Consider the following 72,089-nt stretch of genomic DNA (forward strand, 5'->3'; position numbering starts at 1 on the left):
CCCTTCCTTCAAAAACAGCTGCAAAACTCACAAATTACAGGAAACATTCAGGGCCAGAAACTCTTTCTCTTTGCTGCTCTTCAGAGATCATTATCAAGGTTTAATCCTCATTTGTAGTCCAGTAAGACAAGCAAACCCCAGACATGGTTTAGTGGCAAACACAGTGGTGCTGGTTGAACTCAGTCACCTTAGAGGTCTTTTCTAACTTAAATGTTTTTGATTCTTTGACCTCCAGATATCTGGACAGGTTGGTCTGGAAGACCACATGCCTAATTCTGTCACCATGCAAGTCAGTAGTGGCAAACCCCATCATTCACCCCCTCGTCCCTGAAGGACTGAGTGCACACAGGATCAGCAGGACTGGGTCCAAAGATGACCATCCTGGCCCTTGGCATGCTGCATGCCACATCTGTCACCTACTGCCTTGAAAAAAAGCAGCAGGACATGTCTTTGCTGTTAGTGCATTGTTCATGAGCATTTTAATTTGGGCAAATTGCCTCCAGGTTTCTTCTCTACTGTTTTGATCACCAAAATATGCACACTCTGCTCAAAAAAAAAAAATATACCTGAGCTTTTTGGTTTTCCTTTATTGTGTTTTGTTTCTATTTTTTTCAACAAGATACAGAGATGCACTAGAGATTTAACAACTGCAGTACAGACACTGTATCTATACCATAAGCAAAAGTAGAAACAACTTTCTACAAAAGCAGAAAGCTTCCTGGACTTCATAAAATATTAATTAAAAGGTTCTAAATAGTTGTCTAGTTGTCAAACACCTTGCTTAAAACTACTCTTTGTTGATGAACAGAATTATAGATAAAATCATATTTGTCCAGTGACTCCTTTGTGTTTCATTTTTACATGGTTTTATGATAGCTTCTATTTATGTTTCTCTCTTCAGTAAGAGAAAGAATTCCACAGAGGGGGAAAAAAGTAGATATTTTGTTTACAAATACATGTATGACAGATATACAACAGCTATAGCCACTTATAAACTCTGTCTTAAGACTTGGCCTCCTCCATCTGCAAAACTTCACGGGAAAAGAAAGAAAACCTAATTTTGCTGTAATATTTTCCAAAAGAATTACTTCATCTGCTAGTAAATTTATTATATCAAATTGTCTGCTTATTTATATCTATTAATTATTAAAGGAGCAGTAGTAAAAATAAGTGGAATAACTATATGCAATTGTGATGTCTAAGGAAGAGACATATTGGAAAATAATTAGCTACTCAAAAATAATCATGTTAAACTTACTCTGTATAACAGACTAAAATAGAAGCCATTTTAGACAAATCCCTCTGCTCCTGTTAAGACATATTTTGTATAGCTAGGATTCTAATTTTAATCCTTTCCCTCTGGGTAACAATGCTAGGTGTTATTAAGGTTAACATCACCTTTTGCATTTATTTTAATTCAATTTATAATGTCAAAAAATAAAATTGAAATGTACTCACACTTGTAAGAGCTTTGGAAATCATGCAGCAAGATTTTTTTGAGACCTTTTGTCCTCTTAAGTTTCAACAACACACACTTACCAATTCCCTTCTTAGTGGGTCCTTTCAGGGGCTCAGCTGCATTAATTTAACTCCTCTACTGTAATTTGTAGTTAACAAAGACTACACCTGGGGATAAAAGGAGCTTGGTGACTGATTCTGCCTTTTGCCATCATTTGCTTGGTCGGAAGATAATGGTGGCAACACTGACAATGTTTAAAAAAAAATGAGGGGTATTTCAGGTTTGCACTCTAAGAAATACCTGATAGAGAGGGAGATAGAGGTTGTTGAGGAAAAAAGCTGAGAAAAGATGTCAGCTTTGAAAAAGTAGCTTTTTTACCTATTTTTTTTTCTGTTGGGCACCTGTTCCAGATGTTTGACAATTTAATGCAAGCAGCCAGTCCAGCACTGCACTATCACCACTGTCTATCTGAGGCCCATCACAACTCTCAGCCCTCCACACTCCTGCACCACCCTCATCTTCCATTCAGCTGGTCAGTCTGCTGGTGCAGAGGCCACATTGTGCAGGAAACAGAAGGGTATGAGATCTGCAGACCCTCTGCACCCCTGGCAATGCTGGCATTGAAATATGCTGGTCCAGAGATGGGATCTGTGTGTGCAAGTGCACAAGTCTCTGCATCACCCCCTCTTTTGTTGCCTTGTGCCCCAAGAGGCTCTGGGGAGAGACATCTCTCAATAATAATGTGTGCCTCAAAACATAAATAGCAAAGAAGCACTTCAGTCTAGTTTCCAGAAAAAGTTTCTTTCTTTCTTTCTTTTTTTTTTTAATAATCTAGGCTTTCTAAACAGCGGGGGGAAAAAGGACATTATTCAGCTCCTGCACTGTAATGAAAAATATGTGGCTGAAGTACAACATACTAAATACTTTAGCTGAAAAACAAAACAGCTGAGCACACACATAGCATCATTAAAAAATCAGGTAAATCTGCACATGATTTCAAAAGTGCCCAAGTTCTGCAGGATGGGTTGCACTGGAAATGTCAGGGGAGGGCTGGGAAATTCCTCAGCCAGTCTCCAGGACCTGGGGGACACATTCTACTGCAGGCCACTCTCTCTGCTCCCGTGTGAGGCTGAGGAGGGAGGGCTATGCCACATCCCAACCAGACAGGGGACTGCAGTGAAGACTGCCGGAGCAGCCCCATCCATCCAGAGGGCTCTTCATGGTTGCCCCTCCACTGCCTGCAGCTCCAGAAGAAGCTGAAAGAGGCAAGCCATACATTCTGTGACTCTGTGGAGATGGGTGAAGCATCATCATTTAACATCATGGGAAGTAAAATAAATGACACACACAGAGAAAAAAATATAGGTAAACAAAGGAGAAAGGAATCTTTTTGTAAAACATCAGGGCATCTCAGATACATTGCTGTGATCTAGAATTATGAGCCATTGCCTAATACAGTTTGTACCACTTGGTGGCAACACTTCCATGTTTGATTTATTGAACTTTTCTCATAATCTTTCTTCTGATACTGAAAAGGACAAGTGTAGGTTCTGTATGTGCAATTAATTATTGCAGAGAATAAAAATAAAAGGTTTGAATGGCTTTGGTACTACTTTCTGTCCAGGACTCATAATAAATTCTTTTCAAGATTACATTGTTTTATGTCCTGAGACATTTCTAATAGGAAAATTTCACATTCCTCAGGCATCAGTGAGAAGCCCTGTACAGCAATTTCATCTTAAATACTGGCAGAAGATAATTTTTTTCAATGTGCAGCCACAACCATGACAGAAAATGTTGACCAGCTGCTTGCAGAGCACCAGGAAAGACAAGTTAGATGGCTACCACTGTGCAGGTTTCACCACTGCAAGTATGTTTTAAGGCTGCAGGTGAACAAATGAAGGGAATTCTAGCTGTAGTCTTGCATGGTGCACACGCAACAACCATGCCATGGCTCACTCTTGCAGTCTAAGTTTGATTTACAAGACTCATTCTTCCAGCAAAGATACTCAGTGTCCCCACCTGCTCAACTCTGGGTACACCACTAAACCTGATAATCAACATCATTAATGTCAATACTTTCTAAATTAAAGGATGTGCAAGCTCACTGGCATTGGGTCCATATTCCTGCAGTTTGGGGTGTCCTGTTCTGCCACCTGTCTCTAAGCTAACATGTCACTCTAAGGCTGTCAAGGGCCAGGCAGGGTGGCTTTGGGAAAAGCAGCCTGAAGTCACTCAGTGGCCCAGGGGTGGTGCAGAGGATGGGGATGCTCCTGGGCTCTGTTCACAGTCATGGGCAAATCCTGGGTAGAAAGCAGTCCTCAGACAGCTGCAGGTGAGGCTCATGAGCTGCAGTAACCTGCAGGAGTGCCCACCAGCCCAGCCCAGCCTCAGCAAGAACAGGGACAATGCACATGGCTCTGTAATGACCAGGTGACTGGCCAGGATTTAGGAATGCTGAATGTCTGCAATCATCACCAAACCAGGCAGCAGCAGCCAAGTGAATAGAGCACCCAGCTGCTGCTGGCCTCCCTGGGTCCTCTGCTGCATTTCAGCTTCCCTCCATGAGACTTGGAACTACAAGCCCCCTACGAGACACAGGATTTTAAAAGGGTTTTTAAACAAATAGGTTTTTCCACCCACACTGAGTCTGTAGCTTGGGCTGCACTCTCAGTAGAAGGAGCCAGGGGTACTGATGCATCTGTGCTGTCGGCCTTGCTCCTGCTCCACACACACAGGTCCACCTCAGGAAGACAGAACAGGCACCAGATCAGTCAGACACAGGGGGACCCTGGCTCTGGCAGGTCACTGTCACTGTCACTGCAGTCACAGCCACCAGGACAACCCACACAGACCCAACCCTTCCAGCCCCAACACTCACCTGCTGATGTCCAGTGCAGACAGGGGCACTGTGAAGGGAAGGTTTCTCAAGTGCCCTAGCTTTCTAATTTACCCAAGTGCTAGATCAACTCTGGGTAATAATTGATATTGCTGAGAGCTTGAGCTGAGTAAGCATACACTTGAGCTCAGCTGGAACGTGCTGCAGGAGCCAGATCTGAGTGTCTGTGCAGCCAGAGGCCTGTAGAGCCCATGGGAACTGGGCAGGCAGGAAACAGGCAGAGCATTGCAGGAAAGGCATCAGGTGCAGGAACATATCAGGGTCCTGGGAAGCAATACCTTGTCAGTTTGGACTCCCCCAGTCCAAGCTGAGACTCACCAAGGCACCAGTGCAGCCCCTGGCAAGGAAGCACTGCCTGGAGGAGGCTGGCAGCTGCCTTCTGCCCTTCAACAGATGCTGAAAGCAGTAAGGTGTCACCAGGCTGCTGCAATGCCAGCTCTCCAGCAGAGCCTGCCAGCATGGTGAGGGACAGACAGGTCCCAAACTGTGTCAGCACCATCGTGGTGCAAAACAGCTTCCTGGCTCGCAGCCAGACACTCCTGAGCAGCGCCACGTGGCCAGGGACCTCTCACACACAAACATGCAGTGGATGCCATGCACGTGTCTGCACAGGAGGTGATCCTGATAGAGCCACATGAAAATATTATATAAGGATCTGTGAAATATATATATATATATATATATATTTATATTTATGGCTCTGGGATGTGACCCCCAGCCTTATCACACCCAGGGAAACCAGCTACACATTTCCTGCTCTTTAACATTTCCATCGCTGCTACCACAACATCCTGGCTTGGGCCAGAGCTACCTGGCGCAGGTGAAGAAAAATACATGCTTGCAAAACTTTCTTTATTTCACATTGGGAAAGGAGCAACAGTATAATGCACAACCAAAATCACACACATGGCAGGGATTGAGCCAAAAACCCTCTTTGCACATATGGATGCTACTACTTGCAGTGCAAACTGGGAGAGTGTTTAGCAAGTGAAATGTCAATTAACATATTTTGCTTGACTTCTGTGTATTAAGTCTGGGATAATTTGGCCCTAATGATAAGGAAACACTTTGAGTCCCCTTGGGATGATGCCCAGTCCTGGGCTGTTTTCTCAACTGCTCCAAAGGTCTCCAAGACATACCCATTACTTTCTCCATTTGGTGCCTGCACTGTGTTTAAACTGAAATTGATTTAAATCTCTCTGCCCTGGGAGGAAAGAGGCTGGTGCCCATGGGTTTGCTTTGTCATTCTTCCCTAGGAGACCCGTGCAGAAGGGGGGTTCCACCTCATGCCTGCTAATTACTGCCCAGTTTCTCTAATCATTCTGTAGCTGTATTCAGCTCTATGTAAAGTCATTTATTAAATAATGGGGACACTATTTACTGAACCCATATAGACTTTCTGGGCTCTGCACCAACAATTTAGCACTCTTAATGAGAATTACAAGTTTGGATTAATTTTTAAGCGTTCCTTTGGTGTCCAGCAGCTGCTGGAGCTGGAGAGTATGGTGCTGTGCTTCCAGATGGTGCCAGGATCTGGAAGAGGTGGTGCTTGGAGATATGCCTTCAAGGGAGGAGAAAAGAGCAAGAAGTAAGGCTTGGATTCAGCTTGAGAGAAGCTGGGGAGGCAGAAATCCATCTGAAGAAATTTTGATAGCATGCAGAAAAGCCTAAAGTCAGTTTCTATTGCAAACCCACAGATAATAACCAAGAACAAGGCATAGATGGGCAGAGGAGAACGTGCAGTCCCAGTGTCACACTCTGCTGAGAGTCCTGTAGAGCCATCCCCATCCCACATGGCTCATGCTTTCTTAGATAACAGAATATTCTGAGTTGGAAGGGACCCACAAGCATTGCTGAGTCCAACTCCTTAGTGAATAGCCCATACAAGCATTGACCACACAACCAACCCCCCAACACAACCTTGGTGTTAACAGCACCAAGCTCTGACCAACTGTGCCAACCTCAGGACCACCAGGAAAAGCACTTTGTGAGCCTCCTCCTGAGGCAGCAAGGCCCAAGCTGTGCAGTCCCTAGGATGCTGTGGCAGATGCTGCATTTCCAGGCCTGAGCAGGACTCTCCAGGCTGTGTTTCCTGAGAATGGGAGGCCACGTGCTGACCCTATATCTGCAGCCCTGCCCGGGTCCCAAAGGCACTGAGGACCCTCAGCCTGCCCCAGGAGCCCTTACAGAAACCCACCTGCAGAAGCACAGGTCAGTGTGATGAAACAGGTGATCTTCAGAGCTGGGGTGCTTTTACCGATTCCTCAACTCTCAGGAGACAGAGCATAAATATAATAGCACAGAAACCTCAAAATCAGCAGTGGACAGAGCAAACTGAGACTTTGAGTCCTAAGATGGCAGGGCAGAAAACTCCTTTGTGCTGCTGCACAGGGTGATGCCGGCCAGGGTGCTGCTGGCATGGGTGCTCTGGCCAGTGGGGATGCTGAGGGATCCATCCCTTCAAAACGCCAAGCCAGCTGGGGGAAGGCATGCCACCTGCAGAGGCTGGGGACTCCCCCATGTCCTCCAAAACGTCTTATGGGCATGATTTGCTGACAAGGGGAATGAAAGGAAGCCGAGATTCCAACAATTTTCATGTGTTCCCTGGGCACAGTTGCAGAGGCAAAGAAAAGGAAATATACTAACAATGAAGGGAAAATGTTTAGCTGATGATATTAACATGTTTATAGCAGCAACAATAGTATAGGTTCCAACCTCATATAAAATTTTGATGAACTGCCAGTTTTAAAAGTGAAAGAAAAGTTTGCAAGAACTACTCATGGTATTTAATATTAATAATAAACATATTTATGCTCAAGTACTGATATTCAAAGTCGTTGAATTTATGATCACATTAGTTAACTCAAGCCCTTTCAGATGTGTGAATTAATGACTCAACTGAGAATTACTTAAAATATACTTGGAAAGCAACATGGGAGAAAATGTTTAATGGACATAGCAAACACAGACTCAGACACATGCACACTCTCTTTAATCAGAACGTGAACTTTTGAACAGAGGGAAGGTTCCTGCCTTTAAAACCATAGGCTCCAAAGGCTAACTTCTAATACCCCACTGTATATTTCTTCATCATTCCCTTTTCTTCCCCCCAATATTATTTCCATGAGTAGTGAATGATTGATGACCTATAACACATTTCCTAGGAAACAAGGAACCCAACCAGCTTCATGGCTGTTCTGAACAGGAGGGGAAGTTGCTTCCCACTATACCCTACTATATCTTGAGTCTAGATACAATGGGGCATCACACTCAGGATTGCAATTCTTGAATTGAGACAGGAAAATAAGGATGAGAGGAAAGCACAGCTTTAGGTTTGGACAACAAATAAGTGCAACCTGCATGAATTGTCTTAAGCAAGTGGGTTCCAAAGGAGATACCGATGCCTCATTGCTGTGAAAAATGTGGGTTCAGCTCTTTGCTGCCCAAGAAGAGGAGAGGTGCTGCTCAGCACAGACCAGTGCCAGGCTGCAGGATCCTCCTGAGGTGCCTGCTCACCAAGCCCACCCTGCTGTGCAGCGCATGCCTGTGGTAACTGCGAGTGCATCGTGACTGAAACAAAAGTGCAGGGAGAACAACTGAGCACAGCAGGGCTGGGCTGAACCTCACCCCTGGGGAAGGGCAGCCCTGGTCTAGTCCTGCAACAATGCATGTAGTGGTCTTTACAACCTTTACTGGAACAGGACAACCTCTTACCCCTTCCCTTCTTGGGATGCCTTGACCACGTAAGTTCCAAAATTATGCTTACATCGCCATGACACAGAATGTGTCATTTAACCTGGCTGGTCCTTACTCATTGCTCCAAGAGAAAAAACGAAAACAACAAAAAAACCCTTCTACTTACATCACTCCTGGCAGACATTTTCTCCAGCCAAATGTTTGGTAAGAGAACTCTATAACATCTTCAGATAGTCCAGTGGTTCAGCATCCCAAGCTTTTCCCAACAAATGACTCGTAACTTCCTTGCTCCAATTTTATCCCATTATTTGGGTGCTATGCATCATGCAACTTGTATTCTCACTCCCCTTGTCCCTGGAAGGAACAGTACCAGATCTTTTAGCTTGTCCTCACAGGTTATAGTTTGTAGGTCTCTGATCATACTTATTTTTTCCAGTGGACTGATAGGTGAACATTTTTTTCCACGTCTTTCTTGAAGACAGAAGCCAAAATATCTGAGTTCACACAAATTTCCTCTTCAATCAATGAAAAGATATTAACTCCCTCAGAAATGTAACAACTAAATGGGTTCAACAGAAAGGTCACACTCCTCCCTCATCACGTGGACACACTGTGTAGCCTAATCCTGAGGATCTTCTCCTTTGGGATAAATGAAGCCAGTCTGACTGTCCGTGGGTAAGCCTGGTGTCTGACCTTTGGCATCCTGCATCCATGCACTGACAGGGAGCAGAGAAGGGTAGAGAGGGCAATTCCCCTCCCTCCTGTTTTTGTCTCAGTGCTGGCTTTGGCTGGGATAGTTAATTTTCTTCACAGCGGCTGTTTTGGATCTGTGCTGAATACTGGGTTGATAATACAGAGATGTTTTTGCTATCACTGAGCAATGCTCATACAAACCTTTTCTGCCTTTCCTACTGCCACGATGGCAAGGGGACTGGGGGTATGTGGGATATTTCAGGAGAGAATGAAGAGTAGAAACTAAGTAGAAGGCAAAATAAAGCAGCTGAAGAAAGAAAAATCAAAACAACTTTCTGTATTGACACTTGTTTTCAAACTAAAGACATAATTATCCTGTAGCAAGTCTTGGCTACAGAGAAAAACATTTTGTTGGGAACTAATTAAAGAATTAGCCAGTGTTTAGCTTCACAAGATAAAGGAGCATAAGCTTTGAAACAGAAGTGTTTGCAGTATGCTTTTGAAAACTCTCTGAAGACAGCCGAGCTTAAGTCTGTTAAGACTCTTTCTTTGACAATTAAATGTCAGTTCAGATGTCTTTTTTTTCCTTCCTTGATTTTTTTCTTCTTATAAAAGAAGCAGCTGGTACCTCTTAACAGCAGGCACTTTCTCCCTTGCTTAGATCATGGGGTGGTGTGTTACCATGTATCACAGTCAGGAACACAGGCCATCCACTGAACCACTGTATGGTGGGACAGGTGTCAAAGCTGCCATGAAATACAGTGTTTAAAAAATTAAAAGGAACCTGCTGGCACTGCATTCCACATCAACCCCCCAAGACTACATCCTAACCAGACCTTTCCCAGGCACAAGGTGATCAGCACCGTGTCCCTGACAGACAACCTCTGGGTGCTGCAGAAGAATGCCAAGTCCCTTTTAGGAAGATAATCAACTTCTTGGTTCAGCAAGAGGGCACAATGACAGTAACCATTGCCTCCCATCCACTTTAACAACTCAACATCCTCTGCCAGGGAAGGGATAATCCATCCTGAAGAGGATGTTCTGCTCTGCTCCCTCTGCCCAGGGAGCTGTGAACACATGTACTCACGAGTGATTTTTTTCAGAGCTCCACTAGTTTGGACTACAGGGTCTTTCTTTCCACGCTTCTCACCAGCACTGACTCTGTTTGCCAGCATGTAAGAACTGCTGGTGACTGCCATTGACCCAGTGTGGTTTATTAGCATCTCCAGCTGTGTTTAAAATAAGCACACATGCAGACGAAATTATCCCTGCTTTCTGCAAGACAGATAAAAAACTCTATCTATGCCTTGTGGAAGATGATGGGAGTTTTAATGAACTCTCTGAAGCAGAAGTACTCCATGGAGACAACATTATGTGGGAAAGGGGAATCAAGTTTTACTAACCTCTCTTCCACTGTCATGCTCCTTTGCAATTTTCAGTGCAACCTCCAATATCAGATGCATTCTCGAGAGTCATGAGAATTGTCAGTGCAAATATATTTAGCCATATCCCTTTGGGTAGGTGGGGGAGGAAAGAAACCCCTAAATAGCTGTAAGATAACAATTACTGCAAACATATTTGCTTAGAGAAAGTTTAGTCAGAGTTCAAAGTCCTTGGCAGCTGGATGGCCAACAGCCAGCTTCTTCCCAAGCTGTCCCTAGAAACCTTTACTCATTGAGGAGCATGCTCAGAAGAGAAACCCCTCTGCTTTCCATAGGTCTTCTCCCTATGCTCTAAGAACTCCTCGGTCCAAAAGAAATGCTTAAATCAATGGCAAATTATTTAGACATCTCTTCCCTCTCTAACAAAAAAACCCCACAAGTCAAATCCAAGCCCTCCATGATAGAAAGGATGTTTTAAATAGGAAAAGGGAAATTCTCACTCTTCATAAGATTGTAAAGGAATCAGAAAGTTCACAGCTCTACCAAATGAGTGAAAATACCTTGGCTTTCATTCAACTGCACTGTTAGTGGGAGTGAGGAGAAGTCTCCCACACAGCCACAGGACAAAACTGTGGGATTCAGACTGGAAAAGTAGCAGGGGGAGGATGTGAACACTGTTAAAAATAAAACTTATCAGACAACAATTGAATCGTGAGAATGTTATCTGGTTCAACTGGAGCGTGAAAACAAATGGGCATTTCAAGAAGAGGGTCACTAGCAAGGTAAATAACTTCAAAATAGCAGGAAGTGACCAAGGGAATGTGCCAAGCCCAGGGCAACACAAAAGGGCTCTCCATCAGCAGAAGACAGTCGTGGATACAGATTTCAGTGTCACCTCACATGCAGCTGCATGGCACTGCACCCACCCTTGCATCCCTGGCCACAGCAAGACACAAGACTGAGAGATTTGCACAGGACAGTGTTTAACATGACCCAGTGTTTATTGACTCCCGCAACATTTTTTTTAACAGTAACAGGAACACAAAATGTGATGTGTGGTAAAATACTACAAGGGGTTTCTACATGGATCCAATGCAAAGTGCCAGCATTGTTGACCAGCATACAATCTGACAAGAGAAGATGTAGTCATAACTCACTCTCAGATATCTGCTGGGAGTACATCACAGTCAAAGTAGAACTAGTCATTTGCCTGCAAATAGACACATTTTCTTCTAGATGCAAGTGGTGTTAGAGCCAGCTATTTTGCAACAAGAAATATATATAATATATTCCAGCATTTTAAAAAACACACAGGACTAAAACTGTTTAAAAATAGAAGGGGAAAAAAGAGTGGAACTTTTTAGACACTATTTTGTAGAAGTCATTCTTCATAGAACCAGAAGTAATCTAGAGAAAAAGATTTATTAGAGGCTAGTTTGCTCAAAAGGCCAGTGCTCACAGGTTTAAGAATAAAAACAGTCTCTTGATTTTCAGCACTGTCTCCTGGCCTTTTTTCCTCCCTGCACAACAAAAACCTCCTGTTGAAAATTGCAGCTTAGTGGCTCTGCACATTTTTCCCACGCAATTGAAAAGGCAACCATGTTTTTTAGAGCCATCAAAAACTTGCATGACATGACATGCCTGTGCAGCATGAAACATCTTCACAGATATAAACAACGAAGGCACATTACCTAAAGATTAAAAAATACCAACCAGAATTTTTGGAGGATTCAAAGTTAAATACCTTAGAGAAAGCATTCCTTTTCACAACTGGCTGACAAGTGCTGTTTAGCCATTTGATTCAAACAGTTTGTATGAAGACAGAACACAAGGAAAAGGCCTCTTTGAAATACCCTCCCCATGTGTATGTCACACATGACCAACACCCCCCTACACCCCACCCCCAATTAAACTACAGCTTCTTCAAGGTGATCATCCCACTGAAAACAGAGTAGAGACCTGAAATGGAGGACTGAGGAATTGGTTTCAAGCTCTCAAGCCCTCACTGTTTTTGCACTTGATTACAAGTGTTAATAAAGACAACACACCCTGCCACAGAATAATTTGCTCTGTCTTCTATATATGTAATATAGATGAGGAAGATCTTCACAAAAAAAGAAAATATGTATTTATTTACAATAAATGCAACTATACTGCTCCATGCTCCATTCACCACACGTTGCTGACCGCTGCAGAAACCTGGTGGCAGCAACAGTGATAACTGAAGTACCTTCCCTTTTCAGCCCTTACACAAAGCTTTTCCCCTTCCACCACATTGTTTTGCCACTGTTCCAGGCTCCAGTGAGATGTGTACTAACAATGCTTTCTAGTTCATTTTTAAGGTTACAGTTTCTAGAGGCAAAGCAGTATTTCCTCTGCTCTGATTCTCCTCCTTTTAAAATCATATAAGAGTTTCAAATTTATGTGCCATTGTTAACTTTGAATAGGTGTATTCCATCACCTTCTGTAAATAGTAATGCTGTCTTCTCCAACACCTCTCACATTTCAAAGGATTACCTCTCTCAAGGAAGACCCTTTCACCTCCCACATGAACATTTTAGAATAAGAATTTCAAGTTATCACTAAGTTTCCTTCAAGTCTCTGGTATTACTTAGAATCAACTGTAGTAGAATAACATTTCTTTTAACATTAAAGAACATTTATCACGTTCTTTGTCTTTTTCTAGTTGTAAAGATATTAGTCACACATGTTCCCTCATACTCCTCTCTTAGGGTGCACAGTGCTCATGCCTATACAACCTTAGCTGGATCTCTGGGAGAAGCCAGAGAGAATAAGGGGTTTCTTAGCACTGCTGTATTTACATTCAGCATTCATGGGCAGGCTGAAGGATGCTCAGCTTTTCTTTAAGACACAAAACAACTTTAAAAAATGCTCCATTTTCTATTATCATTTTTTAAGTCATGAAAGTTACTTCTCTTCTATCCTATGCAGCTGTTACCTGTCACTGACATTTAATAGCTGCCATTGCATACAACTTTTCCATTCCCTAGTTGTTCAAGTGCAGCCCATCACAGCACAACAATGCAGCAGAGCGTGGGGAAGCCATGCAGGGGCCAGAGGTTCAGACACACCACCTTCCCCAGCATGGGCAGGTGGCACAGGAAAATATGGGACACTGAAGGGGGCATCTATTTGGAACATTTAATAGGGTCTGACATACACACTGACAGCACGAGATAAAAATGAATGCAAGTGAGTGTATTAGGCTGAGAACAATTCGTGTGAGTGATAAATACATCCACTGCCAGATCCCAGCTTCATTAAGAGCTATTCTGAACTGCATAGTAAGTGCTGGTTGTAGAAGTTTAGACAGTAGACCAGTTACTCACTGAGTCTAATAAGTTTAAAAAAAAATAATGGAGGGAAAAAATGTGTGCTTTGCCATTGGATAACTCTGATCTCACAGCCTGGGCACAGCAGCAGTAGTTACCTGCCATCACAGATCAATTGAAACAGAATTGCATTTTCATTCAAATTACATATGCATGCAAAATTAAACAAGTGTGTTCACTAAGAATATGTAGCATGAAAATCAGGTCTAAGTTACCCATTATTTATCATATATTTGTCAGACTGCCAGACATATCTTTCCCTTTCAGATTCATATCTATGTCATACAGAACACAGCAGATGGAGAAGTCACAAAGCAAACACTTCTCTACATATCACTGGCCTTAAGGGCCAATGCATTGTGTGCCATAAGACTTTCAAGTTTACCAGATTTTTGGGAGAAAACAGCTGCTTTACCAAACTGTGAAAATAGAACACATACAACCCATACTGCTCAAAACAGAAAAAATAATGGTTTTATGAAGTGTGAACAGATGCATAACTACTTTCCCCCCAGTCCTGGGACAGAAAGGGCAGTAAAGCTACAGAGCTAGAATGTGCCTCTTGAAGAGCAAACAAAATCCAGAAAATGCAACAACTGTGTAGACAAACATCTGGGAAGTCATGTTTCTGAAGAGCTGAACCAATGTTCTGCACAGCAAAATGATGAACAATACATCAACAGGTCCATTTGGGACAGACTGTAAAATGCTCTACAAACATCCAATTTAATTTCTCCTGTCAAATATCTCTCTGTGCCTGTCAGCAGTCTGCCAACTGATTTTAAACTTGCAAGGCTTCTTCCCATTTAACTAGAACTTTTTTCCCTATAAAGTGCAAATAAGACTCAGTTTTTTACCACTAGTTCCAATGACCATTATCTTAGTTACAAGACTGATCAAAAGCCAATTGGCTGAGCCACTACCACTAGGCTTGAGTATCACATACTCTTTTTTTTTTTTTTAAACCCTGGTTATTTTTTCCAGCAAAGAGCAAACAAGTCTTTCTTCTACCAGATGCAGCATGACAGGAGGCTGCCTTAAGTACCATCAGTGTAAGATGCACGTGCTAGACACCACCGGTGCATACTTGTGCATAAAAATGTTTTGCCCTTATTTGCTGGAAATGGAAGTCATCTTTGGGATCTTATTTCCTCACAAAGAGTTCATGAGCAGTTGATTAGTCTTCATTAAGAGGTGCTTCTCTCTTCCTTGCATCTACATCAAAAAGAAAAAAAAAACAAGAAGTGGTTAAACCAGGGGGTTCTGACTGTATTCATCTGAAAACTCAGAAACAGAAAAAAATTGGTTTATTTTCAATGGACAATACTTTACATTTCAGAATCATGCCATGAATCCACTATGTGGATTGAACTGCTACATGATACCACAGCATGTTAACAAGGACAGTCACACAAAGATCTTATACATTTTTCATGTTCAAATTGAAGATTATGCATGCAATATTTAAGTAACCAAATAAACTCTGAGACCCCAGATCAGTGATACTTTTCCCCCACAGCCTCTTGGCCCCTTTTTCATGATCCTCTTTAAGGGTGAAAGCAGTATTTGCTTTCCATACAAGCTAGAGAGATGACAACAGTCTCTTCTGAAAATCATTTGACTAATTACAACTTTGCCCAGCTGCACACATTTTTAAAAAGACAAGTACTCTCTCCACACTGTTTTTTGAGGAGGCAGCCCCTGAAGACCAGATCTTAAACTGCTCTGAACAGCAACCCTTAGATCATGGTCCCCGGTAGGGTGTTGGAACACACCTGGACAACTCAGTCTGTGACCCATATGCCATTAGTGCAGCAGTGCCATTAGAAAGCTGGGTCACCCCTTTGTGGGCTTCTGCCCTTCACTAGTACAGGAGACCCTATTCATCCAGAACATTTAGAGAACACAATTATTAAACTGTCCGTGAAAGTCCAAACAGAGTACTAAACAGGGTTTGGAGGAGGCAAAATATACCTCCCAAATAACAAAAGAACAGCTGACTCCCTGTGGTTGGAGTATCCACCTAGGGTAGGAAAAAAATGTCAGTCATTTGGGACTCAAATCAGAAACTGTCTCTCCCATTCTCCCCATTTTGTTCATCAGGGATTCTAGGGCCAGGCCTGATCTCCTGTCACAACTTCTCCACCTGCATAAAATAACTGACTAGCAATAACAGGAGAAAAAGCTTCCTAAATATGCATTACATATGCTTGTAGTTACAGAACCACTTCTGCTCTATCTCTGACTCTGGAAATACCAAAATGCATTAAATTCTTTCTAGTGAACATTTATAAAAAAATCATACCAGCTAAGTTCCTGAACTTCTTTTTGGCTTCTGCTCTTTCTTCGGCATCAAAATACCACACGGTCATGGCATATCTATAAAAGAAAGAAATCTTGCATGTCTTTCCACAATTGATATTAAAATACAGCAGTGCACTTTTATGCTCATGGAGAAAGCCAAAACAAAACTGGATTAGTAGACTAAAAAAGTAGAATGAAAGTGACACATCTTTAGATGCAAACACAGGCAGCATTTTAGTGCATATTTTAACAAGTCAGATAGAAATATAGGTGAGAATTTCTGCTGGAGGCACAAAAGAGAGCATGGCCCCTGGTAACAGAGGGCAAAAGTAGCTTCCAGACCTTTGCATGTTTTTCTGTTCTGGGAGGCCTGTAGGCAGCTTGGGAGCTGCCCTGCGTCACATCAGCTTTTCACAGGCTGCTGACAGATGGTAGCCCCAACAATCCCTATAGTGTTACAAGGGCCAAAGAATAACCCAGCACCTCCCAGCTAAATAGCTATGCCCAGCTTGGAAGATTTCTCCTGTTAATGGTTGAGGGCCTTTTTTTTCCAACACATGAGGAAATGTATCATTCGAGCTTGCTCCTCCTTACTTAATGAGAGAATTCCCAATGACTCAAAACCAGGAAATTCACTCAACATCTGTCTATTTTTTATGCACATGTATTTAAACATGATGGCCATAATTTTGGATTAAAATACTGGTAGAAGAGATGCTCTGGGGTTTTTCCTAGCCAAAAAGCAATATTAAATATGCTACTTACCTGGTTGCATAAGAAGGCTGGACTTCATGTGGGTTCCTTCGATCTGACCAAAAAAAAAGTAACCGGTCAAAAATCGGCTCAACATCTGCTACATAGGACTTTCCTTCTGGGAATATTCGAAGAATTCCACCATGCAGCTGAAAGAAAAGGAAAGATTGGTTGTTTGCACATATAAACAGCCACACATTCACATGAAAAATAACTTATTTCTCTCTCCTCCACACCTAACAAATGGGGTATAATCATCTAATGATAAACGTGACGCCTACGTGACAACACTGGAAAACCTTACTGTGTCTCTTGGCCACTTTACCAGTCTGTAATGCTTCAGCTTAAGCTTCTGTCTAAAGCAAATGAACCAAGATAAGGTAACACCAGCCCTGCAGCAAACACTGGGAAACTTCTGAGCTCCAGTCAAATTTCTAGAACCAGTGAATACCACAAGCTGCTCTACCTGACCAGTCTGAGATCAAGCTCTCTGCCCAACTCTTCTTAGATACTGCTCACAGTATTTCAGACAACATGCCTGATCACTTAGGAGTTAAATTCTACACCTCAGGAAGAGTGAAGTCTGTTTTATTGTTAGATTTGTAAAACTTCTCAAATGCATTATAGATCCCAGCCACCATTTTCCCTACTCATAACACAGCCTGGTTTCTCTACCATACAATTCCTGTCTTTCACGTGCCACGATTTTCAGGAAAAATGTCTGGTGATCTACACACACTCCAGAAACTTCAAGAAAAGATGAAGATGAACCCTGCCTCATCCTGCTGCTGTTAGAGTGCTCTTTGGAGACTTTAATGCTGCATCACAGAGTGCAGTGCAGCACCAACCTGATGTGGTACCTCCACGTCACATGCAGACCTCAGTGAGAAACTACTAAGCCAGGTTTAAAGTCACATAGCTGTTTTCAAAGCCCAGTACTATTATACTCTTATATAGCGTGTCCTCCAGCATACACTTACATAAAATCACCATCACATCTACATAATAAACTCCATCAGTGCCCTGAATTTCAGTTAGCTTTTCTTGGTGCTCACTTGGGTGCCTCCCCACTATTTGGATAAGGGTGTAATGCACAAAATAAACTGGATATTTGCATTTCTTCCCACATCTCCTCCTTCATTTTATTACATTGAGATGTTTCACTGTCATACTCTCTGTAACAAGATGCGCTTTTCTGCAACACTGCATTTTTCAATCACATTGTCTCTGTATCTGAACTCGCTTATAGTATTTACCTGTTCTTAAAGAGCATATTGTCTTAAAAAGAGGTTAGAGAAGCAAACAACATTGTACAATTTTCAAGTGATAACCCTCATGAACATTTGTGGTGCATTACAACAGACAACAGACTTGAAAAGAGACATTCTGCAATTTTACAAACTCCTCTTTTGTTTCTAATTTAATAGTATGGCACATTCAGGGGTGACTTAACTGCCTTATAGTAGCAATATAGGCAGGAACAAGAGTTCTATCCAGTCAAGAAACCCACTGGTGGAATCAAACCATGTTTGTTCCTCTTCCTAAGCCCCACTGCTTAAGAAAAGGGAACTGCCTGAATATCTTCTGCAGGTTAGCCTGAAGTATCAAGAATGATAAAGTCACAAATTTGGGCTGTCATTTTACTCTGCTCCCACAATCCACTTATTCTGTAGTGAATTGATTTTCTTTTTCTGCTGTTTCCTTTAAACAAAGTGTTAAGAGCACACAGGCCAGTGCTTATAGCTTTATCCTATAGCAAAAAAAACAGTATGTGTGTAGAATGAGAGAGGACGATAATGAAACAGTTCACATTCTTACTTCCAAAGCATTGACAAAAACAGACAGAAAAAAAAAAAAAAAAAGAAGAGATGAAGAATGGACCAGCAGCTCAGAAGTTCATCAGAGTTCACAGAAACAACAGAGAGCTCCAGAGCTCTGTTTCTGAAGTAGGTTTTCCTTCCTGTTGTGCCTCAACCCCATGGCTTACTCACCTTGGAGTCCCAGTTCTTGTTCAGGTAATAAATACAGGTGATGCAGCGCCCGTCACCATTTGGATTGTCCACATGACGAACGTACCCAGTCCCATTTCCAGGATAGCAAGCAACCATAGCCTGAAACATATAGATTGTAAAATAATTAATTCTACAAGATGTCCACCTTCAGTTTTAATTTGCTAAGCATCCTCCCACCACCAGTTTGGCTCACTATTTCTCAGATGATCAATCCAAAACCTAGAGCAGACATCATCTGAATGTATTTTTGCACAAGTGTTCTTCACAGGACAGCTCAGCCAGTGTGAAATTCAAAACTGGAAAATAAATACCCTTATAATTCACAACACATACACTAAAATAAAAGGGAAAAAAGTGAAACTAGAGCACTAGTATGCATGGTACAAGCTTGTTATAAGCTACGTGACTTTGAGGCAGTTTCAGCTGAAATTTGCTTGGGTTTCTACAGATAAGCAGTCATTGCAAAACAGATTTTCCAGTCATAATGAAAGTAGAAAGCATCCCAGGATGTCATGCTTTACTACCACCATCCTCCTCTATTCATATCTTCCAGCCATTGTCATGTACACCCCTGTGTGCAACTCAAAGTGAGTGGTCCCCAGGAGGTGTTGGTAAAACTCCATAGAGCAAAGTGTGCAAAAAGCTGCAGCTCCTTTGTGCTGTGTTTGCATAGGGCAGTGCACATTTGCTTTCATGGACTGAGCCACAGAACTAACCAAATAGCTTTCAGAGCATTTCTCTCTTTGATCATCTTCAGACTTGCTGATACAATCACTTAATTAATGGTTTAAATTTCATCTTGAATGATAAGATAAGCCTAATATGAATTACTCCAAACCACAAGGCAATTAACAGGTCTTAAAAGGTTTTTACAGTAAAAACATATTAAACTTAATTGACTTAATTAGCAGCCTAGGCAGAATGCAGGCAAGATCAGGTGAGACTGCTGGTAGGGTACTAGATCTTTCACTCAGTGTCTCAGTCACTCATCATTATTGGGGCTACTTGGCAGTGATACTGATCACCCCTAAAGCTGTTGCAATAGGAGTCTTGTTCCTACTCCCCTGACAACTCCAGATTGCTTGCCAGTAATTAGCAGCAAGAGTGATGGGAAATGATGGACTAAGTTCAGCTGGAAAACTGCAGATAGTGTTCAGATGTGGGTTCTGCAATTATCATTCCCCAATCTGTGTGCTGTGCTGCCATAAACAACTTGTGCATGGAGCACACCACAGGCTCAAGTTCAGCTCACTGTCCACCAGGATGAGCTGGGGGTTCCCAGGTTCCCCTGGGGAGCAGAGCTTCTGGCAGCCCCCAGCCTGTACCTCTGCAAGGGGCTCCTCCTTCCCAGGGCAGGAATCAGATTTGCCCACGTTTAATTTCATAAGGCTCCTGTTGGCCTGTTTCCCCAGCCTATCTGGTTTCCTTTGAGTGGCAGCCTTGCCCCCAAGGGCATCAACTGGTCCCTCTCAGTTCGGTGTCTTCTGCACAGCTGAAGAGCACACTCTGCCATCTGTTCCAGCTTACTGATAAATAAAGGTGTGTGTTTAACACAACAGGTCCCATGACAGATCCCTGTGGTGCCCCATTTGGTAGCAGCCTCCAGCTATTGGAGGTCTGATGGACCATGACCCTTCAAGTCCAACCATCCAATCAGTTTTTTACCCACCTACTTTTCCATCCTTTCAGACAATAAAACCCTAACTTCACATATAACAGTATTTTACATGCCTGTGCCGCAGAATGAGGATTGCGTACCATTTGCATGACCTGCAATGATCTGATATGCACAATTTATAATGTAATTGATAGTTGGAGGTTGACAGTATAGGCTTTACTAAGAATTTTTTATCTAAGAACCCCAGAATTCCTGTTTTCTTCTTGCAAGCACATGTGAAAGGCATGCTGTTCTCATGAGACATGACCAGGTACAGTACAGCACATGCTGATTTAATCAACAAGGAAATTTCACTGTGCCAACAAACACCAGCACAGAAGCTACTGCCAGCCAGCACAGTACATCCCTCAAACCCTCTGCTACCAAGAACAAAACCTATCCACAGGAGTCACCATGTATGAATTAACTTTCCTCCCCACAACAAGCACCAGCTCAGCACCTGCAGGCAGCAGTAAGGCACTGGGGCCCGCTCTCCACACCTCAGGCCAAAGGTGCCGACAGACTAGTGGCCTGCAGGGTCAGGACGTTATGCTAAACAAAAGCAAATACTTTTAATTCCAAGTAATAAGCCCTCTTCCATACACCTAGCAGTCAGGTAGATGCCTTGCTGTAGATCCTGTCTGCTCTGTTGTCATTCTGCTGTAACAAATGGCTCCAGAGCTGCACTACATTTCACTATCAGCCTGATAACAGCAGTAAGGGCCAGTGTACAGCTCAGTGCTAGAAACATGTTGAGGGCATAAGTCTGGTGGAAACCACAAGTCAGATGTATCTGCAATGTAATAATGGTCTGAGGAAGCTGGGCCCTCACTGGAGGGAATAACCCAGTTTGTACATTCCCCATCCCAGTTACTAGCCCAGCACCTCATGCAGGGGCACCTTCACCCATCCCACATGCCGTGAGCTGCATCAGGTCTAACAATTAAAATAGCAACCTTGTGTAAAACAGGATCTTCACACGCTGGGAAACATGACCCTGGTGCCCCTGAAGCCATTCAATCACTCCCCTCCTCAACTGAGCAGGGAAAAATGTAATGAAAGGCTCATGGGTTCATAAGGATAGGAAGAGATCACCCACCAGTAACTGTTGCAGGCTGGGGAAACTAATTTATTGCCAATCAAATCAGAGTAAGATAGTGAGAAATAAAACCAAACCTTAAGACACCTTCCCCCACCCCTCCCTTCCTCCCAAGCTCAACTTCGCTCCCAAGTTCTCTACTAGGCCAGCAGTGGGTCCATCTTGTAGCCAGCTGGCATTGGCTCTGTTGGACATGGGAGAAGCTTCTAGCACCTTCTCACAAAAAAACCCTGATGGGCTCTCAGCTACCAAAAAACTCTCAGCAAACCCAACCCACCGTGAGAGCTAAGAGCACCAAGGAGAGGGGCGGGGAGGAGGGCAGTGCTGGAGCTGGATGTGGCACAGCTCTGCCAGGGCCAGCTCAGCACAGCCCCGCTCACCACACCAGGGGATGATGCATGACAGGAATACAACCTCACTGGCCAACAGTACCTCGTTTGAAGTCAATGTACAACACAAAATTATGGTGGCCTTAAGTCTCTCTTTGGAGAGTAGACATTACTCCAAGATTACTGAACTGCCTAAAAATCAACCCAATATTACTACTGTTTTTAATGCCACAAACAAAAAGCTACTGAACTGCAGACCCTGAAAGGGATTTAGGTGCTTTATCTACTATGGAAATCTAGGCAAAAGGCCAGAGTTTCCCCTGGCCTCCCCCACATAATATGCTCTCTTAGAACATGTGCTTTGTCTCCACCATTGATGCATAATTTATTTATTTACAGTGTGCACCTTTTGCAACTGCAACACTCCATCCCTGGAGATTAAGTGGAACAATTCCCACAGAATCCTAAAGCATGGGCCACACTATAGCTTAACTTTCAGAAAAGCAAAGAGAAAAAAGTTTCTAGTAGCAGTAGCAAAAGAAGAAAAGCAGAAGTGAAATATCCTTTTTCCTGGCACAGCGAATATTTGAATGAAACCTTAAACAATGAAGGGAAATCATTCTGGTCCTCCTAGAGACTGTTGAAATGATATGAAGCTTTATCAGAGCAATGGCTGGAGCAGCTCCAGAGCAGATCAAGCTGGCCTCAGCAGGGATTCCAGCTGTTAGCAGTACTTTTGGAATCATTTAAAGCAAACAAGAAACAGGAGATGAGATGCGTGACCCAGACTTAATTTAGGTAATTTGTGAACATTGGTATCTGCCAGATTAGTGCACAGTCCAGCTACAAAAGCCAGAGGCTCGATAACAATAATCAAACTGTTTACCAGGTGTGCACGTGGAGTGTTAGTTAAAAATGTTTCCTACACTTTTGGCTATTTTGTCCAGAAGAGCACACTCCATTTTTGGAAGCAACTCCTCTCTTCATTAACGATCTTCAAACCTAATCAAACTTACTATAGCAGGCAGTGATGAGCAGGAATGTACCTAATATTTCTGCTTTTCCAATACAATCTATTACAATGGCTGCTGGTTGGCTTAACTTCCCAGTGTAAGCACTCAGAACATTTCTGCAACACTCCCTTTTTTTAAGTTAAAAAAGAAGAGTTTGTCTTACACTACAGCTGAATAGTTAAAAACTCATACCCAGATGCATGCCTTTGGAGTCACACACACCACCACATGAAGACCAATGCTCTGGTAGTCTAGTCAACAGTCATAAATTAAACCTACAAAACTTGGAAAATGAAAAGCGAATCATCAAGACTAAAGCTTCTGCCCTGTCATTTTCAGGGATGTTAGATTTCCCAAGAGGGTGCAAATCAACCACAAGTTAAACAAGCAGCAATTACCACCTTTAGGATGGACCCAGGAATCGTCAGTAAATTCCACACTGCACAGAAGCTTGCAGAAATAAGTTATCTATCATTCAGTCTAAGTATTACACTCAAGTCAGCCAGAGAAATCTGCAAGTCAAACTGCAAGACACTAGTAAAGTTTGAAGGCAGATAAAAAACAACTGTTCCATTGAGAGGATTTTTCCCTGCCTCCCAGTGCTTCTAGCAAGCAGAAAAACAAATTCTCTTAGCTGATGGCCAGGATCATGCTGTGAGACATGATTTACAAAATAAGCAATGCTAGAGCAGCCTGATAGGTGGAACAGAACATTTCAGAAAATATCTCTGCTAGAAGATGTTTGTAGGTGGAAACGAACAGTGCTTAATAGGAAGCAGTGGAGACACCAGGTCAGAAGGTCCCAAATTTCAGCCCAATATGTGGTTTTCAGGTCTGAACTTGAGGGCAAACAAAAATCACTTTTGATCAGTCCTCTAGGGTATTAGGACTACCAGGATTCACCTGATTGTCTTAGTTTTGAATGTATATTGTGCTCAACCTGATTCTAGTTCATAGATGTGCACAGTCTTTACATCCAGAAAGGGAAAAGCACCCAGCATGCTCTACATTAAAAGAACATGAGTAGTCTGACATTTCATGATCAAAGGCAGGAGATTCTCAGTTGAGGCTTGACTGACATATAAACACTATGGGGTATTAAGTAATTTCTTATTGCACCTAAGTGTTTTGTGCTGCACAGCTTATAATGGTTAAGTATAAAATATTCATGAACATAATTAAACATTAGTTTGAGTTTATGAAAGTTAAAATATTCAACTACTATACTGAAGTATGAACTGGGAACATTGATCTAACTTAATACTCTATAGAGATGGGAAGGAACAGAGGGGAAAAAATTATGTTGAAACACCAACAAATCAGAAACATTAGCTTAATGCCTGTTGGAAAGGGAATCACCAGTCCCAAGAGGGAGTAAAAGTCTGCTAATTTCAATCAAGCAACACATGAAATGGGCTTCAGTAGCATTTTTCTCATATTGCATGAGAAACTGGTCCCTCATTTCCTCACCATAACTTGGTTACCAGTCTTCAATCAAACTATTACTTGTAACTGTGTAAAAAAATCCTTTTTCCATGGATAGCACTTTCACCAGGTGGTCTGGTACTTGCTTCTTGCTTACATGCAAGCCTGATCATTAGATTCAGATCTTCCAGCAGCTGAAACCTCATCTCTCTTTTCTTATTTTTTTAGTCTTTTGAATGCACCACAGCTTGCTTGTTGCTTACAGGTACATAAAAGGACTTTTTAAAAGAATTTCTTGAGAAACAACCTGAGGATGGGAATTGTGGGAAAGACTATTCTCTCATTTGCAGGAAGAAGATGCTAAGACACTGATTTATTTTTGCTCACCAACCAGAAGTCTTTTATTACCTGATAATACTCTGATTACTGTATGATGGAAAACTGTCCCTGCTTGTTAAATTTCTTTTAAGAACTAAGAGTAGAAAGAAAGAACTACCCATGAAAGCTCTGTTCATGGATTAGCTCCATGCCACACAGCTGTTGGTGATTGGCATGTTATCTAGTTGTAGCTCAAGGAGCCTCTAATAAGCTCTCAAATCTTACGGAAGGTGTCTGTAAGGAAAACAGATCACAGATGGTGCTGCTTTAAAAATGAGCTCCCTGTTAAATGAATCTGTGATGGCGCTTAAGAAGCTTTCCTTATGATTGGCAACAAAATTTAGTTTTTCATAGCCTATTAATATGAAGGACTGTTTCAGCCTGTGACTACTTTTTTTTTTTTTTTCCTTAGAAGAACACACACTTAGAAATAAATCTGGATGCCCTTCAAGTTCAAGCTGGCTGCCAGAGCAGCGCCACTGTGAAACAGGAAGGCAGCAAACAGCCGTGCCTCATGTGGGCAGCAACCACCTGCAACTGTTGAGAGAGCAGGGAGCATTTGGGAACCAGCCTTTGGATACAGCAGCGACTCTGCTGAGCTGCTCCCACTGCTGGGTACCTCCTGGGATCCTACAGGATCCTAAAGTCAAGGGACAATTCAGAAACTCTGAAAGGATCTGACCATGGAAGTAGTTCTCCAGGTTTCCATGGGCAAGAGAGTTCCAGGCATTCATTTACCACTGTATACTGCCTACATGGCTCACATATTTTAAAAAGCCAAGGAAACTAACACTGCTTTCAGATCACCACCCACCTTATCTGTATTCAGCCTCTGGTCACAGCAAGAAGAAAACAGAACACTGAAAGTAAAGGAAACAAATCTGAAACTGCCATAGGAGCACAACTGTCCTTGCAACGAGCATCTTTGCCTGTTGTAGTAATTAAAACAATTAGCCTCCTTTCTTGTATGCTTAATAAATCTACATAAGCCTATGTGCATGTCAATTAACACTTTTCTCCACTACTTCAAGTGCTTCTCTCGTCTTCCGCAAACACAGAATCAGACAAGATTCTTATTTTACATCCTCCTCTGACCTAAAACCACGCTTTGGTCGGTGCTGTCACCGCTCGCTGTGCCTCGCACGCACACGGCGGCAGCGCCGCTCCAGAGGCGCTCAGCGCTGTGCAGAGCGGGCACACCAGCACGGCAGGACCTCGAACTTGAAAGGCTATTGCCAGTGAATTAGTTCAGTCAAGGATATTCAGATTAAGTCTCCAATTAGCAGCTGTAAACATGCGCAGTGCGTGGATGTATCAATAAAGGCTGTTGAGTTTAGAGAGACCGCCCGCCCCGCGCCGGGGAGCGCTGGCTGCGGGCCAGCGGGGTGATGGCTTAGCGACAGTGCTACGTGCGGAGCGTGAGGCCACGGCCAGCGAGGCAAACTCCGCTCCCGAGAGCGCCTCACACACGGGGAACCCACACAGGCAGCGGCACACAGGCGCTCCGGCACTTCTCGCCTCTCCTTCTTACTCGGCTGTCCCTCCCTCCTGCGCTGCGAACACAGGCACAGAGGCTTATCTCCCACACTTCAAAAAAAATGCTGCCTAATTACATTTAGGATTATTTTTGCCTTTTGCTGAAGCCCTCTTTCATCACCCAGAAAACTCTTTCAGTCCTCTCCTCTCCCCAAAGAACCAAACCTGGCCAAGCTGCACTAATGAGAAAGCATCCCAAGCAATTGATGCAGATGGAGAAAGCATCCCCTGTAATGAGCCCTGGGGGACATGGTGACAAGCACCACCCCCGCAGAAAGGCAAATTCATAAATAAGTGCAAGCTCATTAAGGAAATCTGTAAGGACTGTCCCTGTATGTTCAGTTTCTCAGCAGGGAATAAAAGCCTGGTAACCAGCACACACATCCTCTGAGGGTGGAACACTCCTCATCTGTGGGGTAGAAAGATAACCTCACAGTTCCTGAAATATTCCAGCCTTTCACTCTTCATCAGCAAGTCAGACCTTTTCAGTTCTGCTACTAGTCACCCAGAGGATTACACCACTTTTTTTTTTTTTATTTACAACATTTAAATAACTGCATATTTTGATGCTCTTGTGGTTGTACTAATAAAGGTCAGGAAAGACAGCCACAACATAACCAAACTTTTGCTGCTGTTGGAGCTGCCTGAGCTGCCAACATCCTTTTCTTTTTATTACCCATTTATTTTTAGCCTGTGGGCCCAGGGCAAGTGAGCAGCAGAGCCCACAATACTTTTATCAGCTCACATTTGGTACGCAGCACTTCAAACCCTTCCCGTGAGCTCATCAGGGGCAGCCCTGGACAGGCTGGCAGGCACAGGTGATGAGCCACCACCTTGGTGTGCCAGGGGGACAGCAGGCCCCAGCTGCCAACAACAACCCCTCCTTGAGGCCACCACCCAGGATGCCTCTTGTGACCCCACACAATCCCAACACAGCAGAGGCAGCACCACACTGGGGGAGATGTTTTCCTTTGCCCCTCTGGCTCAGTGAAAAACACCCTTCACTGCCAGAGAGGAACGCAGGGTTCAGAGAAGCACCACCACACTTGGCAGGTACCCCAAATACGCCTCAAGGGTCCTCCCTGTCAGAGCCATCTGGGCTCCTGAGGCTGCTAAGAATCACTGTGCTGCATAAACAGAGAGATCAACGTTCTTAAGTGCTTGTTATCACAGCAGTAAAACCAAATTAATGCTAATTGATGAGACCAGTTATCTCCTATGTTAATTTTGGAAGGAAGCCATCTCACTCACTACCCACACATCTTTTGCTCACCCATACCTTTACAGAGGACTTGCCTGGATAACAGTATCCAGCATAAGATTTTGAATGAATAATTAAGTGTAAAACCCATTAAAATTATCTAAAACAAATTACCATCAGAAATAATTTCTGCTATGGTTCAATAATGTGTAGTTCTTTACCTCTAAGGCTTATGCCTGCACATAAAGTTGTACTGCTCTGTCTACAGGTGCACTTTACAGCAGTGTAATCTCTCAGTTAAAGTGGACAGATGTGTATTCAGTGGCACACCATCCTTCCATGCAGGAAGGGAAACAAGATATTCAGATTCAAGGGAAATTTGTAATCAAACTGTGCACCTGTTCTAAAGCTAGGCAATAAAACCTATAGGTAAAAAAAAAAACAAATAAATCTTAAGTGTTTTAGTGCCTTTCCTCTCCACCACGTACACAGCTGGTACTTACACCACTAAGGTATGTGTGGACAGACACTCAGCAATTCTGAGCAAAGCAAGCACGCACAGACAGACATGCACACACCACAAACTGACTGCCAGCCTTACATCTGCATGTCTCAGAGATACCCACAAAAGCTCTCATCTCCTGAACAAGGAAGTCTGCTCCTTAGCAACATGGATTTGAACACCGCCTGCTGAATTCCCACTTCCCTCTGGCCACTGGTCAAGTGTGTCCCGTGGATTTATGCTGCCACCACCTGACAGAAGAGACCAAGCTAAAGGCCAGCTCTGTTGTGGCCACTGACACAGGCTTCAACTCTCCTGCTGGGGCAGTGGCCCTGCACAGGGACACATCCATGCCTGGCAGGTTTCAGCCTGCTCACACCTGCTGCTCTGCTTTGCTGCAGCCCCCTCTGGAACCTTACCCAGTCACTCCCACCACCACAACTCAGTGAAGCAGCAGCCCTTGGGAGATTTCTCAAGGCCCAGCTCAGGACTGAGTCTCAGAGCAATAATGTTCTGTGGCATCTAAGGTAGTTTCTGCAGGAAGCACTGCAAGTGTTGAGCAAGGGAGGCAGACTCTCTGGTGTGACTTCAGGATGTTTCCTGAGGATGCAGAGAGCCTGGAGCGTTCTTTCTGGCTTACTCCCCCCCTTCTTCCTCTCTATAATCTTTCTTCTGGCAGCCAGTGTGACAAGAGCAGTACGTACTCAGAGCCACCCCAGGGGAAGGCAAGGCTGAGCCAAGCTGGAGGCTGGACAGAGGCTGCCTGGGCAGCCAGAGGAGGCAGCCCTCATCCCTGTCTCTGCCCTGGGATGGAGATGAGAGATCGTGGCTGCCTAGGCATGACAGGGGTAAGAAACCACCTGGTGGGGGCCCTGCAGCTGGCTTTGCTAGAGATATGGGCTACAAATGCATCTCTGTGGTGGGAAGCACAGAGGGGGAAGGCAGGACAGATACTTGAGGGGAAGGCAGAGCTCTAGGGTTACATATGCCCTTTTCAGTGTGAGGGTCAAGCAGGTACTGTGTCTGCCTGTAGCTCTGGTCAGCATTGGCACAGCTAGAGCCTTTTCTAACTGCAGCCAAAACATTGTACCAATACAGCTTATAACTAGCAGCAGTAGCTTCTACAGATGGTAAATAGTGAAACATGCTTTTAACCAAGTGCCAGCAAAGAAAAAAATATTTGTTTCAGTTACAGTCATCCAAGTGTAAAGAAACAAACAAAAAAATCATGTCAACTACATTTTTACTCTTGCCAAGAAATTATCAGTGCAAATGTGAGACTGCACTGAGCCTTTACATCACCAGTTAAACATCAAGTTATTCAATCAAGTATCTTGGTAAAATGCACAACTTTGAGACTTCAGTGTTTGACCATCATGAAATGTTGAATTTTGCCAAATCTGGCAATGAGGACCAGAGCTCACAAATCCTCTCACTGCTCCTTCATGAGGAGGAAGTCTGTAAAACAGTGAGCCAGGCAGTGACCCTTCCTGTTGGGCTGCTTCAGAGACACCATGCACGTGCTCCATACAGCAGATGACAGAGGGTGAGTTAACTTACTGAGGTGGAAACATAAGTGAATATTGTCAAGAACAGAGTTATCAATACATTCTGGGGGACTCTCTCCTGTTTGTGTACATCTACTTGTATGGCTTTTATGTGTTAACAGCAGGACATGTTATAGCATTTATGGTGATGCTTCTCCTTTTTCCAGTGTGGATGGCTATGCAAGAAGCTTTCTTCACTCCCTGGAGTTCCACGGCAGTCAGGAAGCTCCATGCCAATCTCCACCAGCACAAAGCCCACTGTTCTTACACTCAGGCTTTTCCCATTCCATATGGCATTCCTCACCACACACTGCCTATCTCTTTGCATGCACTGCTGGAATGAGTGCTACTGTTAATGGTATTAGGACAAGTTTGCCATAAGACTGTCAGTTGCAAAGGTCAGATAAAAATCATTACTATCTACATCATCACGTGAGGCTCCTTGCTGCCTCCCAGGAGAGCACATAAAAGATGACCCGCATTTCAAATGTAACAAAAATATTTATACAAACACCAGGGATGGCACAAGATACACAACTTTTCCTACAGTTTTCTAAACATATTCTAGCATAGTCTAACACAAGCACCCATTGATCTGAAACTGCCTTTAAGAAAAAGTAGTTAAGTGAATTGCTGAACTGGAGCCAGAGTTTTAAAAACATTTGTCTTATCACTTTGTATAAAAAATTACAGTGCAAGAACACATAAGCAATGATTAATTATATTATGACTTACAGACAGGAAAAATGCAGACATATATCTTGCTTGGATTTTCAGGTCCAGAAAGAAAGTACAGAAAACAGACTATTTATTTTGACCAAAGGATTCACATGAACTAGATAGACACAAGACTCAAAATGGGTATCTTTTTTTACTACAAAGCAGGATGCAATTTCCTGATGTTTGGCAAAAGACATGCATACTCTGCCATTTCCAACTGCAAAGCTTTGGACAAACTGTGCTGTTTCCAGTCAGTGCAGATAGAGTGCTATGCTGTACTCCTGCCATTCAGACTACTCATTTTTATCTGGGTGGCTAAACATGAACATTTAGTAAGCCTCCATGGAACCACTATGGTCAGCAAAAATCTCTTTGATTACTTTATTTGTGAAAAATCAGTGCTTTCTACTAAGTGCTTTGCATGTTGGCACTAAGTTTATTCACCTACTAATCTTATCAAAGCACAATGTCAAGAGAAAAATGACTGTCAGGGAAAAAGCTCCTTTCTGTCACTGAGAGATACTAGATGCACATGTGTGAGTGATGGAGGGGAAACAGAGCTTACAGCTCTCCCCAAATCCTTCACAAGAATGATCACAAGTGGTGTGCTGATGGGATGATGTGCCTGTGAACAGTTTAAACAGTGGGAAATAGATGATTTACTTGACATGAACCTCCTTCATGATCTTACTTCACGTCACTGACTGAACTGAGAGACCTTCTTGCTTTTCTCACCAACTCTGTAACATCTTTTCAAAGCAGTAACAGGTCTAAACCAAATTGTTACATAGTGTTATGCATCAGTCAAAATCTTCTGTCAAACCCCACCAAGTTCTGCACCACTGCATCAGTTATTCACCCTGGAGCCCACCACAGCAGCCATCAGCCATAGCCACAGGTACCAGAGGCAGTTTCCAAAACACCTCTTCCCAAGAGCTCCTCTACTAATAAACCTTACCAATAAAGCCTTTTCACAAAGGTTAGAGAGATGTGTTGTCGGCAGCTTTCTAACAATGTTGTTTCAGTCTTCAGCTTTGTGACAGAAGGATTACAGTCATGACAAATCCAACCCAGTGCTTTAAATTCCCTCAAACTGGAATGCACACATCCTCCTTCATGGAGGTAAAACAGGTAACACTTCCTCTTAGGCTTTCCTTCCTAAGGAAGGAAAGATGGGTGAGTGCTACAGGGCCTGCTGGTGCCAAGGGACCACTTGCCCCCAGCCTGCTACACAATGGGAAAACTCAATCCAATTGCAAGAGGAGCAGAAACAAGTGACTACCTCAAAAAAAAAAAAAAAAAAAAAAAAAAAAAAAAAAAAAAGAAAGAGTACCTTGTCTTAGTAAGAGTCATCTTGAAACATTTGATAAAAGTATTGATCTCTTCCAAGCGTATTGAGTTTGTTCAGGAAACATCAAAAATTTATCTCATTAAAAATGCATACACGCTTGGATCATTGTGGTTCTATCTCCTCCCTCTCTCATCCTTTCCACATGCAAAAGGGAAAGACTTGCAGTACTGTTCCACCACCACCTCAGGAAAAAGAATTTAAAAAATATCCCTGCAATATGGAAGAGGATACTTCCATGTAATAAATCAAGCAAATTTCCCAGGAAGCAACATGCAAGAAAAGACTGAATTACATTGAGCCACCATCCAGATAAATTTGAAAGTCAGAGAAAGAAGAGTTTACTGTGAAATCAAATAAAAGCATTGGGATTAACACAGCTGGAATCTTTAATGCAAAGTAACAGGTCACTTTTACTGCATACTTCCTGCCCTGCATCAGTGTTATAAGAATCAATGTCCATTTTAACATATACTGCTATCAGCAATGAACTGTATGAAATGGACTGAATTATTCATTAACAATTACCTTGGGAAAAGGCACACAAATATTAATAGCAAGGATCATTAGGAAGAAATTCTTTGCAGAAAGGGTGATTCGATATTGGAATGAGCTACCCAGGGATGTAGTGGAGTCACTGTCCCTGGAGGTGACTGGATGTGACACTTAGTGCCATGGTGGTGTTCAGTCACAGTGTGGACTCAATGCTCTCAGAGGTCTTTTCCAAACTAATTGATTCAGTGATTCCACGGCCAGCTCTCCTCCCTCCCAAAATGCAGGCTCAGCAGGGCAGGGCACTGAACTCCGAATCTTGTCATTTCCCCAGCGGCTTTCCCAAGGATACTGCACCTTGTGATGCCACACACACATCCCCGTGGGTACAAAGGACAAACACTCCCATACATAGAGGCCTTGATGCCCTGTATTACAGTCACACCAGCATTCAGTGAGCAATGGGTCCTCACACTAAAGCAAACTGAGTGGCACATACCTGTTCAGGGCTTGCAAGTGATCAAGCTCTGGCCAGCACACCAGTAAGGCAACCTCTGCAAGTCCCTGGCACTAAGAGCTGACACGGTAGCAGCAAGAACTGCTACCAGAGCAGGCACAGCAATGAATAAGTTACTGCAGAAAATGCATGACCAATGTATGAGAGATTGTGGAAAACTTCACTGCTTTGCCACCACTGTGTAATTACCAGAGTCTATCAAGACTCACTAAGAACTGCTGGACTGTAAAACTACAGACAACAACAAAAAAAATTGCCCTGATGCCACAAACACATGCAAAACTCAGGATAAACAGACCATTCATATCTTTACATTGCCTGAGAGCACTGACACTTCCCTTCGTTTATAGGATTAACCACCTTCTGCCTTTCTGTGGGACTATGGCTGTAGAGCACATGGACAGGCTCCTGGCACAGTGTGATAAAGGTCACTGGGTGGATACAGACTTCCCTGGCAAAAGGGGGAAAGGAGGACCAAGAGAAGCCACTTGGCAGCCAAAGGCCCTGGTGTAACACAACTGAAGGCAGCAGGTTTTTGCCACTGCCTACCATGAAATAAGTTTGCCAGCGCACTACAGTCAGGTTTTTAAGAGTGAGGATACAAAACAGCTACTGAATTCAAGCTGCTTGCAACTTCAACACCTGAGTATTAATTCAAACACCATTCCCTAGAGGTTTCTCATGCTTCTGAACCCACTTGCAGACATGTCCATCACTGTCTGTGAAATATTGATCCATTTCTCCAATATCCTGGCCCTGCTGAAAGAAGAATTTATCGAAAAGATTCTCCAAGTGCCTCTTTCAGAGAAGTAGTTCTTCTGAAAGTTTCAAAAGTCATTGAGAATAATTTGATGAAGAACAAAAACAAGTGTTAATATGCCCAAGTTTATACTCATCTGATTGTCAAGTAAAAATTATACATTCCTGTGTATAATTAACCAGGCTAACTAATGTTGCTTGACAAACAGAGATATAAACATCAGCTTTGACACTGAGCCAAAGCAACCACACTAGGATCTGTGCCAATGCTGAATTCTTCAGTTTCATATCATAAAATGACTTGTCTGTTGTATTTACAGTTCCAGTGGCTCTGGACTCTGCTGGCAGCTGGCCAGAAGAACAGATTTGAACTTGTGCATTATGGCACAACATGTGCATTTGATTAGAAGAAAGAAATTATGCATATTTCTTCTGGATGGTGGTACTCATCAGACCTCCCATTGTAAACTAACTGTAAGGCACATTGCTACTCAAGTATCAAAAATACTTTGTAAGTACAATAAGCCAGTATATCTATCTCAAGGGGCAGTACTGCTCTTCAGCCTACTATAGCTAGAGTTTTCTGTTATCTCACTCTTCAAATCAGTACCTCAAGTCAGAAAACTCAGCATTTCACTGTTTTAATTGCAAAGGATAGAATTTGAATGTTATAGAACAGCACTTTTCTTTTTTCATATATAAATGCAAAAATACCTCACCTCCTTACCTGAGTTATAAGGGACTTTATAAAACTACTGCTGTAACATCTCATCCATTTCTTCAATCTTCAGGAACAGAAATCTTGGTAACAACCTGCTAGGCAGACCATATTTCAAAACCTACCTAGGACCACCCCATCATTTGATAGGCAGAAGAACCCACTCTGGTTTCCAGCAAACACTCACTAGCTATGAGCTGCTACCAAAAGACCTACTTCTCCTGTGACCATTAGAGAGGGTCCACCAGGGCGGTGTTATGGCCACAAGCAAGTTTTTGAGAAGGTTCACATCCCATAGGGACTTCTAAATTAACTAATCTTACATTCAAAACACTTTTTTATTTTTTAACTTTAGGCCATACACTTGACACAACATGAGCAGTTCTGTTCTGAGCTGAAAACATCAGTCACAGGCTTCCTTCAGCACAGAGCAACTACTAAGATTACAAATTCTTGTTTTATTTTCAAACCAGCAGGACTCACTGGTGTCCAGCAGGTGCAAGATGGGCTCAAAGTCCCCAGAGGCAGCCCTGACAAGGATTTCAGCCCTTGGTGGTACCCAAGAGGGTATCTGTGACTCAGGGCAGGAGGTGCAGAGTCCACTGAGAGTGCAGCCACACCAGTTCAAAGTACCTTCCACCCCTCAGCATGAGGACCCAGGCAGCGCTGGCAGCACGTCAAGAGCTGACTCAGCTGGGGTACCCAGGGCAGCAGGCACTGCTGGCATTGCCCTGGGACCTGCCCAGCCACAGGGACAGCTGCCCCTCTCCAGCAGAGGCAAAATGAGACAAGGGCATCAGCCTCGTAGCAGCAGATGAACTATGCAGACATCCCACTGCAAACACAGCTTTAACTCTTCCACCCACCAGCCAGCCAGCCTGGTTCCTGCCATACTCGGTCCCCTGCCTCCTCACATCAGGGACTTCCAAATTCCCCCAGACCCCGCAGAGTCTCTTAAAAAAACACCCAAAAAACCTCCAAAGACACTCCACCCATGACCAAAACATTTCTCAAGTCTTGAAGGAGGAATTTATAGTACAGTGTTTTCCTACAGGGCACCCCCCTCAAGCCCCTGCAAATGCCAGTAAACCCCAAGATGGAACTTTGGGATCTGGGGAGCCAGAAGCTGTAGCACATCACCCTTCCACCTGCAGTCCCTGGAGCACCACCTGATCCAGAGGGCACTCTGGGTGACTGGCCTCACAGAGCAAGCTGCAGCTTTGCTGCTGACCTGAAACACCCACCCCCACTTCTCCACCAAGGAGAGCTCCAGCAGGGTAGTGTCAGGTCCTCAAAAACAGAGTGACTTCTGTCCCCAGGCCAGAACATCTCTCTGCACAAGGACATCAATCTTCTCACTCTGAGAAGAAGACTGAACTTGGGTCAATTATGCCTCAGTGATGTCCTTAGTCATTTACCTACTAGAAAAGGGGAATCATTCTATTATCTTACTAGAAAATGGAGACTAGCTGATGAGAATACAAAAGCCAACAAGCAGTGCATTGCATCCATCAACCTTTAACCATGCTTTGATCATTTAACCAGCCAGTAATTTAAAATACAACTTACACCAAAGATATATTTGTATGACTGGTCTGCAAAGATGGCAGGTTACATTTCATGATCAGCCCTCAAATGTCAGCCAGCAGCTCCTATGAATATCCAGCACCCTTGAAAATTTTACTTCTGTTCATTCTCTTTGATGCAATCTTAACTCTCTTGAAATGCTCTTGAAATTAATTTGGCAACAGCATAATCCCGAGTGACTTGTTTCTCTCATTTAGCTGAAAGGAAAATTTCAATTATTGGACAAAAGTTGTTCAGGACTTATGTTTGTGTAGCTAGAAAAATATGAAGCACTTCACACTGAACTGACATAATCTGACATAAGTTCATTTACCAGGCAAATCTCTCGCCTTCTTCCAATACTTAGGCTGAAGAGTAAAGTCATACTACTTATTAAAAGAATAAACCTTTAAATAATGATGGGCTGATACAACATAAGTGCATTTTCATGACAAACTGAGTTAACATGTACCTAAATGCTTACATTTTAAACAAATTGTTCAGAACTCTCAGTTTTGAGTAATATCTATATCCCAAAACAATCAATTACAACAGCACACGTCCCACAGAGATGATCTGGTCCAGTTGCCCATGAACATCCCACATCCCCACAAATGTTAAGCTGTGAAAGTTTTATGGGCATTCATTTACATGCATAATCTGTCAGATAAAAATACTGGATTTAAATTTGAGATTTGTGTGTATGCATTCATAAGACTTCAGATGAAAAGCAGAATGAGAAGATTTTATGGTGGAAGAGAAATGTCTTAAACCTACGTGGGAACCTGCATGCACTGTAGCAATCAGTTGTTAGTCACAGGAATAATCTTCCTGCTGAAGGCATCCCACATCTCAGTTACAGACAGCAGCTGCCATTCCAGGGCCTCACATACCCATGGTACTTCTTATTGTAACAAGAGGATTGGTTACCATTAACATCTGATGAAAATTTCTCTGCATTTGGTTTTATAAACAATACTGAGATATTGAGTCCCTTTCAGTCCCAGACTGTTGTGCAGCACTTCCATGTGCTGTTTGGAGTCTGACAACTTTCACATTAAAGCACAAGAGCCAGAAGCCTTTCTTCATTGTAAATAGCAAGGCTGGACAGCCTCCTTTTCACTCCAATCCAACTTTTAAGCAACTCCCCAAACACACACACACACAATATCCACCCCTACACACACCCCCTTGGCCAGAAATGCACTTTCAGCAGTAAACAGGTAAACAGAAATCACCCAGAGAAAGGATGGGGATGACCTTTAAGGTGTGCCAAGGCAGGATGGTTATTTATGCCTCCTCATACAAGGGTCTCAACAGGAATAAGTACAATCCAACCTACCCACATTTTAAAACATACCTACCCAAGCTTTAACTGAATTGATGATCAGTAGTTCAATGGAGCAAAGAGTAAGGAACCTTTATTGCTCCCACTACTGTGTGTAAATGTGTGGGGGTGTATGCACAGGTTTCAGTGTGTTCCCAAGTCACTGGTGAACATCACTGTACTTTTTTCTTCATTTTCAGGGCAGAATCGCAGTACCATTCACACATGCCCTTAGTCCAGTGCAAGTTAGGATCTAGAGAAATGCCTAATTTCTCCCTATTGTCATTTTTAAAAGTTGCATTGTTTTTGTTTCTGGCATACTCTAAAAGCAGCGGACCTTTTGAAAATGTACTATGTCAAGTCAGAAATAAAGAAATAAGCATTCAGGACGACAAAGCAAACGTAGTTCCAAGCTAGTTCATTTAGCAAAACAGGTAAGGAAAGACAAGACAAGTTATCCCACACTAATGTCTTTGCAAGTGCAAATAAACTTCATTGGGAAAGAAACTAATAATACAAGTGTCGCCTTCATTTCTGAGAAAGCCTAGAAAAAAACAACTTATCTCTTTAAAACAAAAGTTTTGCTGCGCTCAAAACACTAAACACATCCCGTATTCTGTGCGTACTCGATTTAGTAACGATAATCTCTTCAGCTGTAGAACGGCGACAAGAGTCGGAACCGCGAAACTATTCAGGATAATACATGGGCGAAACATCCAAACAATCGGATCAGAGCCGGGTCCGTTCGTTCGCAGGGAGAGAACGGAGAGCTTGCTGCCCCGCGGAACGCAGTCACGGTCAGACGTTTTCGGTGGGGCACGCCCCGCACTGTCCCACCCTGTCCGCACCCGGGGTGAGCACAGCCAGAAGCGGGGGGCAGCCCGCTCCAGCCCACCGCCAGGAGCCGCCGGCGGAAGGGACGGCCGGTGTCACACAGGTGCAAAGGCAAGGGACGGGAGGGGGTCCGGCAGCCGAAAAGCCCGGCGAAAACGCAGCAAGGGAGCGGCGAGGAGCCGGCCCGGAGCGCTGCTGGCACCGGCGGGGCGAGGGATCCGCAGGGGGCGGCCCCGCTTCCAGCGGGACCCCGCACGCGGCGGCGAGGGCTGGAGAGCGGCTGCGGTCACGGGAGCCCCGCAGGCAGGCACGGCGCCTCCGCCACCCGGGGACGGCCCCGGGGACTGCCCGAGCCACGGGCCCCCGCCGGCACCCCCGGCAGCGCGGACGCGCCACGGGCCGGCGCCCGCGGAAAGTTTCGGGCAGGTCCCGGCGGCAGCTGCGAGGCGGGTCGGGCCGGCTGGGAGCCGGTGCCGCGGGCGGACAGCAGGTCGGGGCCCCGCGGACCCTTACCTTGGATCGCTCTTTCACGTAGTACTTGCCGAGGCGGCTCCCGCAGTACATCACCAGCCGGTCTATCAGCGTGAGGAGAAAGTTGATGGCCTCGCAGCCCTCCTCCGTGCCTCCGATCCACTTGATCTGGTCGCCGCGGAGATGCCGCTTGGCGACGCCGCGGCTGGGGCCGGCCAGCTGCCCGTCGGCCAGTTCCCCGTCGCGGTGCATCCGCTTCACCCGCTCCAGCACGCAGTCCCCCACCACCTCCCCCAAGAAGTTGTCCAGGTAGCAGAAGCCGATGTCGTGCAAGCAGGGCACGACATACTCCAGGGCGATTCTCTCCAGGTCCAGCCTCATGATGTGCCCCAGCGGCATGGCGCGGCGGGGACGGGCGCGCCGCTGCTCCGCCGGCGCCCGCGCTGGGAGGCGATGCCCGCGGGGCTGCTGTCCGCTCCAGGCCGAGCCGGGCAGGGGCTCCGCCGCGGCGCGACACCAGGCGAGGCCAGGCAAAACTTTCGCCGCTGCGGACTCGGCTACGCACCGCGGCCCGGCGCTGCGGGAGCGGCGGTGCTGCCGAAGCCCCGAGCTGCTGCTGCTGCCGCCGGCGGCGGCGCCCCGGCAGTGTGCGGGAGCGGCCCGGGGCGGGCGGGAAGGGCACGGGCAGCCCCCGCCCCGGCAGGAGGGCGGCAGATGGCCGCGCGCTGATTAACGCGCCGGCTACGTGCGGGATGTGTGCTCGCGCCGCCGCACGTGGGAGGGGCCGCCCGCCGCGGCGCGATCGCCCCGCCCGCGGGGCCCGGACAGCCAATCGCGTGGGGCGGGGCGGGGCCGGCCCGCGGGGAACGCGCGGCGAGGGCTCCCACACGTGCGCGGGGGGCGTGGCCCGCGGTCCCGCGCGCCCCCGGAGTGGGCGTGGGCAGCGCCATTGAGGAATTCTCCCCCGGCATGTCGGCTGCGACCCCCGCGCCTCGCCTCGCCCTGCTCCGTCCTGCTCCGCCGCTCTTGGAACAGCCCCAGTGAAGTTTGCCAATGCCCCGCCGGGGCTCTCCGGCCGCCTCTTACCTCCGCCTACCGCAGCGGTACTTTCAGCACCAGACGGAACTGTTGCATTAAGCGGCAGATGCAGTTCTTCTGAGCGAGAAATGCACCTTTTACGAAAGGTTTACATAGCAAAACAGTACTTCCCTGAATTATCTATCCCAAAGGGCCCGCCAGGTTGCTTGGCTCTGGTAGCAGGAAACACCCCCCGGACCGTCGGCGGCTTCGTGCCACCACGGGACAGCTGCGGTCAAACCGTGACAAAATTCGTGCCAAACCAAAACTCGCCGTTCCCCCGCGTGCCCCTTGCCGGTAACACTGTCCCTGTACCGGCCGGCCACGAAGTACGGTCCCGGGGTCGCTGTTGGGTCTGTTCCGACCGAGCAGCATGCTTTCATGCCTCCTGAGAAGCGAGCAGCAGGCAGCCGCTCAGCTCCGCTCACACACGCAACACGCCCGGGATTTGCTAACCAAACAAGAGAAGCCTCCACAGAAACCAAAACCGAAGCAAAGTCACGTTGCGGACAGGCGCTCAAGCCGGGCGGGACCGGGCGGCCATGCCGGAGTCGGTGTCTGTGAAGTTACCGATGCCACCGAGCCCCGCAGTGCTGTCCGTGTGCCGAGCCATCCCCCTGCTCGGCGGCCACCTGCGCTGGCCCAGAGTCCGCACACACAGACACACTGTAATGGGCTAACCTATAACACACGCTGACACAGCCGCACCCCTCCGCACCCCACGGGGGCAGCGCGGGCCGAGCCCCGGCCGGAGCCCGCAGGTCGCGGTCTGTGTGCGTGCCTGCCCGTGCGGGACCCGGTCCGTGTGTGCGCCTGCCCGTCCGGGATGTGCCCCCCGAGCCCGCAGGTCGCGGTCTGTGTGCGTGCCTGCCCGTGCGGGACCCGGTCCGTGTGTGCGCCTGCCCGTCCGGGATGTGCCCCCCGAGCCCGCAGGTCGCGGTCTGTGTGTGTGCCTGCCCGTGCGGGACCCGGTCCGTGTGTGTGCCTGCCCGTGCGGGATGTGCCCCCCGAGCCCGCAGGTCGCGGTCCGTGTGTGCGCCTGCCCGTGCGGGCCGAGCACCCCGAGCCCGTTCAGCAACTGGCACGGCACGGCACGGCACGGCGCGGGACTGACGGCCCCGGCTGGAACCCGGCACATTTCACCCCCAAAAAAGGCAAAATTTGTGCTGGTTCTTTTCTTCCCCTTCCCGTCGCGAATCCTGACGGGATTACGAGCAGTCCGTGCTGCTGGTGCTGCTCGAGCTGCAAACTCCAGGCCCCGGCAGATGCAGGAGCGGGTCACGTATTTCACGTTTGTTCTTGAATCCAGTGGTGTCTACCCTCAGTGCATAGCACTGAGCACAGGTCTAATCCTCTAAAGTTAGTCCCTGACAGCTCTGTCGAGACCTGAGCAACATTACATCAGATAAATTCGTATGTAGGGAGATATGGACTGTCAAAGGACCTTATTTGATTTAGGTACACACTTCACATTAAAATGGGGTTATAATTAATAAGATACAATTCTGAATCTTATTAATCCCTTAATGCTTATCAGAGAAATCAGTAATGTATGATAGGGTAAGAGCAGTTGTCATAATCAGCACGGGATGCAAGATTAGTTCAGCTTCAAAATCTCAACATTATGAAATTTGGATACATTAGGAAATATTGTTGATGCATATTATTGTATACATTTTTATTATATAAAAGCCATTATGTGCCAAAACCTTTTGATTTTTTTCCCCTTTTCTTGTTCACACGCACATGCAGATATACAGTCCTGTACCAGAGTCAGGTATATGTAAACACTGAACTTCCAGCCTTTCTATCAAGTGTAATGACGCTACTTTGACAAGTCAAGGGCTAAGAGGGATGCCTTCTGGCAGTAGCTGAAGGTGGTCTTTACAGCTTTATTTCTCTCCTTTTGAAAGTTTGAAATTATGAGTTAGTTAGATTACAGGTCTCCATCAGAAAAAGTCACCTTAGAGAGTTAGAGATTTGTCTTAGAAAACTGAGTCCACAGCCCCAGTTGCAGAGTGATGTTTACAGAGTTGTAAACATTTTATTCCTCCAGCATTGATGTCATGTCTTCCTCAGGAGGGCATGTGCTGCCCTTTGTTGGCAAATCAGGTTTTCTGGTGGACAAACTGTTTTGGCCCTTGAAGCATGATGTGCTTTTCATACTAGCATTTGCAATAGCAGTCAGATGCATTACTGTTCCATGTGAGGATAAAACATCATGAGGAACAAAGAGTGGTGATTCTATTTAGTTTTATTTACCGGTGCCATTTTACTTCATCTCTTTGTCCCTTGATGATGATAATAATGAAGGTGTATGAGAGAGGTTGTGATTGCTTGGTTAGACTGCACCCAAAAACAGTTTTCATTTCACCATTATAGTTTGTGACCTGAGCAATCACAGCCTCTATCACACATTACCTTTTTCATCACCAAGAAAGAACAAATTCCTGCCTAGCCCACAGACACTCTTCAAGAGCTCTCTCATTCCCCTTAGGGGTACCAAAGCTGAGTTGAGAGATGCTGGGCTGCAATTGCAGTAATTCCCAGGCTAAGCCATGAACTTGCCAATAGAAAGGCAAAGCAGTGTATCCTCAGCGTATACTGCAGTGGATGAAAACCACCCAGAAGAACAAAAGAGCTGGAACAGGACCAGGCATTGAACCTTCCATAGCACTTCTTGTGACCACTCCACTGCTCTCCAAACAAATGTACATGTACAATGTCAGTGTTGCACAGGGTGCAAACAAAGGCATGAGGGTGTGAAATCAGGCAATTCACGTCACCTGCACTTCTGGACATGCATGAGGTTTGTTTACAGTGCTGTGCATCTCAGGCATGAAAGGTGTCACCACAATTTAATTAAAAATCCTACATCGTTCAATTATAGATGAGCAATCCCTCTGCCATGTAAAGCTCTGTTTATCCTTACAATAGAGATTTTTTTTTTCACTTCTAAAATTAATTCTGTGCCTTCTTATTTTCCATTTCATCTAATTTTGAAAACTTCTGAATCCTGCATATCTGTTGCTTTCACTGCCAGTATGGCACACATTAGAGTTCAGTAGACTAAAAAAGGACATTAGCAAGCTGGCAGAATGATTTTAAGGAGATTTGTTTTAGAGGATTAGAATAATTGGTGTCAGTCAAGCCTGGATATTAATTATACACTAATGCTATTTTTCTGACAAGAGAATTTACAGATGAACTGCTTCACACTTTTTTAGAGCAGGGAGTTTTAAGCATTTTGAGTCTTGTTTTCAGATTTTTGATGCTGGAAAGCCAGACTTCTTCAGTGCCAAGGGGTGAACTGCAAAGGCCCCAGTAAGCGAAAGGGAAGAAGGGAAGAATATTCTTTTTATCAGTGAGAAACTGTAAAACAGCACTCTTTGTACCTCATAGCATGATTTGTAGAGCTGATGTCTCATGATCTAGTGAGAAAATAACTGAAGTTCTGCCTACAGAAGGTACTTTTCTGACAATGTTGGTATGGTTATACAACCCCTCTGGCCAAGGGCAGGTAGTGTTTGTACAGGGATGACACACCAGTGCTAGCACACCTTGCCATGGCTTCCTGAGAGGTCACTGACCCCACCTGCCCTTCCTATCCCTCTGCTGCAGCTTTCAACCTCTCCTCTGCAGTGCTGGCAGAAGAGAATGTATTTCTGCCTCAGCCTCTTCAAAAGTGCCAAGTCCAGAGCCTTTCATCCACCATCACTGGGAGCTTAGCTTTACACAGAAATAGCTGGGGCACCAGCAGCTGTACCTTTCCTTTGCCTGCTGTGCAGGTACCATGGCAGAGCAGCCGTGTTTTGGTGTGATGTGTCCTCCAATTGCAGCCACAAGACCTGACAGAGCTCCTTTGTCAGCACCCTTAATATTAGGTCACACTGAAAGGTACCTGTCATGGCTTGAGCTGACCTAACAACTCATTCAGCACCTTTCTCCCCCCACACCTCTCTTTGCCCTTGCTTTGGCACACTTTGGACTCCCTGATAGCTGATCTCCTTTGCTAAGGTGGCAGAAAAGCAATTCTGAGCAAAAAAATAGAGAGTCATTTGGGGAGTTGTCTTAGGTCCAGTGAGCTGCCCTGGAAGGATGGGAACCATTGGGACTGACCTCTTTGGGCAGGAGTGAACAGTTTGATAACCAAGAAGGAACATCAGCTGTCTGGCTGAGGTGGTGACTCTGCCCCTCAGCTCTGCCCTCGTGAGACCCCACAAGGAGTGCTGGGTCCAGATCTGGAGTTCTCAGCACCAGAGGTACATGGAGCTCTTAGAGGAGGCCCAGAGGGGCACGAAGGTAATTGGGGGCTGGAGCACCTCTCTTGTGAAGACAGGCTGAGAGAGCTGGGAGAAGAGAAGGCTCCAAGGAGACCTCATTGTGACTTTCCAGTACTTACAAGGGTTTTTAAAAAAGAGGGAGAGGAACTTTTTGTATGGGCAGATAGTCCTAGAACAAGGGTAAATGACTTAAACTAAAAGAGAAGAGATTTAGACTGGATGTAAGGAGGAAATTCCTTACTGTGACGTTGCTGAGGCTCTGGAACAGGCTGCTCAGAGAAGTTGGGGATGTCCCATCCCTGGAAGCGTTCAAGGCCAGGTTGGATGGGGCTCTGAGCAATCTGCTCTAGTGGGTGACGTCCCTGCCCAGGACAAGGTGTTTGGAACTGGATGATATTTAAGGTTTCTTCCAACCCATGGCATTCTATGAGAGCTAAGCTATCACTGATATCTTCCCTTCCTTTCCAGCCATCCAGCCTGAACCAGGTTTGAGTTAGTTAATGCGTGATAAACTTCCAGGTAGGCTTTGACTAGTCTAAACATCTGCTAAAGATTGCCATGTTTGAAGTGGGCTCAGTATCTGATGCACCAGTATCTTCCAAATCCTTGTCTTGGGAAAAAGCAACACTGTAAGTGTGTTATGGCTAAGGGAGCTCAGCTACCTGTCAGCCACAATCAGGTGCTCTATCAAGGTTTTCCTAAAGCAGTTTGGGTGTAAAAATGGCTCTTTGGGAAGTGAGATTTCCAGCTTCCTGATAAAATTAACTGCTCCTATCTTGTTCCAGCAGCCCCTGAGGAATGCCAGACCTTAAACTTGCAGCTTTTACTGGCCTGTGGTGCATCTCTGGTAGAGCAATGGATGTTTGTGGCACGTTGTCAGCTGCTTGAGGAGCCCTGGGCTGTTCCAAACTGTCCTGCAGGGAGTTAGCAAGTGAGCAGAGTGCAAGGAGAGCAAAGTTGTTTGGTAAATGCGCTTCATGCACAGTCTGACAATATTGTACTAGGCAGTTAATTTTATGGCTATCAAGTATCATACCATCAAGAACTTGGAATTAAGTATGGCTATGAGGGTAAAAGAGGCAACTATTGAGATTTTCATTTATGTAAACAGAAGTTCAATATGGTAAATCAATAGCACAAAGAAGGGAAAACAGTAAATTTTTAGAGTATAATATTTTTGTAAAACAACGTTTCAATGAATTTGAAATTCCTAACATTTTTGTAGGAATCTGAGTGTGCAGATATCCATATGTATTTTTCCATGTTTTAGAGAGGTTTGTTTTCCCTTTTTGATTTGGATTGATCAGTTAAGAACTGTATCCAATGCAAGTATTTAGGTTTGAATTTAAATAGAAAATTACCATAGATAGCACTATGATTAATTTAAAGGTTACTTTCTTTTTAAGTAGATATTCCTCCCCATAAACCACATCCCTTTCTCCCAAGTTTTCTCCCAAGTGTATCTCAGTGTTTCTGGAATTAAACAGTAAATCCTGATGACTGAGAAATAAGTCTGCCCCAAATAGTGCATTGAAATAAAATAGAGGATATGTCCAGGAAACAGTAATCCACAATCCTTTGATCAGAAGACTGGAGCCATAGACATGTTAACTGCATTGCCAGGGATTTCAAGCCAGAGAACTATAACAGCCAGAAACATAAATTTTGACAGACAAGAAATCAAAGTTCTCAATATTAAAGAGACTTCTACTGATAAAACCAGATCTCAAAATCTTTTCTATGTCTTTTCTTTCTCAAAGACATTAGCTGATTATTAATACAGATGAAGAAGAATGCCAGAAATTAAATGTTTAAAGTATCTTCCCTGCTGGTTTGCAGTTGTTGAGTTTTCACATTTCTAGTTTTCCCATAGCTTCCAAGGAAAACAAGGAATAAGTATGTGATGTAAACAAAAATCAGAACAAGAGTATATTTGAAGATAGACAGTTTTAGGGATCAGACTTGCCACTTTTCCTGTTCTATTAGTTAATGAATGAGCAGTCATTTATTGCCTGGGTTTTATAATTAGTTGCTTCTGTGCAATTTTAGTACAGGCAAATTTAATTTCTGAGAAATCCCTAGCTGGCAAGAAAAATTACAGTTGACTTAGAGCAGTTACTGAAATGCCAGTGAGATAGTAGAGCTGTCTGGGTGGGGTTGTTGTTGACTTTTCTCTTTGGATGTCTTTTGTGTGCATATGTGTGTGTGGTTGGGGTTTTTATTTTATTTTTTTTTAAGTTGCTGAATCAGAGACAACAAAAATCCTTACAAAGGGAATAAAATCAGAATTCTGTTTTTTCTTACCCGTTTCAGATCCATATGAATACAAAAATAGTCTTCAACATGGGGGGAGTGTGATTTTAATTTATCTTATTTCATCTCCTTGCCTTTTTATTTATTTTCCTCTTACCCATGAGTAGAAAATTTTTAAGCAACTTAGTGAGCGTACATTTTAAATCTCTTGCCTTAGCTGTCAAGAATTATGGTCCTCCATTTTGGCTTTAGATTAAGATATTATACAAATTAAACAAATAAAAAGAAACCAAGATTTTTTTTAAAAGTTCCTGAGTGAAAAGTTAAAATGTTTCTACACTACTTAAGATAATTAAAGCGGTGTGTTTCTGCCTTTTATTCCTATCCTACAAGTATAGGGCCTTTACGCTACAATATAGACTTTTTTGCATCAGGAAGATAGTAAATCCCATAAAATACAAGGCATAATCATTTTGTTAAAAATAGAATTTACATTTTTACATAAAGATCACAATAAAATAATCTTGATTTGTGTTTCTGTTATACAAAATTAATACAGATGTAAGTTTTGTCTATATTGTAAGTTTGATAATTAGGAACAGATGTTTAAGCACTTGGACATCTTACTCTATATGTAATTACTGGAACTGTCCTCCTATTCATAGCTTGCAAAATTGATCACTTACCATACCTAATCAAAGCAATTTTTCCTCCTAATGCAGAACCATGAAAATACTGTTCCCTAAATTCTCTTCTGAATAGCTTGCTAATAAAACTTACACAAAAGATTTGTTTTCCTCTCTTAAATTAATTTTTCTAATAAAACTCATCTATTTTGTAGGACATTTGCCAGATGTTATTCTGAACAGTAGTGCCTACGTTTGACTCTGGCTGCATAAAATGTAAAATACATGTTCATGTAAAGTTTTAAAATTGATCATTTATACAAATAAATAGTTGTAGTGCCAGCCTTATAACAAAAGTGCATTTAGTTTGTCCTGTTCTAAACACAGTTCTAAACACCCTCATGGCAGGGCATAGGGTTTGATCTATTTAAAATATTTCTTTCTTTTTTTGTAAATAAAATTTAATCAAAATCTGGACAGTCATGGATTTCTGAGGATCATGTGGCTGGCTACTGCTTGTTCACACATTTGGTTTTCTGATAAGCAATTTTTTTTCTTATTGCAATTTCTTTCTGATAGCAAGAACTGATAGCAAGCTACCCAGCCACATAATAGCAACAGAAATCAATGCTATTGGGCGATTTTCATAAATCAAGAGCTAAAGGCAGAAGTCCCAGTAGTTATCGATCCCACTTGCACAGCTTTCAGCTCATGTCAGCCAAAAGCTGTGCAAGTCCTCTTACACCTGCAAGTCCTTGTCCTGGTGCTTAGAACAGTGTGCACAAGGCTGTTCCATCTCTGACACGAGGTCTCTTTGCTGGCCAAATAACATGACTTTTCACAAATTACTTGCAACTTAGCAAAAAAGAACAATACCTGTAATTAAAACCTGCCTTTTCAAACATACTTTGCTGTTTCCAACTAGCTAGTAATGTCTTTGCCCAGCAAAACTTTCTAAAGGCAATGCAGAAAAGAAAATTTAGGCCTTCATGTAGTGCATTAAAAAAAGAAGACTCTTAAAGGAATTACAAGTATTGTGGAAAAATACTGTCCATATCTCTTTCCATAAGTGTTGAAATTATTTTTGTGTCCTGTGGGAAAACTTAAATAGAATTTGTGTTACAGGCACAAGGTGGTGACTTAAGTGATAGATCAGGGGGTTTAATGGAGAAAGGCCTTGTGTAATGACTTTCTTGCCTATTTAAAGCAAAAGGAGTGGAAAATACCATAACCAAAAGAGTTGATCAATTATTTAATTCATATATATTTAAAACATTGATTTTGTGGACAAGCAAATGTTCCTACAACTCAAAGCAAGGATCCAGTTATGCCTATTTTAATGTCAGAATGGATTGATTGACTTTAATTCACATTTTTCATCATTCTTCCAAGAGAAGAAGTTGATGTTAATATTTTTTTCACTGTCTGATTGACTGTGAAATGTTAGCATGTCAGGATGCTAGTATGTTCAAACAGAACCCTTGGATATTGCAACCATAATCTCTCTTTTGAAGAGGAACATTTTTGTCACCAACATTTTTTTCATGAGGGATCTTGTGAGCTGCCTTTTCTGAACAGACACTGCAGTAATTAGGCTCAGTACAAAATGTCATTCTTACTTAATAAGCAGCTCAATCTCACTTTGCAGTTCCTTCGTTGCCTTTCTGGGGATTTCCAAGTCAGAGGGTAAGTAGCCATTTACTGCCAAAAATCTGCTGGGGGCTCAAAAGCAGCCTCAAGGACATCAAGCCTGGACATCAGAGCAACTCCACCTTTGGGAATGTGGGTGCTCAAACCAGAGAGGAGCAGCTAGTATCTTCACTGGAGATTTACATTAAGATAATTTGAGCAGATACAGGTAGCTGCCTTATCCAGAGACTGCAGCAGCCAGGCACATCTTCAAAACTTTATGTCTGTGCTAAATGAGCCTCTACCTAATTCATTCTTCTTCAATTTTCTGAGAAAAATATCCATTTCTTTCTGGATGTGTGGGAGAAATATAAATAGAGACTACCCATGACTAAACTTGTCTTCTCATTGTGTCGTTGTGAATGGAAACTTCATCTGGGCTCTTTGCACTGCTGTGCTCTGAATGATCAGATACTGTGTTCCAAAAAAAAAAAAAAATCCCATAATCCCATCTTTTTTCTCCCTTCCCTAAGGAAGAAAGAGATGTTTATGTTTTGAAAAGAAAGGTTTTTGGCAAATGACGGCACCCTAACTTAACTAGGAATTTCTGATGATGCCCTCTGGCTTGGGGGTGAGGAGTCACCTGAAGAGATCTGTGCCACACTGTTGTAATTTTAGAGTTTGATTACACTCTTTGCTTAGGCTTGATTGAGGCATGAATCTATCCTGCAGTCCCAGGAGAGGATTCTTAAGGTCATGTTATATCCCAGCAGCTACTCTGCATTTATAAGTAAGAGAAAACTGCCTGATGAAAAGTCCATAAAATCTTGCATGTGACCTCAGTCAAGTCTTGGGGGGAAAAAGAGATTTCTTGTAGCAGATTTATTGGTTTTATAGAGGCCAGATCAATAGGCTGTAGTGTATTGATCCTAGAGTAGATTGATTCATGTTCATCTCTTTTCTTGACATTTTTGTTATAAACTTCTGTCTTTCCCATGAAATACAGAAAAGATAAATCAACATTTTAAAGATAGTCTTTAAAGTAAGCTGCTGTTTCATCAACAAGCTCTCTGAGTGTATGTGTATTATTAAATATGTGACCAGGAGTAGATACAGCATCAATGATAAGGATGGGTTGATTTTATAGAGAAAACTGGATCATCCTGTTAATCTGTCTAGTATCAGCAACACATTTTAGTGCAAATGAACTATGAACTAAGAAGCAAAGAAGATAGATAAGATCTGGGTCTCAGCATGCATGTATATTTAGATGTATAATAGCTAAACTGTATACTATTTTATGCTCTGGGCACCACAGTGATTTTCAAAAGGCCTTAAAGGTCAGGGAAAATAAGTTTGCTTTGCAGGGTCATGGCTGAGAAAGTAATGCAATCACGACAGAATTGTTCATCTGAGCATGGAGATTATGCCATGAGAATTTACTTTGTTGTAGAAATGTATGTGCATCCCACCCATATCTATCTGGCACTGACACATCCTGCTGACACTTTGGCACACTCTTTTCTAGTAGTGCAAACCCCTCCCAGTGGGTCACAGTGGAAGGGGTGACTTACACTGATAAAGTCATCTTGGGGCAGGTCACATCCCACATTCAAGTGTCTGGTAAATGTTGTCAGTGCTGATACCTGTAATTCAAAGACAAAGTCATATTAAAAGATTTTTTTAAATTATGAGATGCTACATTTCCACTTCTATTCTCTGTCAGTGAACATGAATTACATGGTCAATAAGGTGCAGAGAGGAAGTCATGGATTGTCTTGGACAGAAAGGCAAAGTAATTGAATTGAAAGTCCAGCATTGGTCCATGTCCAACCCTAACACAGAGACAGAGCCCAGAATCTCTCTGATGCTTGAACTTTTATTACTCCACAAGAAACAAACTCAGCTAAATATTTGGTACTCATGCTCTCTGTCCAATTCCTGACAAATAACCTTGAATTCAAAGTAATATTTACTGCACAGAAAATTTTGAGTAAGCCTCTCTGATCCTACCTTCCCAGCTGATGAAAACATGTATGAGTGAAAATGTGGGAATCCTATCTTTCTTCCAGCTCATTCACATGCTTTCAAATTATCTTCCATTTCCTCTCTGGCAAGATTTTTTTTCTGAATCTCCACTATCCAAAACAAACAAACAAACAAAACCTCCAAAACCCCAAAGATTTTCCCGAAAATAGATCATAAGTTTCCTTAAACTCACTAAAATCCTCATTTATAACAGTTCAGTATATTCCAATGAGCTGTCTCCTCTACCTCACATAACACCCAAAGGCAGCTAATTATTGCCAAAAGCTGCATGCAAGAGCAAAAGGCAGTGCTTGTGGAGGCAGTATTTTCACCTCAGTGATATAGCAAACAGTAATTTGTTGATCTTTTTAAAGCATGTGATTCAATCCATTAATGAAAAATATTTAAATCCTATGAAGTGTATTATATAGTGTTTTTATGACAAAACTAATTTTCTGTAATGCCATCATAGAGAAAATTAGAGGAATAAATTTTATAATAGATGCATGCAAACCACACTTATTGATTATGTTACATGTGGTGTGAAATGTGTGAAATGTGATGGACACATATAAGCAAATAAGGGAGAAGACATCTAAGATTGCCTGCAGAAATTCAATTACATTATTTCCAAGATAACATACATGTTTTTTAAGTAGAACAAGATTTTTTTTTTTTGCTACAAACTCAGTCACAGGTAAGTAATCTTGTCTTGTGTGTGCATCACCTACTCCCTTTTTTGTTCACAAACTTGAGTAGTCGATTGTATCCTGCATGTTTCAGGCCATGCTCTGTCTGTCTGAGCACATGATAGAAGTATTGCAAAGGCAGTATGTATTCAGGGCATGGGAAGTAGTGGCATCACCCACAGGATAATGTCACAGTGCTCTAAGGAGCCCCTCGGCCACTGGGGTCTGCTCTGATCCCCCAGGCAGATGCAGGGTGATGAAGCACCACTGGAGAGGGAGAGGGGAGGGAGCTACAGAAGCCTCTGACAGCTCACTGGAGGTGCCACACTCACTCCTGTAGTTTATAACTATGGAAACCTGTTAGCATCATGTATTTAAAGGCAGTATTTCACAAGATGCTTAACGTTTTGCCAGCACACAGGAGGAAACTGAATGTGGCAAGAAAGGAAAACATTGCTCATATTATTCCAACAGCTCTTCAGAAGGCTGTAAAATACATTGGTGTCATATTTTCCCAGCTTGTGTCTTGCCACTTAGGGATTTCTCTTGAAAGCTATTCCCTCAAGGGTTCTGTCTGGAATAGTTTAATATCCGTCACTAAATACTTCTTCTGCTTACCCTTCCCTGTCCCTTCAGATCTGTATTCCCAGGAGTTTTACTGGGAATATGCTGATCTTGCACAGTAAAGGAAAAAAACCGCAAACCCAAGGCCTTAAATGGAGTATTTGCTTCAAGGCTCTAATAAAGGTTTAAATATATGTTTTTAAGTGGGGAAATAAAACGACCAGGAACAATTGTCTGTTCTTTGTTTTTCCTGTTAACCCATGACCTCAAGAAGCAAATTTCTGCAATCTCTTATTATCCCTCTGAAAAATTTCTGGTCAAGGTTGGAACCATAAGAGAGGGGGGGAAAAAAAGAGTGGTGAGCATATATTTTGTAATCTTACGTCCAGAGGCCAACAAAACACCAACAGAAATTGCAAATCCTATGCTATCTAGAGCTTCACAAGGAGTCATATGTAACTGGATTTCTTCTCCAATGTAGTATGGCCATCCATCTGGAATGGCAAAAAAATGCCAAAAGACATGCGGCTGGATGCAATCTGGACAAGGAAACATAAGACAGAACTACTGCAAAGTACAATAAGGAATATGCTGGCAATGGCAGGAAATTTAAGCCCAGACCTTTAAGAGCCAGACTTGCAAATCATTGCAACCAGCAAATACAGACATCACACTCCATCAAGCCACCTCCTCCTTCGGCTGTGGAACTCTCAATTGACTTCATCATCTTACAACAATGCCTTGTTAATAAACTTCAAGTGTTTTGTAAATCAATGTCCTTTTATTGTAAGTGATAACCATAACAATAGATAGGAAATGAACAATAGAGAGAGTAGAGATAAGCACCAGGGTGCAGCCTTACAATCATTTTTATATCATGATCACCTACTCTCAAATTAGTACTACATTCCCCATCACCACCCAAAATGGCAGTCCACCCCCATGCCAAAGGTGAACTTCACAAATTTTATGTACCAAAAACTCAACAGGGGAGTCTTGTGTATTTTCCTTGTTGAACTTAAGCCATATCCACTTGCCTGTTGACTTCTTGCAGAACAGCTCCACACCCTCTGTGATCACCTGCCACTTGTCTTCCTCAGCAGGAAGAGAGCACAGCATTTCATCAGACTGGAAAAGAAGAGAGACAAGCAGGGATAGCTATTATCCTGATTAGTATCATAAATATCAACTAGGTGATTAGGGAGGGAGAAGTCCTTACTAATAGCTTTTCCAAATGCTTCCTGAATTGCCTAATGCTCTTCTCCACCCCAGGCTGATGGTACTGAGGCACTCCCTCAGTTACATGGGGGTAACTAGCTCCTGGTTATCTCCCTGGCAGGTGGGTGAGGATGTCTGAAAATAGCACCCACAACCAATTAGGAACTTATTCTAAGTGCTTGTGGGAACTCTAGTCTCCCTGTACATTTTCTTGCTGAAAATCCTCAGCTCAAAGGACATGATGCACCCTGGGTGTTTTGTTTCATTGCTGGCCAATAACCAGATTCACCAAACTGTTCATCTGCCTTGAAAACACAGCACTCACAAGCAGCTATGCTTTATTCCTCTCAGGCTCTCATGTTCTCCACCCTTGGGCATAAACACTCCTGGAGTCCTTCCCACCACAGCAGCATTTATGCTGACCTAACAATAGGAAAGTACTTAACTATTCAGTCCTCATCCACGCAGGTGATGATGCGCTCAGGAATGAGACAGTCACATAAATTAAGAGGTTAAACAAAGCAAAGTCAGTGTTGGAACCTCATTTCCCACTGTTCTGAGGAGAGCTGGTGCACTGACAGGGCCTCCAGCCCATCCCTGCTCCCAGACAGGCTGCAGGGTGCAGGGTCCCTTTGGGGCTGTGGGTGGGGAGCCCAGGCAAGGCTGACTAGGCAGCCACCAGAATTGCTTGCATATATGTTTTGAAAATGGCATTCTATTACCATTTTTCACTTGTATCAAAGGTGGGTTTTTTCTGTGGTCTGTGGAGCTAGACTTTCCTCTGAGTTTTATCAGTAGAGACTGAAGCCAGATTAGTCCAACAAACCTCTGGTATGCTGTCCTCCTGCTAATCAAAAATTCATCTTTTTTACACGGTGCCATTTATACCTGGGAACATAATCAAAGGAAGCCTATGTGAATTGTCCAGTTAGTCTATACCAAAACTCTTTCCAGTGTAAAAGTACTAACATCTTCAAATGAATGAAAATATTTAATATAAACCACTTTATCCTGCCCCTGTTCTAACACTAAAAGGGTTAAGCCTTCTATTCTGTTAAATTAACAAATGCACTGTTATTATTTCCTTCTTGTTTGCCAGCATGGTTTCCTCTGCAATAACATCTGTGACACCACAGAATTTTTTCAAGACCTAATTAGTGATATTAGAAGAAAATGCTAGCTCACCAAATAGTTTGAGGAATAATATAATTTTTACCTACATATATATATATATTTTTTTTTTTTTAGCATCTTGAATCTTCCTCATGTCCCCATGAATCTTGTGTGGTAGCAGTCCTGGAATCCAAAAATAATCTAGGGAATTTCTGATCACTAAGTTTAGGGCTAAAGAGCCAATAGTTTCAGTATGCTGGATTGTTTAGATGTGAGGTTAAATTCAGAGATCAGACTAAGTTCCTTTTCTGGAAAACCAGTCTGAATAGAGTCAGGGTATGCAAGTTCCATTTTTACTGCCTGGCATTGGGCTGTGGAGGGAGGACCCTGGAAAATGCAGAACAGTTTATTTAGGAGAGCAGAAGTTTGGTTAGGAGAGAAAAAGACAGTCAGTTTTTTATTTCTAATTCTCCAATCATTAAAATATTTTCTGTCACCAGAATGAGAAGGGTTAAGAAAGATCACTGGCTTTAAAGAAAATACATTGACTGAATTCTTCAGAAAATCAGAGCTGATACGTGAATTTAATTCCAACATCTTCAAACGAGTCAGCTTATACAAACTGTCTTATATAAATTAAAATGTTCAAAGGATCTGATTCACTGTAGTTCCTGAAAATCAAATGTATCCCACTTCAATTTTATAAATTTTTATATCTAGAATTTTCTTTTCAACCTGTGTTAATGTCTCGCTTGTTCAACCCTTTTTATCTCCTGACCTATTTTCAAAGGTTAGGGAATTGACTTTTAGTCATATTCTAACACTACTGAAGTGATCCTAAAGGTCTCTTCTAACCAAACTAATTGTATGATTCTTTGGTTCTATGACTGCTGAGTTTGGTCAGGAATCTGTGCCTTTAGAATACAAGGGCAGAAATCTGCTGTTAATTGTTGTAGCTATACCTGTAAAGTAAAACCAGAGTTGTGCAATCTGCTAGACTTAAAATAAAAATAAATTTATTACTGTCACTAGAAATAGCAGGCCACCACTGGGAAACAGAATTAAAAAATAATTGATTCTAACTTTAATTACATAACCAGGGCAAAAGACAGGTAAATCAATTATAAATTTTAAAAAGATTACTCAAATACATTCTTCTATGACCTGTGCCAGATTCCAATAATGAGAACAGTTTAACAACAAATATTGTGACATGAGCAAAAGATATAAACCCACATCTCCATCTGCTTTCTTTTACCCAATCTCTGTAATCTCAAATATGATGATGTGAAGATAATCTGGGACTTATAGAAAGTGGTTCCCATAGCACAGCAGTACCAGTTACTCTACACCTTTTCCAGACCAGCTAGTGTTTTAGATGGCTTCTCTTGGGTAACCTGAGAAAGTTCACAAACCTATAGTATAGAATACTCTTTTCTGATCTTTCATGCAAGCCTTCATGGTGCATTATATTTACCTATAATAACTTTTGAATATGATTCAGTAGTAAATCCTAAGTTTTCCACAAGCAAATTTCAAAGCCCTGTGCTTATGAAGCTGGTGGCATGTTTATGAGATTGTGTAGCGTGGATTTATTATACATAGAACTGATAAATTAGTGTATATGAGAAGGACTAGTTTTCCTATCTATTCTATTTAATTTGTGCTGAGAATATTTAGAGTTAAGTAAGGAAAAGCAGAAGAAAATAATGCAGGTTTTCCAATGTCACACACCTGACTTACCATTTCTTTCTCTAAGCAGATTTAGATAGACAGTGCAGACTGTGAACTCCTATTGTCAGTAAGCAGAAGTATAAAATGGCAGTGAAACTGGTAACTGAAACATTTCCAAAGAGATTGCCGACTGTTTAAGGCAGGATACTTTCAACAAAGAAAGATCTATGCAAGTTCATTTTGTTAAAGATACTTTAATTTTCTACTAGCAAGATATACTGCCTTTTGCTATTTTATGGCCACTGGTGCTATTCCATCGTTCTGTAGAAAAAATCATCTACGGAATTGTTCATTTCTTTTTGTGGTGAGGACAAAATAAGCTTTCCACATAAATTAAACTAGATTGAGATTGTATATTTAAAAAACCTAAAACATTCCCTTCTGATGCTATCTGAAAACAGCAGCAGGCTGCATCCACTATTACCACTTTTTTTTTACATTGAAAATATTGTACATATAGGAAAGGTAACTGACAATAGTAAATCAGTCATGTTATATACTGAAATGGTAAGTCAGAATTACAGAAAGAAACAGAAACCAACAAAAATTACCATAAACTTCGTTTTAATCTGACAATAAAAGATTAGGCTTATGATGACAAAGACCAAGCAGAATATGAATACTAGCAACTTTTTAGTGAATGTACACTAGGGCATAACATGAAAGTTGCTTTGTAATGACAAAATTTCTCTCACCCCAAGGTGAAATTGATGCTGGAAGACATTTCTATGAAGAATATTGTTTTCTTGAAAAAAATGAGATAATCATAATGACTCTTTAATTATTAGCTGAGACTTATGACAAAATACATCTGCACCCAGAGCTGCTAATAGCACCCAGTTGATGTAGGTCTTTGTTCCTTCCATGCAGCTCAAGTCACATGAGGATAACATTGACCTTATTTCAAGGAAGAATTATTCATGTCATTTCTTTTAGTTATAGAGGTTGTTCACCCAGTCACGCCTGACTGAAATGGAAAGCATGGATTTACAAATTCAGTGCCAGACACACTGGGTCGACAAAGTACTTCATTTAATATGTAAAATTAGTTCCAGAGCTGTGAAAGGCAGAGGAAGAGAGAGATCCAGCATGCTCTCTGAACTCAATGATATGAACTCGACTATCATTTAGGACCTCAAGCAGTCACCTGTCAACTTCTAAAGTCTCTCTCCTGCTGACTTTTTCTCTCTATCCTTAGTACATTCCATATTCTTGTCTAACCACACTGTGGCTAGACAAGGCATTTGTTAGTCATTAGTCATTTGTTTTCTTTCTACTTCCACTATCATCTCTGACACAACAGACCCTCTGAAAACCTGGCAATCTTGAACATGCCTTTAGAGGGTTGCTCTCTGAAAGGTAAACTTATTTCTCACCAGAAATCCCTCTCTTTTCTTCAATCCCTCTCTTTTCTTTAAAATCCAGGGAAAGAAAACAGAAACTCTGGCATGCCAAGGTGACAAAGGGCAGCTATGCTAAGCTGACAATTAAATTCAAGACATCTACAGTCTTCACAACAGGGTATCCTTCATGTCTTCCAAGTCCCCTTTCCCTCTTCATTAAGTCCACCTTTACTGCTAACTGGAATTTAGCCAGGGCAACTACTTGTAGAACAAAAGGCTAAGATTACAAGGAGTCCAAACCTTTTTGGTCCTACATGTGAGATGAAAGATGTCTCTGCCTAGCAAGTAATGCTCCTTACACTTTGGACACAGACCTTGGGATAATTCAAGCCCCCTCTAAATCCCTGCTGGAATCTGGCACTGAGAGAAGAAATTGTATCATCAACTTGCTTTCATTTTGAGTAAAGAGTATCCATGCAGTAGAATACTGTCCAACCACTACACTTTGGAGTCTCGTTCATAGCGGACAAATATTCCTATATACAGAGGTTTTAGTGGATTTTCCATGCAGATACCAGTCCAGTCAAGCCCAGTTCAGCATTAGAGGTGTGCCTTATATTCATATAAGACACCTTATTCTGCAGATATATGTTCTGTGTTGTCCACTTTTGGTAAGATATGCTATGGGGTATAGCACTGGGTGCCAGTTATCTTTACATTTATTAAGTGACTCATAAAGGTCAGCAAATGACAAGAATTGCTTGTTCTGTCACACACGATTACTTGAATGGGCATTACAGCAAGCAGCACTTCTGTTCACATTTTAGTCCAGTGTGAGGGCTGTTTTCCACAATCATGCAATAAAACAGGCAAAAACTGCCTCATGACAAGCTTCCTCTGTGGAACTTCAGAGCCTAAGCAGGGAAGGGATTAGTAGTGCTGCTTTTACAGGTCATTTTGATATCGGTATGGAAAGTAGCTAAATTAACAAGAGGGCAGTTTTTCATTTGAGTATGTTTCTATTTCATCTCTTTCATGTAAGTGCATCCATTTCTGTGTTTATTCCATCACCTCACTAACACAGGAAATAACTGTGAAACTTTCTTTCAAACAAAGCGCTGCATCGTTGACTCTATTTTATCTTTGCTGCAATTATGATAACAAAAACAATTATCTTTCTCCCGTTGGCTTTTTGAGTTCAGCATGAACTATTTACACTTAACCTTTGGAATCACAGAAATAAGGGCAGGGAAGGACCTCAGGAGGTCAGCCATTGCCTCTCCCTGCTGCAGGGCAGAGCCAAAGAGCTAAACCTCAGCTAAAGAGATCTGAGCTCTCCCTCGCTGGTACTGTCTGCCCCTTGTCCACTCAATAGCTGCTGGTGGCAGTTTACCTCAGCTTCAGGACCTGATCTGTTTGTAGCTGCTTTAACCTGAATAGATGATGTGATCCATACTGTGCATTGCATATATAGCTCTCTTCATTCCATGCTCTTACAGTCTCCTTTCACAGTGCTCTGTGTCCTCTGCACGTCTGGAAATCTCCACATTGCAATGGAAAGAAGGGCATTTCCACTGTCCCTATAACCACCCATGATCTACAAATAGTTTCATCACTCTCCATGTCCTCACATAAATCCTCTGCTTACACAAGCCTGAGCAGTTATAAATAGCAAGACATGATATCGTGTCTTTTAAAAGCCACAACATTTCCCAAGAAACCAACTGCCCGGCAGAAAATGAAGGAAAAAAGGGCAAAACTGACCATGATGTAACAGGTAAGCAAAATGACTGACTCAGTTTCCTGCTTTCTTTCATTTGCAAACCACTCAGACACAAGTGTCATTTTGAGAGCTGACAGGTAACACATGACATTCCACAGCTGATTGAAGAAGACATTTTTGGGAAAAAGAAATTAAATGTTGTGAATTAAGTTTACAGATTGAAAGCCAGCAAAGCACAGGAGGTCTACTGAAGAATAGTTGCTTTCCTTATTGAATTCTTCTGCTAACAAGAATATAACATATAAAATGCACAAGAACAAATGAAATTCTTCATTACTCAGGGCAGAGTAATTAACCTTATCCAGATTATTTCTAAGAATCATAATTTTGGATGATAGTCATGTGAAAACCAAAAGGGAATGGAACTTGCATGGAAATATGGAAAAGAACTGTGCTTTTAACTGCTGCAAATGGAAGACTTAAAAACGTTGTTCTTTTTTGTTCCGCGGCTATTTACTTGCACACAGATATATACCAGCCTCAGCAGTACTGCTCCTTGGAAGGGAGACCATAGCAATGGTTCCTGATGTTACAGAGTCTGGTAGAAAGTTGGATTTATGCAGAAAGTGATTTATGAATTTCAGAGGGAAGAGGTGACAGCACAATATCTGCAGAGGATGCTCAGCTTTGGAATGACAACACCAGCAGGGACTATGGGTATGCAGTTTGGCTGAGGATCTGCAGTATGATGGACCAAGATTACACTTCTTTCCTTGGCTGTACCTGTCTCACAGGTTGCAGACATCTCCAACACCAGGGCTTCTAGCCTTGCTCTGAGCAGGTCTCATTAGTAAGGATTTGAAACTGCCTGTGGCACCCAGTGACTCAACTTCTGTAATGATTCACTGTTGCAAGCTCATGGAGCTCAGCCAGACTGAACAACAGTGGAAAGTTTTCAATTTTTTTTTCTTTTCTCAGACAAGATTTTTGAGTCCACCATCTACTTCTCTGCTCACAGATCCCTGTTCAGAGCCCATTGACAATCCATTTCACAGATCTCACTGCAAGGTGCTTCAAGTTTTGAAAGTTGCTCAGTTCCCACAGTTACTCTATTCCTATCATGTGAACAACATAGTTACAGCATTCTTCCTCTGAGGACATCCCTCAGAGCATGTGATCTTTTAAAGGAGACACCAGAGATCCATAATCAAATTATCAGATATGAGCTTACAAGATTGTCCTTATGAGGAAGCATGATTCAGGAAAGCAATGGCTGGCTTTAGAACAGCACAGTTTATGTATGATATTTGTGCTGCAAGGCAAAGCTCTGTCTAAGCAGGTGTTGGGTAACGAAGGTTCAGTGGAAGCTGCACTGCCCATTCCAACATTTCCCTCCTTATTAGGCTGCAGTGATCGTGTTACGCAGGCACAGGCCTCCTGGAAGTGCAGGCAGGCTTTGTGTGACAGACTGCTGATATTCATGCAGAAAAGCAAGACCACCAAACCTTTGCACTTGTCAATATTTGTACTCTAGCAGTTGGTGGCTAATGGCTTAACACATTGATTCTTGTTGCCACCCTCCCCCTGTATTCCAGGAAAAATAAGATTCAGTTTCCCAACTCAGGGATTAGAAAAAAATCAAAAATGCAACCCAAACCCAGCCTCCAAAATAAATATCCTTAATTCTCACAGAGCCCTGTACATCCAGGTACACCCTAGGCTTTTCTTAAAAGCCAAACCAAATTAAATAAAATACCAAAACCAGAATCAACCCCACCCACTACCAGCAACAAACCCAGCAAGGACTGTGACATATACTTCAGATGCAAAGCCTTAGTGTTTTGGCTGTGCAAAGCAGGAGATTTCTACTTGATCTGGAACCAGAACTTATAGACTCACATCAGCTTGGTCAGGCCAACCTACCCAGTGCTTCCCCACCCAAATCTTGCCTGCAGGTATCTGCATCCAACTTGCAGCCATGTCTTGGCAGAGGTGGGGACAGAAGGTTCAAACATCCTCAGCAGTGAAATATCACCTCCGAAATCTCTGAATAGCATTACATCAACTCAGAAGAGCTGCCTCTCATCACTTCCACTTAAGTAAGGATGAAGTGAACACAAACCAAATTAATCATCTGCAGGAGCACAGTCAGCACAGGCATACCTAAGCAAAACAGCCTGTAAAGGGCCAAAGACCTAGAGGTCAATTCCTTTGTCTGCCAAGATGAGGCATGGTCTTCCCATCCACTGAGCTCAGCACGGATCATTACAGGTAATTTTAGTCCTCTTGTTTCAGAAAATGGCTGGTTTATTAACTAGGAGCTCTCTGCTTTGGCAAAACCAAACAGATTTGTATTACTTTAAGTGGGCAGCCACATCTCAGGCTACATCAGGGTGGAACTCAACAGTAATTATAGTTTGATTTCCTTCATGAATCTCTGAAAGTATTTGGTTTCAGTTTCATGTCTGAAAAGAAAAAAAAAATGGAGATGGCAAAGGGAAAATAAATATGGCCGCCCAAGGAATCCTCAAATTCTTTTATACTGTGAGTTTTCTGCCAAAGCTATCCACAGAAGCAAAGGAAGGACATTTACAGTAAAGTGGTGCTTTGGCAGACTCTCCCTTTGAAAAACTGATTTTACTAGAAGCTTTAACACAATTCTCAATTTATAGCAAGATTGTGGCAAGATTACAGGAAGAATGCAGGGCACTCCTTCAAGGATCCCATTCTTAGGCCTGGTGGTGCCAAGAGATGCTGTGTGAAACCTATTCCCTCTGCCTGTACACAGTTCCAGAGATGGCTGATGCTTTCCACATAGCAATAGTCAAGGTAAAATCCACAGATGTCAGAAGCCAGAACTGAAACTGAGAACAACCATATTCTTCAAGAGTGTCTTCATTAAGCAGCAGCCCAGCAGATTTTCAGCCTACATCTATTTGTTCAGATGCAATTGCTCACTTATTTCATTGTCTGTCATAATTACCTTTACCTATTTGTAAAGGTAATTATGACAGTGACACAAGTATAAGCCAAAAAGTATACTTACTTTTTAAAATGAAAACTTCTCAATTAAAAAAAATAGAATTGCAATGGAAATGTGTTTTTTCTTTGGTTATTTTTTTTTTTTTTTTGAGAAAATATTTTTTATTTTTGCTGGAAATATTTTTTTCCAAGTTTAGGTGAAATAAGTTTACAAATCAGTATTTTGGCTCAAGACTTATTCAAATCTGATATTTTTTGGAGGATCCTTTTATAGAAGACTAACTGAATACACAGGATTGTGGGCTCATTCCTTTTCCTATTATTTTTTAAAGTTTTTTTTTTCACAGAAATTACTTATGATTTTGCCAGAAAGAGAATGCCTGTAAGTATTTTAGCCACATTCTTTGGGGTACCACAAAGACATTAGTATTCCTAATCCAGGGTGTTGGAACCAGATGATCTCCAAGGTCCCTTCCAAGCCAAACCATTCTGTGACTCTAGTGCTATGTTTCTGGCTTTGAAGAGAGACATCTGAAACTAGAAACAGCAATATTTAGCTAGAAGTCCTCTGTATTATTTACAAAAAATGATCAGGTAACAGAGTGAAACAAGTAAATTGTAAAGTGTCAGAAAGCTCCAGGTGAGGCTCCAAGATGATGGGGTGCTTCAGTTAAAAAATAAATACCTGACCACTTGAGGTGCTGCAACATATTGCCAAAATAAACTACAATTATTTATTCAGATGATGTTCCTTGGCTTTCCTTTCAGGAAAACTGCCAGAAAATAAGTGAAGTATTCACTGAGTCAACAACACAGAAAAAACACTTAAAGAAAGATCTGAAGTCAGAATATGCAACACACTTCATTTAACTAAGCAATATACTTAGATAAAGTCTAGTTTAGCTTACTAGGATTGCTTTTTATCATTTCAAATTTAATGGGTTTATTTAGAATGAAAATAATTAAATAGTGAACTATGCCACCAACATAAAAGGCACAAAATAATTTTATTTCCATTTATGCGAACTATTTTCCTCTCCAAATTTTCTCATTCTTATCAGTGTTACTTGGCCAGTTTAGCCTTTAGTGATTTTGCTACATGATTTGTTATACGCAGAGGACAATGAAGTCAACCCTTACCTTCCAGTTGTCTGGGGATTTTTCTTTAACATGTCCCTAAGAGTCTGGGTCATGGCTGCAATAAATACAGATAGGGGGCAGTGGTCTGGGGTTCATCAGCCATCATCAGGGTAAAATACACCACGTGAAAGGCCAGGCAGCTTGAGGTGTGTGTCCTGGGGGCAACAACTGCTGCCTTGTGTGGGAATGCTCTGACTTGCCTTGGGCCACCTTCTGGGAGATGGGCACCAGTGGAAGCTCAGTCTCTTGTCCTCTGCTGCCAGGATCCATCAGCTTCAGGAAGGGTGGAATGGCGGCAGTGACAACCACGGAGAGCCAGGGTCACCTAAGGAGAGGCACACGGGATGTCAGGATGTGAGAGCTGAGAGCCCATGGCATGCCTGCTTCTCACTGCCACCTGCGTGTCACTGTGTGCTGGAAGCAAAACAGGCCCTGGAACAGACAATAAACCCAGCCCCTGTAAGTGCAGCTCCTGTAGGGTTAAAATACTTTCTGGGTAAAATCAGTTAACTGATACATCTGATAGGGCAACCTGCTCCTTAACATCTAAAGCCTGACTAAGGCAAAGAACATGAAGACAAACTAGGTTAAAATGTATCATGTGTCCAGCTTATATGTTTGTTAAGTAGATTAGCTCATACCTACAAAAACAGTGACATAATTCTCTCCCCTTACCTTTTTCCTGAGGAGGTCTGTACCTCTGGAACAATTGATGCAACCCTGTACATGTTTTTCACTGTCTGGCAGCAAATGAAACTCCCAAAATTGTCTCATTAAACTGACTAACCTTTGGGTCTAAAGCACTCCAAATGAAGAGTGAGCCAATTTCTCTGTAAAAGATCTATTAACAATGAGAGAAACATGAATAGAGAAGTTTTGAGGAACCCTAACTTGCATTCTGTTGCTAAGGATACACTTCCTCAGTATACATACTCCCATGCTCTCAGCAAGTCTGACTCACAAGAAGTCTGGTTTTCAGTAAATAATGAAAGCCCTACACTAATGAAAACAATGTAAGGAGGGTCAAAAATGAAGTAAAATAAAATAACATGCAAATCAAATATTACTTTACACTCCAGACAGGGCATAGGGTGCTCTACCATCAGAGTGCTCTCTGTAGGCTGCATAATGCACCTGGAAAATTTATGTTAAGACAGACTGGACTTTGTTCCATTTCAAAGTGATATTTTTACTGCTCTGCTCCCCTTCTATTGAGCTCAAACTGCTCCTTGCTATTTGTGTCCCTTTTTTTCTCTGCAGATATCTTTGCCAGATATTTTTCTCCCACGATATCTCCCTGTCCCTCTCACTTTTCATAACCTCTACTTGTTACATGGAATGGCTTCAGAGACACAAAGGTTAAGGCCAGAACTCACCCAAGTGACTTTCACTTTGGGATGTCTCCATATGGGGTATCTGAACTGGTGACTTCTTTAGGATGAAGTTTTTGGTTCCCATGAAGTTCAGAGAAAGCCACTGGTAGTCCTAATTTCTAAAACTGAAATTTCTGAAAATTTTCACTAATCTTCTTTACCCTAAAGGTCACTGCATGAGGCAAATCCCAAGTCCTAATGCTGCTCTTGGCATTTGCTGAGTGAATTACAGAGGAAAGCCATAACCAACGTGTTCCTCCATAATTGCAAGATTCTCCCCCTCATGTTGTTATGCTTCCAGCAGCATGACCACTGGAATGACTGGCTCTGGATTTCCTATGGTATTTCTCTGAAACTATTCATATGAGTGAAGATAATAATGGGCTTAGAGACTGACCTTAACCAACTAATTCAAAATATTTTCAATTATGGAAGCTACATACTGCAAAATGCACAAAATATCTGCTTTTTAAAACCAACACAGAATATATTACTATATTATTACCTATATTATTATCTGCATAACTCTGTAGATTAGTAATCAAAATATACAGCTTGAAAATCTGAGACAGTTATAAAAAAGAAGCAATCTATTGCAATAAATGTGGAGAAAATACAGAATAGGAATTTTACCTTTTGTTCACCTGCAAACCAGGTTAAGGGAAATTTTTTCCGATTTTCAAAAGGTCATATGCACAGCTATTAATCCTGTGACTCACAAGTCAGAAAAAGGTCAGTGGGTTTTTCATGTACACACGCTACCTATTATAATATAACAAAGTTAAAAGAAAATCCCCACTGGGGCAAGATAATAAAAACCGGAAAAGAAATGTGAGTAATAGAGGAAGAAGAAAAAATTTAAAGGAGCTAACTTTAAAATGCAACATTGTTTTTGATTTTTACAACACAGGTGTTACAACAGAGAAAAAAAAAAAAAAAAAAGAACAACACAAAACATTTAAAAGTACGAGATTTTTTAATGCAAACACAGGAACTTTCTTACAAATCCCTTATCCCAAGTTATTTCCCCTTTTCCTCTTATTGCACTTACTACTAAACTTCCCACTAAAATAAATAATTTCTATAAAATACTGTGTACTAAATCCTGTAGTTGTTGTTCAGGCAAAAAATCCTGACTTCAGTGGATATCACATTTGAGCAAGGCCTTGATCAAACATTTTATATTCTAGAATGCTGTAAGTGGAGCAGTGGGAAGCAGGTGAATATTTGCATTTAACACCTGTCCTTCTGTAATCTGCTTCTCTTAATGCACTTAACATCTGGAGGGACACCATACTAGCCAGCATTTTGGTAAAACATCTCTGAATTCTGGAGTCTTTATATGTCTTTATTTGCCATCGTATACAGTTAAATAGTGGGTTTAGAGAACATTTTACATTGTGTGTAGTTAATTTTGCCATGTTTGTTATCAAGTTTACAAATGCTAAACTCTGGAATCTTTAATGCAAAAAGACTTTAATGTAAAAAGACTGCCCGTGGCTTTATGAAACTGATGTGAGGTGTTTCTGTTTACTTTGAATTCCAAACAAAACTACAATAATGCACCAGTGTTGTTGGACTGGATCCTGCTTTGGCTGAACAGAACACACTGAAGTGCTCCTCTTTTTAAATATCTCAGGTGTAATATTGTCTTACATTTCATACCTAGAAAAAGTAAATTGGTACTCTCCATGTTAAAACAAAAAAAGAAGCATGATAAGAAACAGAAATAAGTCTTAATGGCTTAACATGAAAAAAAAAATACACCCCTAGATTAAATGCTGTTCACTGAGGTTAACCAATACTTTGGCATGAATGGGGTCACCATTTAACCTAAAAGCATTTTCTCCAGTTTCAAAAATCAAACTTATGGTTTCTTGTCTGTAAATGAAGCTTGTTGCATTAGTAGAGTTCTGTTGCATAGGTGAGTGGACGCCAGAGACAGTCAGGAGTAACCTGTTCCCTATTTTGAGGAAAATTATTTCCATACTCAAAAGATGTGACTGCAGTAGCACATAAAGGTAGGAAAAACTTAAGAAATTCACATTTTCTCAGTAAGATATGCTACTAAATTTAAAAACTCCACCTTGTGCCAGAGAGATGTTGAACTATATGCATACCACTAAAAAAAAGCTAAGAGTATAAGATTTTGCCCTTTCTTAGCGACTCCCATGTATATGAAGGTCAGCCTTTAGATCTTAGATGTTTCATAAATCAAAAGGAGGATCATTAGTCACTGATAATTGTCTTTTTCAAGAAGCACCATGAGCAGCTCCTTCCATCCTGAAACAGAGAGCCTGAATCAGTGACCGTGGTACTGTTTAGCTCTAGAGTTAGGGAGGCTCCTGAACCTTCCTGTCCCACCCACGCTGAACCTCAGTGGCTGACTTTATACCTTGAAGATTCTGTTCACAACTCTCTGGGATGAAAGGTACCATGTCATTGCACAATGACATCTTATTACCATGACACACAACTGGGAAAAGATTCAGATAGAAAAAGCATTCACTTGGACTCCTGATACTCTATACTGATACAGTAAAGAGCCCAAGGGTATCAAGATTCTAAAAACTCAAAATAAGCGTATTTACTACTATTCAGAGAGCAGAGTAGCACTGTTGTCACAGTAACAAGTAGCAGCAATATCATTACTGAACCTAATCACATTTGCTGTCTCTCCGCATTGTATTCAACAAAATATATCTGAAGGCTTTCTATTTGCTAGCAAAAAGAAGGATGTTAGCCCAAATGAGAAGTAGGGACACAGGATTATGCTCTTATTTCAAATGAAAGCAACATAGCAGGAAAATCATGAATGTATTTTTTAAAATATAATACACAGTATATTCTCTAATGTTCTGCTGCAACTCAAGCCAATTCAGCCTCAAACTTCAGAACTCTGATCATTCATTTGCAAATGTTAAAGTTTTGAGTTGTTTCTTTTTGGTTTTTTTTTAAGGAATCTGTGACTATTGATATAATTAAGAACTATTCAGCAGGTTGCCACAGGAAACCTATTTTTTCAGCTAACCCAATACCTCTACAGATATTTGAGTTACCTAATGCTTCACTGGAAGTAGAAGATGACTGTTATATTTGAGAATCAGCATGGATGGCCTTTTTAATGTAGGCAAAATATTTGTCGTCATTAAAAACAAAACCAACTTTAAAGTGTCTTCTATCATAGTTGTGCAGGGGGAAAAAAGTTAAATTCCTCTTATACTTATCAGGCATTTGTAAGGGAAAAAATGTAATAAAAATATAAGAGGAAGAATCCAAATCTATATGAAATGAGAGCTTGATTAATTTCTTCTCTTTGCTGGTGTCATTTCATTTTGATTAGAAACACTCAACTTGGAGGAGGAATGTTCACTGCCTGTGACTGGTTTTCATGCACCACTCTAATTTGGAGATCTTAATAAACAAGCATGTTCACTTTATAATTTGGTCTACAGGAAGCAGTGAAACTGAGTTTGAAAATATGTTTTCTCAAAAAGGTACTGAAAGTGGCTCAAGGATGCAGAAAACCTTCCAAAATGTTTTCCATGCAGCTTCAGAATGAGCTTTGGAAACTTTCTATATTTTAGAGAAATGTATCTTTTTTACAAACATTCCTCCTAACATGTTGATAAAATACTGTGCTTATTAAACACTCCCTTGATACGACCTGCTCCAGTCAACTGCACTGATTTAATGTGTGTTTGAATGTCACTGACAGAGCACCACCCTAAGCCCAATCCCTGCTTTCCCTACCTGTGAAATCTCCCCAAGACCTGGCTATCCAAAGTGAAAACTCTCCCTCAAGGTAACAGAAATCTTTAGGGCAGGGCAGACATGGATTTAACAGTCCAAAAGAGAAAACAGTAAGAGCTAGTGTGGCCACAGCTCCTGATGACTAGTACAGACTAAATCCTTAAATCCCTAAATTCAGTTCCCACACTGGAAATTCCCTGTTGGCTGGAGCTAAGTATGAATGCACATTCTGGGTTTTTCACACCTAGATTAATTATTCTTAGTGGTCAAATCTGAAAGGAGAAAATACCATACTGAGTGTCCCCCATGCTGCCCTGCTTGTTCTCATCAGCAGTATTTCTGTCAGATCCTTGGAATGTTAATTAATCATAACAACCCAGAACATGTTACAGAACATATTTAAGATTAACTGTCATGTTTAGGGCCACGTAGATCTGATTATTTTTATTATTTTTATTATCCTGCCTAAACACTCATCTTTCTAGGGTTTTTCACCTCTCTGGTTTCTACACACTCCAGCAATGAACTTCAGCAAGAATATAATACCCCTTTTCATCTTCCCCCTCCCAGCTCACATATTTGGTGTTGAAAACACCCCAGATCAGTTGGTAGGGAAAAATATGCACCACTGTACAGTCATCTCAGAAATACTGAAGTTGCATCCAGTGCTGCAGTAACAACAGCTGCTTTTATTGCAAGTAAGTTTGGTATGATTTGGGCAAAGAAAATTCAACAAATTCTCCATTTGGCATGGATATAAAGGAGAAAAAAAGTTTCGCACAGTATCATTTCACATCATTTAAAGTTAGCCTGAGATTTCAGTCTTGCCTATAATTTCAAGGTCAGTCTTAGTTAATGCTCTCAAATTGTACTCTTGTGGAGGTGCCGTGCATAGAATTGTTGTTTGAAATATCACAATCAGTACTTGCTAACTAGTTCAGTCCAACTATGCAAGAGTTAAAAACATCCTAATCACACAGAAAAAAAAATAAATCCAAAGTCCATTGTTAGTAGGGAGAAGCAAGCACAAACAGCAGTTAGCAAAAGCTAAATAGGACATGCAAAAAACTTCCATTACATAAATAGAGATAATTATAGGGTTACAGAAAATTCCCACAGAGTAAATTTGAGAAGTCATATGGTTAACAAGGAAAACTACTGAAAGAAGACCTCTTTTGGTGCAAGAACAAAGGTGGACAAGAACAGAAATGAGATGTCAACTGATTTTAAGAAGAGCACAATAAACATGCAGCAGTAATGCAAGGATGAGATGGAGCTAAACAAATTCTAGCCTGTGTTTAAAAACAGGATGCCATTAGAACCAGTAAAAGCAATACTTCCAGCCTAGTTTGCTAAGGCCCCATGACAGTAACCATGAGAACTGACTTTTGGACATTTCAGTATTAACCCCAACACACCTATGAGGCTTATCAGACAGTACTTACTCTTACCTCTGTCCACCCCTTTCTTCTGTTTCTGTTTTATTAAAAGACTTTTTAACTCTCCACCATTAACTACAATAAGACAGAGAAGAGTTCAAAGTCAAGTGCCAGAATGCAAGCAGGCAGGGAAAAAGCATAGATGAAGATGTTATAAAGTTGAATAAAAAAGAAAAAGAAAAGAGCAAAGAAAAAAGAATAGGGAAGAAATTATTGCCTTGGCAGTCCAGCATAAGTGGGAAAGGAAATGCTGTATGTTGGTATGTATTTTGATAGGCTTAATCTCCGTATAGCTATGTAATGTTGTAACTCTTAATAGAGCAACACAGAAAAGGGAAGTATGGGATGTAATTGCTCAGGCAGTTATGAGGTATGCAGGCATACGTGAGCTCCTGCACACAGACCAGAACAAACACCAACACTTATTGCTGATTTGATAAAGAAATGCAGCATATCTGGGGGTGTGTGCCAGCCAGCTGCCAGCTCACTGGTGAACTGAACGTGCCTACAGCCTGGCCTGAGTGGTCCTGCTGCCCCACACAGTGCCTGAGCTGCTCATCACTGCCTTTCCCAGAGAATAAAGGAGATCGACGGGAGTAGGCAAGAGTAAATGATCTTGCTATTAAGCATTCCTAGCTCAGCCCTAATGAGAATCTGGGTGCCCAGGACATGATTAAGGGTCACATACCAATAAGCTGTTCTAGCCTCTGCCTTCTCTCCCTTGACTTCTGGAACCCTCGCTGGATTATTAGTGGCACTTTCTAATTCACATTAAGAACTCACAATTTTAGAAGAAGGCCAGCAATATGATCATAATTCTTGCATGGGCAACTTTTTCAAGCTCTCTTTTGCCACTCCACTCCTCCACTAGGGAAGTTTTTGCTAGAAAAGACTTTAGGAAAACAGGATCACTAGTGCAGCTTTGTATAAAGCTGCAGTGCTTATTTCTGGCAAACTTACAGACTTTTACCAGCTGTTTGATGCCAATATTAAGTATGGAATATTTGTTTATTCTTCTTGGAAAACATGGGCATATCCACAGATAAGCAAGTAATGGCAAGGTCCCTGAGGCACCCAACCTTGTACCTGTGTTGTGAAGGATCCTAGGCTGGTTCACAGGTGGTCTGATAGCTCCAGTTGTGTTTGTATTCTGAAAAAAGTGATTTGTTCTCACAGTCAGTGTTGGGCTGAAACTTAGACCTGCATCTGCCCTTGCTGAGAGAAAGTAGGAGAGAAAATCCCAAAGGGAACTTTTGCAAGCAAAGTCCCTCCATTTCCCAGTGCTGTTCAAACACGAGTCTTCTTCAGTTTCTGGCATCACACCATTTCAATTTCCTGCCACACTCAGTCAAGAATATTTCTGTCTAACACATTCCAAAGAGGAGTGTCATTAGCATTACTGCTTAAGGTCTTTGAAATTGCAAAGAAAAGGCAGGTGTGTCAATATCGAAGGCATTATGAGAGAGCAGCAAGGTTAAAATATTTCTATGTAAAGCTGACCCACTTTAATGAGGAGAATAGATCATACAACAGACACCGATTTTGTGGGATTTTATAAATTCTGTCTTCAAACCAGTTTGTCTCAAGTTTATTCTCAGCTGTTCAGGTTCTGTGGAGTAAAAAGGAAGGAAAAGTATCAAACAGTAGAATGATCCTATAAATATGTTTGTCAGCGTCTTCTACTAAGTAAGGAAATATTTTAACTTACTAGCTAAGTACAACTCTTTGTAACAACTCTTATTCATACGAATAAATGGTTTAGGATAATTTAAAAGCATTTTCCAGGACTAAGATATAGCTAACAACCTGTATTCTAAAGTGATCTGTAAAATCTTTCCATGCTGTCTCTCAAAAATTGTGCCAACCCTTTTCACAGACAGAATACAAAAGACTATGTGAGGTGTCTGGCAGCTAAGAGTAAAACATTGAGCATGTTTTACCTAAATAGGTTAACACTAAACAGAAGAAACAGAAAATCCCTAAAGAGACAAATTGAATTAATGAAAAAGGCTAAAGCCCCCAGATAGCCAATGTTCTTAGTCCACTAGACCAAAATATATCTCCTTCTGCAGCAAGCCCCTGGGACAGTTACCTTCTTTTGTCCTTTGTGAATCACGTTTACCTTTTGGGTTTTTTTCCCCCAAGTTTTCATAATCATATTAAACAAACTGAATAAGTTGTGTGATTCTTTTATTTTATCGTTTTGGCTAATTTCTGGACAGATTCCAGAAACTTGTCTCTCTGCCTCTGAAGTATGAGTCTCATCACATAGCACAGTAAAAATAAATCATGATTTGCATTTCTCAATAGCCTTCAAATAACTACATGGAGTAAAGCCAAACCCCACCTCTTGATTGAAACAAACAGCTTACATTTTCACATACCCAGATTGTTTCTCGTTCATGTGCAGAACAATTTCTGCCTCCCAATTTCCACATGAGCCACTGCGTGACTTACTGCCAGCCCCATCTCTCCCTGGTAGCTCACGTAGCGAGCGCTTTGAGTCAGCAGTCCAACCACCGAAGCAAACTTTGATAGGATTTACTTCTGCCATTGAAACCTTCTGGCACGTATTCAGCTCATGACTCAGGGCGCTTATCTGTGAAGCGAAACTCCCTCTGGGGTGTGAAGCACCATCATCCCAATTACTTCTCCTTTTCCTCGGAAAAAAACAAACAAACATTCGGCACACTTCTGAGTCTGTCCTTCCTTCTTTCTCATCCCTCACCCAACCCTAGCCAGAGGCAAGCTCTAGAAAATGTGAAGAACACAGGCACAGCTGTTCTCAGCTTCTACCCTTTGCTCATTATATTGGCAAAGTCCAAGACCATTTGCTTCTGCTATTGTACTTTTAAACACCGTAGTTCTAGAATATCAGCAAAATCCCAGCACCATTCTTCAAAATAGGTTCCTGCCTTCTATTTGTCATGTTTTCATTCAACAAATGCATCACCATGTTCTCATCGTTTTCTGGCAGATTATTAAATATCCAGCCCTTAAAATAACATGTGTCCTCACAAGGGACACCCGTACTGATTCATAAGGTAAGTAGACATGAGACAGAGAGGTCATTCACACGCAAATGTCAAATTAAAAACCGATTCTAGTATAGTTAAAACAACATCCCAACAT

The 72,089-nt window shown here is 42.3% G+C and overlaps 1 protein-coding gene across 1 annotated transcript; it reads right to left on the bottom strand.

Moving 5' to 3' along the window:
• Window positions 1-11,127: 11,127 nt before the first annotated feature.
• EGLN3 (egl-9 family hypoxia inducible factor 3) lies at window positions 11,128-38,389 on the bottom strand. The gene is made up of 5 exons (XM_058806867.1): window positions 38,033-38,389; window positions 18,531-18,650; window positions 16,552-16,688; window positions 15,788-15,861; window positions 11,128-14,697 (listed from the first exon to the last, which is right to left on the bottom strand). The coding sequence occupies exons 1-5, from the start codon at window positions 38,387-38,389 to the stop codon at window positions 14,660-14,662; spliced, it is 726 nt and encodes a 241-aa protein (XP_058662850.1). The 3' UTR covers window positions 11,128-14,659.
• Between the last annotated feature and the right edge of the window lie 33,700 nt (window positions 38,390-72,089).

The sequence above is a fragment of the Ammospiza caudacuta genome, chromosome 6 (assembly GCF_027887145.1).
Source record: "Ammospiza caudacuta isolate bAmmCau1 chromosome 6, bAmmCau1.pri, whole genome shotgun sequence".
Taxonomy (NCBI): Eukaryota; Metazoa; Chordata; class Aves; order Passeriformes; family Passerellidae; genus Ammospiza; species Ammospiza caudacuta.

Coding starts and splice junctions, on each gene's coding strand:
- EGLN3 (XM_058806867.1), bottom strand. CDS start 38,389: ATGCCGCTGGGGCACATCATGAGGCTGGACCTGGAGAGAATCGCCCTG. Junction 18,651..38,032: donor ACGTGAAAGAGCGATCCAAG/GTAAGGGTCCGC, acceptor TATATGTTTCAG/GCTATGGTTGCTTGCTATCC. Junction 16,689..18,530: donor ACAAGAACTGGGACTCCAAG/GTGAGTAAGCCA, acceptor CTTTTCTTTCAG/CTGCATGGTGGAATTCTTCG.